Source organism: Xenopus tropicalis, chromosome 10, assembly GCF_000004195.4.
Source record: "Xenopus tropicalis strain Nigerian chromosome 10, UCB_Xtro_10.0, whole genome shotgun sequence".
NCBI classification, from domain to species: Eukaryota; Metazoa; Chordata; class Amphibia; order Anura; family Pipidae; genus Xenopus; species Xenopus tropicalis.
This window is the reverse complement of record NC_030686.2, coordinates 3,169,405-3,222,213: the sequence shown is the minus strand read 5'-3', so window position 1 is coordinate 3,222,213 and position 52,809 is coordinate 3,169,405. Positions and strand designations below refer to the sequence as shown.

General features: G+C 47.1%; 1 protein-coding gene across 1 annotated transcript; it reads right to left on the bottom strand.

Annotated features, from left to right (window-relative positions):
* Window positions 1-10,153: 10,153 nt before the first annotated feature.
* On the bottom strand, window positions 10,154-50,073 carry znf831 (zinc finger protein 831). Its single transcript, XM_031894368.1, has 6 exons — window positions 49,948-50,073; window positions 36,728-40,420; window positions 34,886-35,022; window positions 29,452-29,588; window positions 14,580-14,698; window positions 10,154-12,421 (listed from the first exon to the last, which is right to left on the bottom strand). Exons 2-6 carry the CDS (start codon window positions 40,367-40,369, stop codon window positions 11,690-11,692), a joined length of 4,767 nt encoding a protein of 1,588 aa, XP_031750228.1. The 5' UTR covers window positions 40,370-40,420; window positions 49,948-50,073; the 3' UTR covers window positions 10,154-11,689.
* Between the last annotated feature and the right edge of the window lie 2,736 nt (window positions 50,074-52,809).

Genomic DNA, 52,809 nt, shown 5'->3' with positions numbered 1-52,809 from the left:
AATTAGAGAGGCTTCAGATGGGGTTTTTTGCCTTCCTCTGGATCAACTTGTAGTTAGGCAGGTTAGGTATAGGCATTATGGTTGAACTTGATGGACGTATGTCTTTTTTCAACCCAACTTACTATGTTACTATGTTACTATGTTACTATGTTACTATGTGAGTATGTAGGAATTCTTGTATGTTTAATTTAGACAAACTTTAAAACTATAGCACTAATCTTGTGGAAAGGATTGGCCATCAGACTAGTCTAATAGGTGTATCTATGTGTACCTATACTATCACTAGCTCCTTCTGGCCATCAGACTAGTCTAACCCTCTAGGTGCACAAAGTTACACCCATCACTAGCTCCTTCTGGCCATCCAACTAGTCTAACCCTCTAGGTGACACAGTTACACCCATTACTAGCTCCTTCTGGCCATCAGACTAGTCTAACCTTCTAGGTGCACACAGTTACACCCATCACTAGCTCCTTCTGGCCATCAGACTAGTCTAATAGTATAGGTGCACACAGTTACACCCATCACTAGCTCCTTCTGGCCATCAGACTAGTCTAATAGTATAGGTACACACAGTTACACCCATCACTAGCTCCTTCTGGCCATCAGACTAGTCTAATAGTATAGGTACACACAGTTACACCCATCACTAGCTCCTTCTGGCCATCAGACTAGTCTAATAGTATAAGTACACACAGTTACACCCATCACTAGCTCCTTCTGGCCATCAGACTAGTCTAATAGTATAGGTACACACAGTTACACCCAACACTAGCTCTTTTTGGCCATCAGACTAGTCTAATAGTATAGGTACACACAGTTACACCCATCACTAGCTCCTTCTGGCCATCGGACTAGTCTAATAGTATAGGTACACACAGTTACACCCATCACTAGCTCCTTCTGGCCATCAGACTAGTCTAATAGTATAGGTACACACAGTTACACCCATCACTAGCTCCTTCTGGCCATCAGACTAGTCTAATAGTATAAGTACACACAGTTACACCCATCACTAGCTCCTTCTGGCCATCAGACTAGTCTAATAGTATAAGTACACACAGTTACACCCATCACTAGCTCCTTCTGGCCATCAGACTAGTCTAATAGTATAAGTACACACAGTTACACCCATCACTAGCTCCTTCTGGCTCTAGTTGCACACAGTTTCATGTAGCACAGCATGTTATTTGTAATGAATAAAAATATTGTAAAATCGCCTTGGCGAACACTGTTGAGGAACACTTATGCAAAGATCAGCAGACAGCAATAATGGAAATAATATTTATAAAATCATTTTTGAGGTAATATAAATCCATTGTGGAATTGTTATACAAGACTAGCCCGGTCACGCCTGAAGACGCCCAGCAGGATTCACAGCTCAGAGAAGTGTTTATGGGGTATCTTGATATCTCTCAGCCCCTCAGTACACTTCATGGAAGGTGGAGTACAAAAGGCTAAGATGATGGTTTACTGTGTGAAAACAAAACGAGTGACCTTGTGCCCAGAGCTTGATGTACAACCGCGGGACACCGGCCTCTTCCACTGATCGTACAAACATAGAAACGCTGGAAGCTGGGCTTTATGCTGTGCCATTTAATTCCTCTACTGAGAGGTGAAGGGAAGGTGACATTCTTCTCGGGGTACAGAAATCCAAGTGTTATGATTCTTCCCAAAGACCACTGAGAGGGGTCGGTTCCAGAAAGTGATTAGGAGTCTAGCGAAAACATATCGGATCCACAAGATTAAACTGTGAAAGAATGTTCCTCACAGGGAAAAGTAGACAACTTTCAAACTGTTCTTCATAATATAATTTCATTTCTGAAGAATGGGTGGGGGAGAGGAATGGCTACAGAGAGACATGATGGGAAGCCGCTCGTATACAAGTCCATTTGGACAAAGAGTAACGTGTCCTATGGAATAATAGATATGTAACTGTTTATTCATGGTTTTCTGTTTCGGAGCCATCAGTCACTCGAGGCTGTGCTTCTTCTGAAGTCTCCACTCCCAATAACTAAAAAGGGAAAGTTGTGCTCAACCACTCAATTTTAAACCATTAGGCGGGGGTGCAATGAGGTTGTGTCCGCTCCCAATAACAAAAAAGGGAAAGTAGTGCTCAACCACTCCATTTTAAACCATTAGGCGGGGGTGCAATGAGGTTGTGTCCGCTCCCAATAACAAGGCGCATGAAATATTGACTGTTATTTGCATTTATGAACCTAAACGTTGTGGCTGAGTAACGATACAAGACCACAGTTGAAACAGTAGCTTGAAATAATTTGTCCTCGGCTGCCAACTGATCCAAAGGAAGTTGAACTAAACATCTAATGCCGTCTCTAATTTGCTGCAGAAGAGGAAAACAAAATAGACTTCAAAGGACAATCAGACCTTGTACTACATGTGTTATCTGTTAAAAAGGCATCCAACTCTTTCATAAAAGGTGCAGGCAGCAGCTCGGAAAGCTATGGCAAGAAAGCAGGGGTTTTGCTTGGGCTGAAAAGCCCAAGAACTGGATTCCTCAAGAATTGACAAAGGCATTGTGGATGGATGAATCCAGAATTCTGGCTTATCTACGGGGGGAGAGAATTAATTCTTAGGGGGGAATTCACAAAAGTGGAGAGAGCCCTATTTGGAGTAAAAGTGGTGGAAAACACTTTCTCCAGATTCACAAACAGAAATCTGCCTAAATTCCGACTCAACCGCCACTTTTCCGTTTTTGGTGAAAGAAAGACAGTTTACAGACACTTTTGTGAATTTGTCGTTTAAACGACAATTATACGACGTTTTAACAACATTTTTTCCCGACATTTTCAAAATGGAGTAAAGCTCCGTGTTAGATCAATTCTAAGCTCTTCTGTTTTGTTTTGTTTGGTTTCACCCAGTCTCCATTTCACACCTAAACCTAGGGGCCCCATTGGGTGGATCGTTAACATATTAATGGGGATTAGCAGCCTATTGTGAGGGGAAAAGTCTCTGTCTCACCCTAGAACAATAGGTGGTAAAAGCCTCATTAACACTTTATAAACAAGTAAAATACTGATTAAAAAAAAGTTTCATTTATATCTTATATACAAAAAGTTTTTACCTCCCATTTGCATGATTATGCTAGTTTTAGCTTAATCAATGAGGCAATAAGTATGTCTATGAAGATTTTCATTGATCCAGGTCATGGTATATCTAGTATAAATAAATTTAAAGCAACTGGACTTGTTTCCTCTCAGTAGAAGGAAAAGTAAAGTCCCCCAGGCAATTTTTTAGTTTAAGCAGCAGTGCCCCCTCTTTAATCACTTCACTAACATTTGCCCCAACTTATTTGTGCCCCCCATAGCATGTCCAGAACTACAGAGCTGCCCGACAGCATTGGCCCCCACCTGTTCCCAGCAGCCATCTTGGTGATCAGCAAACAGCACATACACACTGGCACACTGGGGTACAGGGTTGGACTGGCCCAACAGGGCACTGGATAAAAACCCAGTGGGCCCTAGCTCTATTCACCGGGCATGTTGGTGTGGGGGCCGGATTGCTGCTGCTCAGTAATGAGTAGGGGTTAGAGAAGAAGGTATTTAGACCCTTAAATCTTGTTACAGAAGGGGAATTAGAAGGCTCGTGTAGCTGTGGGACTGGGTTTGATGGCACCAACAGATTTACTAAGAGCTAAAGGCAAATTCATAAAAAAAAATGTCGGGAAACTGACAAAATCTGAAAACTGTTTAAAAGACAAATTCACAAAAGTGGAGACAGAGGTTTGTGAATTAGGTGGAAAATCCGACAAATCTATCACCACTTTTATTTTGTCTCAATATCACCACTTTTGTGAATTCCCCCCTTAGTGTTTAAAAGCAACCAGTAAGCATGGAGGAGTTAGCAATATGGTTTGGGGTGTTTTGTTGGTTTAATGGAGTTACCACCAATATTTGTCAGAGCCGTGCCATTCCCTCTGGTATGAGACATATTGGGCAGCCCTTTGGGATGCAATAAGGCAAAGAGTCTAAGCAACTTCCAGGCTCTGTCAGAGCAAGTAGAAGAAGAAGGAAGATGAAGGACAAGTTGAAAGTGATGACCTTAACCCTACTAAGATGACTGGGGATTAACTGGATAGAAAGGTTAAGGCTAAACAGCCTTAGAGTAAACATTCCACCAAATACCTTAAGTCTTTACTTAACGAAATGACCAGGGTTTGTTCTGGGATCACTCATAATGGGTCCGACTGGCAATCATACTGTATCTAAGCAACCCCAACTTGGCCAGCTTCAGTAAAGCTCCCTCTCCATAAGGAACAATCTCAAATATGTCTCAGATGCCACCAACATAGAATCAGTCCTTTTAAAGGGGACCTGTCACCCTAAGAAATAATTCCAAATACCTTTCTATCATGTAAACTTTACTTACACTATATATAAATTTTACAGTCACAGCCAACAGGCCGGCACCATTTTGTGAGCACTGTTATTAAGGCCAAATGACAGTTAGGCATTGGTTTCCATAAACTCTCCAACATTTTTATTTTTATATTAAAAAAGAGACTTATAATGTTTTGGAAGGAGGCAGGGAACTGGATTTAGATGCTACAGAGGGACTAGGGTCTGATGGGGAATATCATTACCTTCAAACTGGGGGTAAATGCATTTAGCAAGGAGGCATTGGCAGAATAAGGGGCTATAACTGTAGAATAGTGTGTAGAGTAATGCAAGTTGGTGCCGGCCTTGTACAGCTAATTCTTCCCATTATTATACAGTTAATATACCCCCTTGCTGCCCCTTTCCCCCTACAGGTGTAGATCTGTTGGGCTCCTGTTTCTCGTCTATCACATCCATGTGTAGCTTGTAAAGTAATGAATAGGGGCAATAAAACATTTAACTATATATTTAAATCAAACCCAAGCAGTTGCTAATAAAAAGGTTTCTGATTGGCAGATACAACGCTCGGCATCTGCTTGTAGAAGCAGTAGCCGGTTCTATCCCACCCGGAATTTATCGATTGTAAAAATTCCTCCTACAGGAACACTCCCTCACCATCCCAGGGAGAAGCATATCCCCTCTCCCATCTTTTGGAATTTGGGAAGAAAAACATATATAAGTATGGGTCTAATAAAGACAAATGACATATGGGACTGAGAATGTTGTGGTAAGAATATAATTGTCTTTGTAATCAAAAGATCTGTACAATTTTCCACTGTGATGTAAAATTCCATAATACCAATGACAAATGTATTTGTTTAGCAGCCTTGTAGGTAGGAATAGTATGGGCCAGAAAGTACAGTAGGGCAAGATGGTGGCAGCAGGGCAGGATAGAAATGGGAGAGTAAGAAAGAGAAAAGGGCAACATGGAGACAGTATACCAAGATGGTAGCAGTAGGGCAAACTGAAGACAGTAGGGCAAACTGAAGACAGTAGGGCAAGATGGAGACAGTAGGGAAAGATGGAGACAGTAGGGAAAGAGATGTACAAAGTAGGGCAAGATGGTGAGAGTAGGGCAAGAGATGAAGTCAGTAGGACAAAATGGAGACTAGGGCAAGATGCAGGCAGTAGGGCAAACTGAAGACAGTAGGGCAAACTGCAGACAGTAGGGCAAGATGGGGATAGTAGGACAAGATGGAGACAGTAGGGCAAACTGAAGACAGTAGGGCAAGATGGAGACAGTAGGGAAAGAGATGTACAAAGTAGGGCAAGATGGTGAGAGTAGGGCAAGAGATGAAGTCAGTAGGACAAAATGGAGACTAGGGCAAGATGCAGGCAGTAGGGCAAACTGAAGACAGTAGGGCAAACTGCAGACAGTAGGGCAAGATGGGGATAGTAGGACAAGATGGAGACAGTAGGGCAAACTGAAGACAGTAGGGCAAGATGGAGACAGTAGGGAAAGATGGAGACAGTAGGGAAAGAGATGTACAAAGTAGGGCAAGATGGTGAGAGTAGGGCAAGAGATGAAGTCAGTAGGACAAAATGGAGACTAGGGCAAGATGCAGGCAGTTGAGCAAACTGCAGACAGTAGGGCAAACTGCAGACAGTAGGGCAAGATGGGGATAGTAGGACAAGATGGAGACAGTAGGGCAAACTGAAGACAGTAGGGCAAGATGGTGGCAGCAGGACAGGATAGAAATGGGAGAGTAAAAATAAGAGAGAAGGGCAACACTGAGACAGTATGCCAAGATGGTAGCAGTAGGACAAGGTGGAGACAGTAGGGCAAGAGGAAGACAGTAGGGCAAGAGGGAGACAGTAGGGCAAGAGGGAGACAGTAGGGCAAGATGGAGACAGCCGAACTGTGAAGCAGTAGCCGGTTCTATCCCACCCGGAATTTATCGATTGTAAAAATTCCTCCTACAGGAACACTCCCTCACCATCCCAGGGAGAAGCATATCCCATCTCCCATCTTTTGGAATTTGGGAAGAAAAACATACATTTCTATGGGTCTAATAAAGACAAATGACATATGGAACTGAGAATGTTGTGGAAATAATATAATTGTCTTTGTAATGAAAAGATCTGTACAATTTTCCACTAACTATGATGTAAAATTCCATAATACCAATGACAAAAGTATTTGTGTTTAGCAGCCTTGTAGGTAGGAATAGTATGGGCCAGAAAGTACAGTAGGGCAAGATGGTGGCAGCAGGGCAGGATAGAAATGGGAGAGTAAGAAGAAGAGAGAAGGGCAAGATGGGGACAGTGGGGCAAGATGGAGACAGTAGGGCAAGATGGGGACAGTAGGGCAAGATGGGGACAGTTGGGCAATATGATGAGAGTAGGGCAAGATATAGATGGTAGAGCAAGGAGGAGACAGAGGCAATATGGAGACAGAAGGGCCAAATTATGACATTAGGATAAGATAAAGACACTAGGGCAAGATGGAGACAGTAGGGCAAGATGGAGACAGTAGGACAAGATGGAGACAGTAGGGCAAGATGGAGACAGTAGGGCAAGATGGAGACAGTAGGGCAAGATGGAGACAGTAGGAAAAGATGGAGACAGTAGGAAAGAATGGAGACAGTAGGGCAAGATGGAGACAGTAGGACAAGATGGAGACAGTAGGGCAAGATGGAGACAGTAGGGCAGATGGAGACAGTAGGGCAAGATGGAGACAAGTAGGACAAGATGGAGACAGTAGGGCAAGATGGAGACAGTAGGGGCAAGATGGAGACAGTAGGGCAAGATGGAGACAGTAGGGCAAGATGGAGACAGTAGGGCAAGATGGAGACAGTAGGACAAGATGGAGACAGTAGGAAAGATGGAGACAGTAGGAAAAGATGGAGACAGTAGGGCAAGATGGAGACAGTAGGGCAAGATGGAGACAGTAGGACAAGATGGAGACAGTAGGGCAAGATGGAGACAGTAGGGCAAGATGGAGACAGTAGGGCAAGATGGAGACAGTAGGGCAAGATGGTAGCAGGGGTTGCTCCCTTTGTTCTGCCTTCTGTTTGATGGTTCAGTATCAGTATCCCTTCAATAAAAGCCCAATGTAGGTATTAATTCTTTCATCTGGGAGTTTCTCAAGCTCCACCAACAATCCAATATGTGGATAAACACGAGCCACAAGCACCCGGGGAGGATCTGTGAAAATGATTCTTTATCTTCTCAGTCCCCCCTCAGCCCTGCCCTGTACTTGTTTGAAGCTGGTAAGAAAACATGACCTGTTAGTGGGAGAGTCGGCGCTGATCAGTTCTGTAATTCAAAGCAGAAAAAGTGTCTCATTCATTTAAACCTTTCTACTTATGATGCAGGACAGGCAGTTGTTTTCTATTTTGGGTTTGCAGAGCTCAGTGCTAAGGGCAATCCCACATTAATCAATGAAGCCTTGCACCAATCATGAATAAAACCTCTCAGGCTCCACAGGAATTCTTCCTTAGGGAGACCACTCACCTACAACCTATAGCCTTCTAAGCTTTGACATTGTTTGTGACGCTGAATTCAACCAATGTCTAATGGTTAAGACTTTTTGGGGTCAAGCACTTTGTTCTTTACAGGGTTAGAGAGGCAGAAAAAAAGCACTCACCCCAAATCCCCCCTAACTGGCCTTCAGGCTGGGCCCCCTTAGCCCATAACAAGGTTACAGATATATAGAAACATTGGGGTAACAGTCACCCCACTATAGTTCCAGGGGTACCCAGGGCACAAATAAGCACTCACCCCAAATCCCCCCCTAACTGGCCTTCAGGCTGGGCCCCCTTAGCCCATAACAAGGTTACAGATATATAGAAACATTGGGGTAACAGTCACCCCGCTATAGTTCCAGGGGTACCCAGGGCACAAATAAGCCCTCACCCCAAATCCCCCCCTAACTAGCCTTCAGGCTGGGCCCCCTTAGCCCATAACAAAGTTACAGATATATAGAAACATTGGGGTAACAGTCACCCTGCTATAGTTCCAGGGGTACCCAGGGCACAAATAAGCCTCACCCCAAATCCCCCCCTAACTGGCCTTCAGGCTGGGCCCCCTTAGCCCATAACAAGGTTACAGATATATAGAAACATTGGGGTAACAGTCACCCCGCTATAGTTCCAGGGGTACCCAGGGCACAAATAAGCACTCACCCCAAATCCCCCCCTAACTGGCCTTCAGGCTGGGCCCCCTTAGCCCATAACAAGGTTACAGATATATAGAAACATTGGGGTAACAGTCACCCCGCTATAGTTCCAGGGGTACCCAGGGCACAAATAAGCACTCACCCCAAATCCCCCCCTAACTGGCCTTCAGGCTGGGCCCCCTTAGCCCATAACAAGGTTACAGATATATAGAAACATTGGGGTAACAGTCACCCCGCTATAGTTCCAGGGGTACCCAGGGCACAAATAAGCACTCACCCCAAATCCCCCCCTAACTGGCCTTCAGGCTGGGCCCCCTTAGCCCATAACAAGGTTACAGATATATAGAAACATTGGGGTAACAGTCACCCCTGCTATAGTTCCAGGGGTACCCAGGGCACAAATAAGCACTCACCCCAAATCCCCCCCTAACTGGCCTTCAGGCTGGGCCCCCTTAGCCCATAACAAGGTTACAGATATATAGAAACATTGGGGTAACAGTCACCCCACTATAGTTCCAGGGGTACCCAGGGCACAAATAAGCACTCACCCCAAATCCCCCCCTAACTGGCCTTCAGGCTGGGCCCCCTTAGCCCATAACAAGGTTACAGATATATAGAAACATTGGGGTAACAGTCACCCCGCTATAGTTCCAGGGGTACCCAGGGCACAAATAAGCACTCACCCCAAATCCCCCCCTAACTGGCCTTCAGGCTGGGCCCCCTTAGCCCATAACAAGGTTACAGATATATAGAAACATTGGGGTAACAGTCACCCCGCTATAGTTTCAGGGGTACCCAGGGCACAAATAAGCACTCACCCCAAATCCCCCCCTAACTGGCCTTCAGGCTGGGCCCCTTAGCCCATAACAAGGTTACAGATATATAGAAACATTGGGGTAACAGTCACCCCACTATAGTTCCAGGGGTACCCAGGGCACAAATAAGCACTCACCCCAAATCCCCCCCTAAACTGGCCTTCAGGCTGGGCCCCCTTAGCCCATAACAAGGTTACAGATATATAGAAACATTGGGGTAACAGTCACCCCGCTATAGTTCCAGGGGTACCCAGGGCACAAATAAGCACTCACCCCAAATCCCCCCCTAACTGGCCTTCAGGCTGGGCCCCCTTAGCCCATAACAAGGTTACAGATATATAGAAACATTGGGGTAACAGTCACCCCGCTATAGTTTCAGGGGTACCCAGGGCACAAATAAGCACTCACCCCAAATCCCCCCCTAACTGGCCTTCAGGCTGGGCCCCCTTAGCCCATAACAAGGTTACAGATATATAGAAACATTGGGGTAACAGTCACCCCACTATAGTTTCCAGGGGTACCCAGGGCACAAATAAGCACTCACCCCAAATCCCCCCCTAACTGGCCTTCAGGCTGGGCCCCCTTAGCCCATAACAAGGTTACAGATATATAGAAACATTGGGGTAACAGTCACCCCGCTATAGTTTCAGGGGTACCCAGGGCACAAATAATAGAAACATAGAGACATGCTCACTGAAAGTTCAGGTATACATAAGCCAATGAAAAGCATTGACCTTCCCTTTACTGCTCTGCACCCCTCTGGGGGCCAAGTCCGCAGGTTTAGACCAATTTACCAATTTAGCAAAGTAAATCTCACGTCGTCTGGAAAATAACATGTAGCTCCCTTTTATTGGGTTCATGTTTTACAGGGGTGTATATTGTCCGTTGGAATGAAAAATATCAGACCGTCTTCCGCTTTCCATTTTCTCAAGCTTTAAGACATTAAAGAAAATTATTTTAAAACCTGAATGAGATGTGACAGTTGATCATTTCGAGACATTTTTTCGACTCAATAACATTTCTCTTCTCCCTAATTCCCAGAGTCAGGGTCTGGCAGTTTGATGACACCCCCTGTATGTGGAATGTTATTATAGCCGTTCCATTACTATTCCCTGATGCAGGAGGAAATTCTGTTGGATTAAAGGGAATCATTAGGGCCCACGCTGGGCCCCTGGGAACCCTAATATACAGACCGGATCAGTCGTACAGTGACTACATGTATTCACAAGTGACAGCCCTAACAGATTCCTCCCGTCTCGTTTCTTTTAAAAATAGAGAGCCAATCAGAAAGGCTTTCCAGGCCTTAGAGCAGAAAACAGATTGACATTTCCCTGCACCAGGGATTGATTGCTCCTGTCTGGCTATAAACAGAATTTCTAGTCTCTGGGAAAGAGTGCAGATAACCAGGGAAATGATTAAAGCAATATAACTGATGCAAGAGGATCCAGCCTGTACCCGGTAACATCTTTATAAATATATATATAGAAATTGTCAGAAACAAAGGGCCTACGGTAATGGCCCAATATTTATAAGTATAAATATAGCAGATCGTCTATAGATCGTACCATTTGGGTCCGTCAGTATCGTGTCTGGACAGTAGTAAAATATATAGACTTCACACTTCTGGGATGGGAAACACATATCTATAGTGGGTCATAGTAGGGATGCACCGAATCAGGGATTCGGTTCGGGATTCGGCCAAGTTTTGGGCTTTTTCGGTAGGTTTCGGATTTGGTCGAATCCACGCTCCTGTCCGCACCGAATCCAACTCCTAAAAATCACGTGACTTTGTCACGTAAACACAGAAGTTGAAAAACCTAATTAGCATTTGCTAATTAGGATTCGGTTCGTTATTCGTCCATTAGGGGTTCGGCCAAATCCACTATTTTAGGATCCTGCCGAACCCCAAATCGTTTGTGAATCTGAATATGAAAATTAGGATAAGGAAAAGTCAAAGGCAACTGGGTGTGAAAGATTTTTGTGTTCATGTGACAAAAAGTCATGTGATTTTAAGGATTTGGTTCGGCCAGAGGTTGGATTCAGCCAAATCCTGTTGAAAAAGGCCAAATCTTGGCTGAATCCCAAACCGAATCCTAGTTCATAGACAGGGCATCAGTTGGCCACAGCCAGACGGACATCCATGGTCCCAGTGGTCAACTTCTGTGCCACAAAAAAGGTTTTGGCCCCTATAACTTATGGCTTCTTTGTTCAACTCCTTCATTGTCCATAGGTTTAACGCTGATCGTTGAAGGTGCTTGACCCTTTTGCCTTCTGACCAAGAGTTTTGCCCTTTGCTAAAATGTAGGTTTTACTACTGGAAAATCAAAAATAGCACAGAGATCCCTTCTGGGAATGCTGGTTACGATGCCTGTGCTTGTTTTCCAGTAGCCATGAGCTGAGGGACATCAATGACCAGCCTATCTTCATCGTCGCTGCTTGAGTCACTGTAGTCAACACGGGTTTGTTTCCTCATCACCTCAAGGCTGAGCTTTTTCTGGGACTGATAAAGCAGTGGTTGAGGGTTGGCCAGATCTGCCAGACTCTGGGACAGAGGTTCCTCTTTAAGCCAACTGGTTCTGGAATCTAAAGAACTTTGAATTGACCCTTTTGAAGTTGGAGAGATGGCAACTTTGAGCTCATGAGTGTTGCACAAGGATGTTCCACAGTCAACATAATGCGATAATCTTGGCGCATCATTAAGAGTAATGTTGTGGGACAATGTGCCCGGTACAGCTTGACCATCTAAGCTGCTTCCTATGGTCTTAGATCTATGTAGGACTTTCCTGATAGGGTTTGGTGGCAGAGCATCTCCGAGATGTTGCTGTGTATTTTCCAGTTTTATCCCTAGGAAAGCAAAGTGGGATGTCCCCTCCTCATTGCCTTTCTGGGTATAACTATCATTACTCTCTGTAGAAGACTTCTGATTTAAACCGGTCTTTTGAAAAAGTTCTGAATGGACTCTGTGTGTTGGTTCGGCCAAATGTGTGCCCAAGTTTAGACTGGAAACTGATCTTATGTCAGCAGGAACCGACCTTGAATTTGGTACATCAGCATCTGTTTTTAGCCTTTCTTGGTCGGCTGCTCCATGGTCCTGTTAGAAGAGAGGAAACAGCAGTGACCACATGTTCAGCAACCTCCAAAAATAGGGAGCGGTGGAACATCTGCTAGGAATGACAACAATCTGAGAAGTATATACAATAAAATCATTTATTAGGTGTTCGCTTTATAGGTTTAGACATAGGCACATTATATTAGGTTTATTGGGCCAGTGTGATACACAGGGGGCAATGCGGGGTGCAGTGAATGCAGCTTCAACCTTTTCTTGATGGACATGCTTATGCATTCCTAAAGTATGTTTCTCACAGATTGGCCAGCCATTGCCTAAGCAGTGCACCCTGGGAATAGTAGTTCATAAACAAGTGGAGGCCCAGAAGCCGAGAGGTCTCTGATCCACATGGATGAGGGTGTGAGATAAAAACTAATGGAATTACAAAGACAAATCTAGTTCTTGCTTGTGATGGTAATGAAAAGCCCCTGCCGTGCAGCCCAAATGAAGCACATGTGGAAGAACTTAAGATTCCCGGAGTGGCCATAACACTACACAGAAATGTTAGCCCATGCTTTGAAATGAAGAGCTGTTCAGCATTTGGGAATTTTTTCCTGTTTTTGACCTCTTTAGTGATCTTCATGTTCTGCGTTATTATGCTTGTAGAATTAAACAGGGGCCTCATAACATGATACCAATGGAGTGCGGCAGCCGAAAGTAGAAAGACTGGGGGAGAGAAGGCATGGAAAGGCAAGGGAAAGTAGGGTACGATGACAAATATAGCAAAATAGTGTTGGCAGGCAGGATGGAGAGCACAGGGAAGGATGGAGATAGCACAGCAAGGTGGATACATCAAGATGGAGACAGCTGGGCAATATGGAGACAGTAGGGAAGAATGGAGTATGTAAGGGAAGGATGGAGACAGTAAGGGAAGGATGGAGACAGTAAGGGAAGGATGGAGACAGTAGGGAAGAATGGAGTATGTAAGGGAAGGATGGAGACAGTAAGGGAAGGATGGAGACAGTAAGGGAAGGATGGAGACAGTAAGGGAAGGATGGAGACAGTAAGGGAAGGATGGAGACAGTAAGGGAAGGATGGAGACAGTAGGGAAGAATGGAGTATGTAAGGGAAGGATGGAGACAGTAAAGGAAGGATGGAGACAGTAAGGGAAGGATGGAGACAGTAAGGGAAGGATGGAGACAGTAAGAAAGATGGCATCAGCATAGCAAGAAGGAGCCAGTATTACAAGACACTATAGGACAATATGGAGACAGCTTGCCAAGATGGCAGCAGTAGGACAAAATGGAGACAGTTGGACAAGTAGAAGACAGTAGAGGGATATAGAGATAATAAGGCAAAATGTCAAAAGAAGGGCAAGGTAGCAGAAGGCCAATATAGCACAGTACAGTACAGGCCAGGCTTTAGGCTACACATCTCAAAAGAGACCGTAAAGCAAGATGGCGATAGAAGGCAAAAATTAAAACAGCACTGCAATCTATAGACAGCTGGGCAAGAGGGAGACAGCTGGGCATCATTTTACACAGTGCCCCAACTTTTTATGGAAGCAGGTATGTTAAAAACAATATAGGATCTCTTTTACTCCTTATAGCAATGCCTTTGTTATTATCTACTTTACTTTTATGCAGTCTCTGTTGGTCTCCTTGTACCTAATAAACATTTCATCTTATATTCTCTTAATTCCCAAACTAGGGGCTGGGTCCAATTAGCAAGGCTTGCAATGTTCTATCTCCCACTCACCATCCAAATAGTGATCACCTAACGTCCAGAGTCTGGCAACATTTCTTAGGTTTAATTTGAAAAAAATATGGGAAAAACAGTGTGGAGAGTGGAAGGGCAAAATAGTGAAAACAGGGCAAGAGTGTAACTGTAGGGCAGGAGACAGTCGGTTAAGATGGCAATAGTAAAAAATGATGGAGACTGTAGGTCATAAGGAGATAGCAACAAACTGGTGACAGTAGGAGAAGGTGGTAATAGAAGATGGAGGCATAGCAGTTCACGATGGAGGCCAGTAGAACAAGGTAGCAGCAGTAAGACCAGATGGTGATAGTAACACTTTATATCAATGTTGCAGCCCTTGAGTGGCCATTAAACTAATATATAATGTTGAACTAACAGCCCGTAGGCCATTCCTGCTAAAGGCACCCATGAGACGTAGAAGACTTTGCAGTTGAGGACTATCTACCTCTGCTTCCACATTCTGCCTGTACGGTGCAGGGCGGTGCTGAACATCTGCCCTCTGCTCTCCACATTTGCCTGCTGTTGCTTTCCTTCGGGAAGGTCTCATCTTATTAAAACCTTCGGCTGCAAAAAAAAAATTGGTGAAATTAGAACCAATGACCAAGTCCAAAAACATGTTGTTAGTAAGTTTCTTAGTCACCAGAAGATCCATCCTCTCCATCCCTCACCCCCTTCTGTTTTCTTTCACCTAAAGCCAACATTCCAGGCCACCAAAAGCTGTTTTTATTTACTGACTCCTTTTTATGGTTTTGCCCTGGTTAATATTTCTCATTTTTCTTTAATTTTCCTCTTTTTTCTTTGAAAATCTTTTCTGAGTGAGACATTTGTTTCTCAGCCCCCATAGTGGGACCCCCTGTTGCTCCCCACGTGTTGCCTCTGGCAGCCAATATTCACTCACGCTCTTTCATTGTAGATGCAGGAAAAGTTATTGTGCCGTGTTGGCCAAGCAAAATGTTACAGGACAACCCCTCTGGAATAAACGATGAAGGTGGTTATTGGCTAACTAACTATACCTTTATTGGCTAACTATAGCTTTATTGGCTAACTATAGCTTTATTGGCTAACTATACCTTTATTGGCTAACTATACCTTTATTGGCTAACTATAGCCTTATTGGCTAACTATACCTTTATTGGCTAACTATAGCCTTATTGGCTAACTAACTATACTTTTATTGCCTAACAATACCATTATTGGCTAACTATACCTTTACTGGCTAACTATAGCTTTATTGGCTAACTAACTATAGCTTTATTGCCTAACTGACTATACCTTTATTGGCTAACTATAGCTTTATTGGCTAACTAACTATAGCTTTATTGGCTAACTATAGCTTTATTGGATAACTAACTGTACTTTTATTGGCTAACGATACCTTGAGGTACCCCCTTCACCGTGAGGAACCCCCTACCCAACATCCCCCGGCAGGGCATTCCCCAACCCCCTCACTGCCCTCACCGTGAGGAACCCCATACCCAACATCCCCCGGCAGGGCATTCCCCAACCCCCTCACTGCCCTCACCGTGAGGAACCCCTTACCCAACATCCCCCGGCAGGGCATTCCCCAACCCCCTCACTGCCCTCACCGTGAGGAACCCCCTACCCAACATCCCCCAGCAGGGCATTCCCCAACCCCCTCACTGCCCTCACCGTGAGGAACCCCTTACCCAACATCCCCCGGCAGGGCATTCCCCAACCCCCTCACTGCCCTCACCGTGAGGAACCCCCTACCCAACATCCCCCGGCAGGGCATTCCCCAACCCCCTCACTGCCCTCACCGTGAGGAAACCCCTACCCAACATCCCCCGGCAGGGCATTCCCCAACCCCCTCACTGCCCTCACCGTGAGGAACCACCTACCCAACATCCCCCGGCAGGGCATTCCCCAACCCCCTCACTGCCCTCACCATGAGGAACCCCCTACACAACAACCCCCAGCAGGGCATTCCCCAACCCCCTCACTGCCCTCACCATGAGGAACCCCCTACCCAACAACCCCCTCACTGCCCTCACCATGAGGAACCCCTACCCAACAACCCCCGGCAGGACATTCCCCAACCCCCTCCCTGCCCTCACCATGAGGAACCCCCTACCCAACAACCCCCGGCAGGACATTCCCCAACCCCCTCCCTGCCCTCACCATGAGGAACCCCCTACCCAACATCCCCCGGCAGGGCATTCCCCAACCCCCTCACTGCCTTCACCATGAGGAACCCCCTACCCAACATCCCCCGGCAGGGCATTCCCCAACCCCCTCACTGCCTTCACCATGAGGAACCCCCTACCCAACAACCCCCGGCAGGGCATTCCCCAACCCCCTCCCTGCCCTCACCATGAGGAACCCCCTACCCAACATCCCCCGGCAGGGCATTCCCCAACCCCCTCACTGCCTTCACCATGAGGAACCCCCTACGCTGCTTCAAATGAAAGTTCTGCCCCTCTAATCAAAAGGGGGGGCCTTTGGTGTGCTAATCGTATTTATGGGAAAAAAAGAACACCCCCTATCTGCCTATAATCCCCTTAAATGTACTATTAATCATGTCCCCTCGCATGCGCCTTTTTTCCAGACAAAACAACCCCAACCCCGACAGTCTAACCTCATAGTTTAACCCTTCCATCCCCTTTACCAGTTTAGTTGCAGTCTCTGCACTCTCTCCAGCTCATTAATATCCTTCTTAAGGACTGGAGCCCAAAACTGCCCCCCATACTCACTGTTACTGCCCCCCATACTCACTGTTACTGCCCCCTATACCCAAGGTGAAAGGCATCACCACCTCAAAACCCTCAAAGCAAACTTCATCACCAGGGGCTCCAACCCAAGGATTGTGGGATTCATATAACCACCAGGACTCCCCGAAGCCAACTTCTACAATACAAACGAAAACCTGAAAAAATCGGGTTCCTCTTGTGGTCACACACAATCCCCAACTAAAGACCCTCAGAAAAATAGCCAGGGATCTACAGTGGGTGGCTGCTCTATGAGTTGGGCGAGTGGTTCTGTAGCAAATTCCGGGCCAGCAGCAAATAAAAGAGAACAAATAAAAAGCTCAGTCTTTATTCCAACTCCACTAAAAGTAACAGGGCAAGAATAAAGCCTGGCAGGGGTACCACTACCTCCTGTGCAGAACTTGAATGATTCAGTAGCCACTTTTTGGGGTACCCAACTCAGCCATAACCCAACGATGCATCTGGGCTACATTCCTTTTATTTTGGTTTTTCAAAGGGATGAGTAAATGAAGTCTGCAATTTGTCTCAGTATAAAGAGGTAAATACCAAGAACTGAGACATCAAAGTCCAGTTTAATAATAAAGGCGAGGGTCTCTTTGTGTAGGGAGAGATTTACTAGATAATTCTAAATGTTACAGTCTGGTCATATAAAGGCACCGTGCTGCGTAACAGACCTGTAACTGTCGTGCCATGATAACCTTTGTTTGATCAGAAGCCAAAAACGTTATAATATGGGGCAATGGAAAAAACCTTGCACCAATCAGTGCTGAGCAAAGGGGCACCAAGTCCACACAAAAGCGCAGAGATAAGAATCTGTATATCTGAGATTCACACGATCACTGCATTGGCAGGGTTAATTGTATGATCATGTGGCACCCATCCTACGGCACCCAGGCTTTTGTAGAGCCTCCTGTGGGTAAATCAGTGCTTGAATTCTCTCAACAAGGCCTGTCATTGCTTGGGGTTGGACTTATTTGTTTAAATAGGTCAGTGCTAGATGCAAGTTGAACTTTAACAACAACAGATGGGCTACAGCCTTGATATTAAGTGTTAGCATCATCATCCTGCTGAGATATCCTATCACTGTTTTGCCCCACTGTTGCCCTAATGTCTTTTTACTCTTATGTCTCCATCTTGTCCTACTGTTTCCATATTCCCATACTGTCTCCCTCCATCTTCCCATACTGTCTCCATCTTGTCCTACTGTTTCCATATTCCCATACTGTCTCCATCTTGTTCTACTGTCTCCATCTTGCTCTACTGTCTCCATCTTGCCCTACTGTCACCATCTTGTCCTACTGTCTTCATCTTGCCCTACTGTCTCCTTCTTCCAATATTGTCTCCTTGTTCCCATACTGTCTCCATCTTGCCCTACTGTCTCCTTCTTCCCATATTGTCTCCTTGTTCCCATACTGTCTCCATCTTGCTCTAGTGTGTCTTTATATTGCTCTACTGTTGCAATCTTCTCCTATGGTCACCATCTCTCCGATCTGTCTTCATCCTTCCCTTTAATCCCCATCTTGGCATATATTGTGCCAAACTGTACCCATCTTGGATATATGTATGGTGCAATACTAAGTTTTCCTGCACCTCTCCTACCTATAACTCATGATTTGAGGGGCCCCAAGACCAGATCTATCTTGGCCAAGTTTTGTGTTCTTACCACATACGTTGTGTATGTTCCTGGCAGTTACTTTAGCACATTAAACTTAATCTACACTTGATGAGGCCAAAATATTGCACAAAACACAGACAAGAATGTGCTTCCAAGACAAATGGTTTGTTTCTCTGAGACCTTCTGCCTTCTCTCTTCTGTATAAGTACTAATTGCTAATGCTGCCTGGAATCTTGCTGGCCCAGTTTTACATGGAGACGGTTTGCACTGATTGACCCAAAGTGCATCGTACGGAGCAGTCGGTGCATGTGAACATTCCAGTTCCAGGCATGTTCTTTACCATGTAATGCTCGTTTCCTGCCAATCTGAAGTGTGAGAATATTATTTTAGGCAGTCTACAAAGAATTAAAAGAATTATCATCCACATGACTTTATGCTGACCCAGTGGGACCAATAATATATAAAGATTGCCAGACGGCAGCCAAAAGTGTCTTTATAAGGTCTTCCCTAACGCTTGCTCCTTCAGAGGAATCTCAACCAACCCTATATTTTTCACCAAGTTTATATATACCATGGTGCCAATTATAATAAATAATAAAAATAATGTTTTTGGTTGATCAAAGTAGGTACAGATGGCACAGTAGCACATCGCAGCTCTGTGTTGGAGCTACTACGTAAGCAGCTGAGGCCCGTGCCTAGGGCAAAAACCTTAGGACATCAGCCCCTTGTGGCTAAATCTGGCAGTACAGGGTGAGTGCTTATTTTTGCCCTGGGTACCCCTGGAACTATAGCAGGGTGACTGTTACCCCAATGTTTCTATATATCTGTAACCTTGTTATGGGCTAAGGGGGCCCAGCCTGAAGGCCAGTTAGGGGGGATTTGGGGTGAGTGCTTATTTGTGCCCTGGGTACCCCTGGAACTATAGCAGGGTGACTGTTACCCCAATGTTTCTATATATCTGTAACCTTGTTATGGGCTAAGGGGGCCCAGCCTGAAGGGCAGTTAGGGGGGGATTTGGGGTGAGTGCTTATTTGTGCCCTGGGTACCCCTGGAACTATAGCGGGGTGACTGTTACCCCAATGTTTCTATATATCTGTAACCTTGTTATGGGCTAAGGGGGCCCAGCCTGAAGGCCAGTTAGGGGGGATTTGGGGTGAGTGCTTATTTGTGCCCTGGGTACCCCTGGAACTATAGCGGGGTGACTGTTACCCCAATGTTTCTATATATCTGTAACCTTGTTATGGGCTAAGGGGGCCCAGCCTGAAGGCCAGTTAGGGGGGGATTTGGGATGAGTGCTTATTTGTGCCCTGGGTACCCCTGGAACTATAGCTGGGTGACTGTTACCCCAATGTTTCTATATATCTGTAACCTTGTTATGGGCTAAGGGGCCCAGCCTGAAGGCCAGTTAGGGGGGATTTGGGGTGAGTGCTTATTTGTGCCCTGGGTACCCCTGGAACTATAGCGGGGTGACTGTTACTCCAATGTTTCTATATATCTGTAACCTTGTTATGGGCTAAGGGGGCCCAGCCTGAAGGCCAGTTAGGGGGGGATTTGGGGTGAGTGCTTATTTGTGCCCTGGGTACCCCTGGAACTATAGCGGGGTGACTGTTACCCCAATGTTTCTATATATCTGTAACCTTGTTATGGGCTAAGGGGGCCCAGCCTGAAGGCCAGTTAGGGGGGGATTTGGGGTGAGTGCTTATTTGTGCCCTGGGTACCCCTGGAACTATAGCGGGGTGACTGTTACCCCAATGTTTCTATATATCTGTAACCTTGTTATGGGCTAAGGGGGGCCAGCCTGAAGGCCAGTTAGGGGGGGAATTGGGGTGAGTGCTTATTTGTGGCCTGGGTACCCCTGGAACTATAGCGGGGTGACTGTTACCCCAATGTTTCTATATATCTGTAACCTTGTTATGGGCTTAAGGGGCCCAGCCTGAAGGCCAGTTAGGGGGGGATTTGGGGTGAGTGCTTATTTGTGCCCTGGGTACCCCTGGAACTATAGCAGGGTGACTGTTACCCCAAGCCTATCTGGATATAGATCCAGATATTTTAGATAATCTTTAATTAACCTCTGACATTCAGGCGCTGATATCTAACTGCCTCTTATCAGTGCCGCTTCACCTAGAACTTACCTAGAACAGAACAGAACTCCACCTGTCTCTCCTTAGAGGGAACCTACTCATCCCCTGGTAAAATCTCTCTCATCGCTGCCGGTTAAGCAAAGAGTAGGATACACAATCCTTCCGACATAATTTCATCTTAAACCTTTTTGTCTCAAAAAATAAGGGTCAGTAGGTGGAAAAGACTAAACTACCATGGAAAGTGTTTATATAACCTTCTGCCTTGTTTATAATCAGTGTCACTATGGGTTTCAGTGAATGATTTCTCAGCAGCTTGTACTAACTGGCATGGGGTCTGAAAATGAACATTTCTACTGAAAGCACGGGAAATGGGCTGTGAAACTGTAAAAAAAAATATTAGTAGAACAGCACAAATTGGATACCATCCAGGATATATTGTATGTGTTTGAAACCACAAGAGAAAATCCATTCATTTTACTAGTAACAGCCTCTGGGAAGGGACTGGGGCTATGGGATAGCAGGTATAGTAGGGAGAGATGGTGCCTATAGTAGCAGTGGGGGGATAATAGCCTCTGGGAAGGGACTGGGGCTGTGGGATAGCAGGTATAGTAGGGAGAGATGGTGCCTATAGTAGCAGTGGGGGGATAATAGCCTCTGGGAAGGGACTGGGGCTGTGGGATAGCAGCTATAATAGGGAGAGATGGTGCCTATAGTAGCAGTGGGGGGATAATAGCCTCTGGGAAGGGACTGGGGCTGTGGGATAGCAGGTATAGTAGGGAGAGATGGTGCCTATAGTAGCAGTGGGGGGATAATAGCCTCTGGGAAGGGACTGGGGCTGTGGGATAGCAGGTATAGTAGGGAGAGATGGTGCCTATAGTAGCAGTGGGGGGATAATAGCCTCTGGGAAGGGACTGGGGCTGTGGGATAGCAGGTATAGTAGGGAGAGATGGTGCCTATAGTAGCAGTGGGGGGATAATAGCCTCTGGGAAGGGACTGGGGCTGTTGGATAGCAGGTATAGTAGGGAGAGATGGTGCCTATAGTAGCAGTGGGATAATAGCCTCTGGGAAGGGACTGGGGCTGTGGGATAGCAGGTATAGTAGGGAGAGATGGTGCCTATAGTAGCAGTGGGGGGGATAATAGCCTCGGGGAAGGGACTGGGGCTGTGGGATAGCAGGTATAGTAGGGAGAGATGGTGCCTATAGTAGCAGTGGGATAATAGCCTCTGGGAAGGGACTGGGGCTGTGGGATAGCAGGTATAGTAGGGAGAGATGGTGCCTATAGTAGCAGTGGGGGGATAATAGCCTCTGGGAAGGGACTGGGGCTGTGGGATAGCAGGTATAGTAGGGAGAGATGGTGCCTATAGTAGCTGCTACCATAGCATTTTCCCAGACTGAGTTTGTCATAAGGTTCTGATAGTTGCAGTTAAACAACTTTTTGCTACAATACAAATCACTACAATACATTTCGGTGCGGATATGATGGGAAGCATATGGGAACCCTTATTACAGATGTGTTATTTCTCAGGAACCTAAAACCCTTCACTCCTTGTAGTAAAACCCCTACTGGCTGTGAATTCCCATCCGATAGGGAAAGCAGTAAATAACCGTGGGTTATGGGTCAGGTGTTGGGGAAATGATACCCCAGTACAGCGGGGCGCCGCAGTGCAGCGAGGGGTACCCAGGAGCGACTCGGCAGGTAACATTTCTGCCCTAACTGAAAGCAGGAGCTGTTATGACATTTCCGCGCCGTTTGGCCGTGAAGTCGAGAGAAAGATTCGGTAATTTACTATCATTTCATCAGGAAAGAATTTTCCTTCTAACCAGAACCATCTCTGAAGCGGAATTTCCCAGGCCATAATAGCCTTGTCCCATAGTAATTACAATTTCCTGGGAATGCTCAGGGAATTCCTTTGTGCAACGTGAGATGGGGGGAACGTTCCGGCGGATACATTTGCAAGAAGTGATGCCCCCGCCGCGCCGCCATTATCAGCCGGAATCCGATATGGCAGCTCCCAGCAGCCTCAGTAACAAGGAGCCCCTGTATTCCGGGATTTGGAAATTCTCTCCGAAACAGGCTCAATGGGCAATTACTAACGATCCTAATGACCCCCGGCACTGGATTTGGGGTTCGGCCGGATCCTAAAATAGTATATGTTATGCATGTTTATGGTATACAGGTGCCTCTATGGCACAATGGGTCGGGCCTAGGGTTGCCATATCTCAGGTCTCCACTTACCGGCCTGGGCAGGGGGCAGGTCAATTGGGGGTGGGTCCATGATGTCAGGGGTGGAGTTATGATGTAAACAGGGATGGGGTAAGATGTCAGTGGGCCATATTTGAGGAGAAATAGTGTATATGGTGGGCTATAAAGGGAGCTGGGAGAGGAGATAGTAGGTGGGTTGGGGGGCACGTTATTACAAATATACTGGGCAACTCCATTGCCGGTAAATGTGTAATACCAGCCCTGGCCCTGGCTGGTATTTTACCGACTAGGCCAGTGAAAAACTGGCTGGGTGGCCTCTGGGTACTGGGAATGCCAGGGGGGCTGTAAGGTGCCACAGACACTCACTATTTATTGGGCTGGGGGGGGGCTGTTTGTGCCTCTGGGTACTGGGAATGCCAGGGGGGCTGTAAGGTGCCACAGACAGTCACTATTTATTGGGCTGGGGGGGCTGTTTGTGCCTCTGGGTACTGGGAATGCCAGGGGGGGCTGTAAGGTGCCACAGACAGTCACTATTTATTGGGCTGGGGGGGGGCTGTTTGTGCCTCTGGGTACTGGGAATGCCGGGGGGGGGGGCTGTAAGGTGCCACAGACAGTCACTATTTATTGGGCTGGGGGGGGGCTGTTTGTGCCTCTGGGTACTGGGAATGCCAGGGGGGGCTGTAAGGTGCCACAGACAGTCACTATTTATTGGGCTGGGGGGGCTGTTTGTGCCTCTGGGTACTGGGAATGCCAGGGGGGCTGTAAGGTGCCACAGACAGTCACTATTTATTGGGCTGGGGGGGGGCTGTTTGTGCCTCTGGGTACTGGGAATGCCAGGGGGGCTGTAAGGTGCCACAGACAGTCACTATTTATTGGGCTGGGGGGGGGCTGTTTGTGCCTCTGGGTACTGGGAATGCCAGGGGGGCTGTAAGGTGCCACAGACAGTCACTATTTATTGGGCTGGGGGGGCTGTTTGTGCCTCTGGGTACTGGGAATGCCAGGGGGGCTGTAAGGTGCCACAGACAGTCACTATTTATTGGGCTGGGGGGGGGCTGTTTGTGCCTCTGGGTACTAGGAATGCCGGGGGGGCTGTAAGGTGCCACAGACAGTCACTATTTATTGGGCTGGGGGGGCTGTTTGTGCCTCTGGGTACTGGGAATGCCAGGGGGCTGTAAGGTGCCACAGACAGTCACTATTTATTGGGCTGGGGGGGGGGCTGTTTGTGCCTCTGGGTACTGGGGTCTCTATCAGGGTCTATTTTGACTCCCAGTCCAGACCCGGCTATACCCACATATTATAAGACTTCCCCAGTAGCCATTTCTTTCCTTCCCAGAACCTCAAGGGGGCAAGTGCTTATGTGCTTGGGACGCCCCTTCCCAGCGCTCCGGTTCCCCAATGGGCCTCTGGTGCCGACACACAAGGTGCTGATTTACCTCCCAGAACCAGAAATCATATTCCCATACACTTTGCCCAGACAGACTCCAAATATTAGTCCATAAGGATCCAGTGTTATCAGAGTGTCAGGTTTCTATCCCCGCGCAACAGGGTCCGAGGGAGAAATGTCGGGCCGCGCTCAGATTAAGGGTGGGTTTCTTCCGGCCACTTAATAAAATCCGGCTCAAGCTGTTCCTGCAAGATTATAGTAAATATTATATTCTTTTTAGCTTGGGAGCAGGTCAAAGAATCCGGATCATAGATGACGGCTCCATCAAATCAAGGGGTTGTAGGGTGGCCACCTTCTGAAATATGGGGGGGCAGTGACAAAAGGGGGCAGATGAGGTAGAGGCAGCTGAGCAATAGTTTTTGGCTGCCGGGGTCAGTGACACCCATTTGCCATCCAGCTTAATACTGTCCCCGGTCCTGGCAGGTGTAACGGCTCGGCCAGTGTAATAGTAGCCACGTGGCATCCCTATGGGACGGGCAAACAATATGGCTGCTGTAGGCAATATAAATGCACATATAACTGTCTGGCTTTAGTCTTAACACAGTGTCGGACTGGGGTGTCAGGGGCCCACCAGACTGCTGCCAGGGGGCCCCTACCCCAGTTCTGACCTCTTGCTCCCCCCACCACCCCGAGGCAGCACACCGGACCCCACTCCATAATCCACAGTTCTGGATGCGGGGATCGCTGGGATTGGCAGTAACTGGTGAGGGCAATGGGCAGGGCCATCAGGAACCCCCAGGTCCACTAGGAACACGGCCAACCGGGTTATTTCCCAGTGTCCCACCGGCCCAGTCCGACCCCGCCTTATTCTGTTAGGAAATGGGCCGAGTTGGACCAGTAGCCACAGAAACATGGATGCCTGGGGGGATATAGGGCGCAGAGAATTATACTGTGTTTCTATCTATGGGAACCGCGCTCCATCTTCCTTTAACCAGATTCCCGCGTGCGTCACGCCGGCTCCACCTGCATCTGATCAGCGGAATTCCTGCACATGAAACAATAAAGATGATTGCGCCGAGCAGAACAGGGGAACTTGTCCATAATAAAAGGCACTGGGAAACCTGTCAGCATTAAAGATTGCCGGGAGGAAGGAAATCTGTGGGGCACCCCCATCCCCCTGCAGCGGGGGCCCCAATAATTCAAACCAGTCCTCTTGTCTTCGGAGCTGTCGACGCAGACAATGTTTTCAGTGGTAACTGCCATTCCTTCTGCTTCCAATTTCCCCCCCTTCCTGAAAAGCTGGGAAATTATTGCTATCAGGTACTTGGAACAGGACAAGCCTCTCTGAATTATAGGATAAAAACATCATTTCACTAATCCTGGGGTGGACACCGGTGGCCCTCCAGCTGCCACTAAACGTCAACTTCTAACTGGCGGCTAAACGAACATGAAAACAGTTGCACCTTGTTGCACCCAAAAGCACCTGTGCAGTGATTTACTGGGTGCTACTGCGCTACCACTGATGGTGGCATTGATCAACTCCTCTGCCCAATGGGGGTCATTTCTGGGTATAGAAAATAATCACCATTGGATGTCGCTGAGAAATGGCTCCAGCAACTCTCCCACTTCTCCATGGAGCTACAACGTTGGGTCTTGGGGAACCAACAGGCCTCTAAGGGGTACAGCCATGGCTACTTTTCAATATGGCGGCATATTTGCACATAATGGATCCATGAACTCTTTGTACCCAGATTACTCCATAAGTTTCCAGTAACATAGCCCTATTATGGTCATAGACACCCAACGCGTATCCGGCAAAACCCAAAATGGAGGCTGGAAACACATTTCAGATTCTAGAAGATGATTTTCTTGACTCTAGACCAGGGATCCCCAACCTTTTTTACTCATGACCAACATTTCAATGAAAAAAAGCTGGGGAGCAACATAGGCACAAAAACTTTCCTAGTAGGTGACCAATAAGGACACAGATTGGTTAATTAATAGCCCAATGTGGACTGGCAGACTACTAGAGGTTCTGTTTAGCAGTACACATGGTCTTTATGCCTCCAAAACTTGCCTCCATCTTTGAGGCCACTGGGAGCAACATCAAAGGGGTTGGTGAGCAACATGTTGCCCCCTGAGCCACTGGTTGGGGATCCCTGCTCTAGACGATGCATCGACGTGGACTGATACCAGACTTAGAAGAAGTCCTCAGGCCCAACCAGACTGTTGGAGATACATAAATTGCCAAGCGCTACCCTGCCATTTTGCTTCTATCTTCAAACCTAGATGGCTAACAACCTCAGCTGCCGAAGGTAGAACATCTGCTAAAGATCCACGAATGCCTCCAAAACTTGCCTCCATCTTTGAGGCCACTGAGAGCAACATCAAAGGGGTTGGTGAGCAACATGTTGCCCCCTGAGCCACTGGTTGGGGATCCCTGCTCTAGACGATTCATCGACGTGGACTGATACCAGACTTAGAAGAAGTCCTCAGACCCAACCAGACTGTTGGAGATACGTAAATTGCCAAGCGCTACCCTGCCATTTTGCTTCTATCTTCAAACCTAGATGGCTAAATTGGCCTACGGCCTTTGCCAATACTATAACTTTCATTGGTTACCTGCCACGAGGCATACAAACCCAATAAGTGCCTTGTGTTTCAAGCAACCAATGTCCCCCAGTTTGCCCAGAAGCAATAACCCATTGGTTACTGGTTACTTATTACACATAGGGGTAAGACTCTCCTAGCAAAATCCAAGATGGGGTGCACAACTCTGAAGGCCTGGATCATTACTGTTATAGGACTGCTGAACCTTAAGAGTGGGGATCCCCAAAGTTTTTAATACCCCTGAGCCACATTTAAGTTGGGGAGCAACATAAGCATGAATAATGTCCCTGGGGTTACCAAATAAGAGCTGTGATTGGCTATTTGGTAGTCCCTATGTTGACCGGCAGCCTACAGGAGGCTCTGTTCGGCCGTACACCTGGGTTTTATGCCCCCGAGCCAAGATTTCATAAATAAACACCTGCTTTGAGGCCACTCATAGACGTAACAACCTCAGCTGCCGAAGGTAGAACATCTGCTAAAGATCCACGAATGAACTACAACAGGAAGTAACAAGATCCGAACAATTATATAATGATTATCCGGACCGGCAGTCCTAATTTGGGTTCACAGATTGACCTGCTTTGGATGGACTTAACCAAAAGCAGCTTTTCTTCTTCATCGGTTGTATGGAATCTGTATCTTCAGTGTATGCGCCCGTCTATCGTACAGCGCTGCGGAATATGTCGGCGCTTAATAAATACATGTTAGTAATAATAATACAGGTATAGGACTCATTATCCAGAATGCTCAGGACCAAGGATATTCCGGATAAGGGGTCTTTCCGTTATTTGGATCTCCATACCTTAAGTCTACTAAAAAAATCAATAAAACATAAACATTGTTTATCATCCAATAAGGGGTAATTATATCTTAGTTGGGATCAAGTACAGGTACTGTTTTATTATTACAGAGAAAAGGGAATCATTTAACCATGAAATAAACCCAATAGGGCTGTTCTGCCCCAATAAGGGGTAATTATATCTTAGTTGGGATCAAGTACAGGTACTGTTTTATTATTACAGAGAAAAGGGAATCATTTAACCATGAAATAAACCCAATAGGGCTGTTCTGCCCCAATAAGGGGTAATTATATCCTAGTTGGGATCAAGTACAGGTACTGTTTTATTATTACAGAGAAAAGGGAATCATTTAACCATGAAATAAACCCAATAGGGCTGTTCTGCCCCAATAAGGGGTAATTATATCTTAGTTGGGATCAAGTACAGGTACTGTTTTATTATTACAGAGAAAAGGGAATCATTTAACCATTAAATAAACCCAATAGGGCTGTTCTGCCCCAATAAGGGGTAATTATATCTTAGTTGGGATCAAGTACAGGTACTGTTTTATTATTACAGAGAAAAGGGAATCATTTAACCATTAAATAAACCCAATAGGGCTGTTCTGCCCCAATAAGGGGTAATTATATCTTAGTTGGGATCAAGTACAGGTACTGTTTTATTATTACAGAGAAAAAGGAAATCAGTTTTAAAATTCTGTATTATTTGATTAAAATGGAGTCTATGGGAGACGGGCTTTCCGTAATTCAGACCTTTCTGGATAATGGGTTTCCGGATGAGGGATCCCATACCTGTACTAGTAAAATGTTTGCCTTTGGTGATAAAGATTGGAAGCCTCTAGCCTTCCTAGCTAAAAGATTGGAGCACTCCCAAGGGGGCCTCATCACTTGGGACCCAAACCAACCTCCCCTCATAACATTGGACTAGAATTTGTGAAATATTCCTCTGGTTTCTATATATCACTACTCCATTATATTAATACGACTTCACGTCCGTGCCTCTCAAATGCACAAACAACATAAATAGACTCCCCTATCTCCTACTATGAGTTAACGGAAGGCTTTAGGTCAAATGATTGCCCCATCAAAATATTCTTATCCACATAAGAATGGAGGGCCAGTAGGGGGGGCACTGGCAAAGCCCTAAGCGCCATCGGTTGGCCATATCTCCGGGAAGTGAGCACTAGAATGGGGTTTGGTTCATGTTACTTTACATGGATGTGTTTAATGTACAGTTACAAGGCTGCCATCAGGGGGTTACAGGGGGTACTGCAGCCAGGGACCCCATGTAAAATGTAATTTATGGGTAATTAAGGGGGTAGGGTTTGTGGGACAGAAGGTGGATAGTGAGTGGGGGTTGGTATAATGGGCATGACTGGGGTGGATCAGGGGCAGGGCTATACATCTATGGGTCAGTACTTTTTCATTTAGGTCCATTCTACCTGTTGCTAGGGGCAGGACAAGCAGCCCTCTGTCTTTCCTATTGGGACTGAACCAATGGCAATTCTAATTAGACAATGACAATTAGACATGTAAGGTTTAATATATATATATATATATAAAGGTGTGTAGGAGAGAAGGACACTCTATGCTTAACTGGTCCTGGAGACTCCTTGACCTTAATACTCAGGTTAGGGACCTCTCTAAGTTATAAATTAAATTAATTGATGTCATATGTCTATGGGGCCTCTATGGGGCCATAATCTTTGGAGGCCACATCCGGCTCCAGTTGGACAGCCCTGCCCTAACCAAACCCCTTAGCCTTGCCCAACTCCAAACTATATGGCTTAGCCTCCCCACTCCCTTCATGCATCCAAATAAAAACAACCCCATATGTTACATGCCCCGGGCTTGTGTGGCCCCTATCCCACCACAATGTGGGACATCTGGGAAGCTTACCTGTGTCCCAGTGAGAAGGAGAGCTGAACTTCTTCTGGTTGTGGCTTTGCTTCGTCACGTGATGTGAAACATTTCTGCATCGCCGCAGCCTATTGGCTCCAAAAACTCTCCGTTTTCCCTGAGCAATGGCACTGCCCCTACACAGAATCAGGCCCAATGTTCAAAATAGATTTATGCAAGGGAAACACTATGGCACCTCCTACCCATATGTATAAATACAAATATACAGAGAAGGAATGTTCTGGGCACACAATAAGCTGTACCCCCATACTGTACTGTCTAAGGGAAACACTATGGCACCCCCTACCCATATGTATAAATACAAATATAAAGAGAGGGAATGTTCTGGGCACACAATAAGCTGTACCCCCATACTGTACTGTCTAAGGGAAACACTATGGCACCCCCTACCCATATGTATAAATACAAATATACAGAGAAGGAATGTTCTGGGCACACAATAAGCTGTACCCCCATACTGTACTGTCTAAGGGAAACACTATGGCACCCCCTACCCATATGTATAAATACAAATATACAGAGAAGGAATGTTCTGGGCGCACAGTAAGCTGTACCCCCATACTGTACTGTCTAAGGGAAACACTATGGCACCCCCTACCCATATGTATAAATACAAATATAAAGAGAGGGAATGTTCTGGGCACACAATAAGCTCCACCCCCATACTGAGAGCAAGCAGGTGGTGTGTGCTGCTGCAACTCCCAGGCCCTTTTTTGGGTCTGGGGGGGTATTTGGGAAAGGTTTTTGCTCAGTACTTTTCCCTTTCCCTGGAATTTAATAATGAGGGGAAAGATGAGTGACCCATCGGGTAGGAGAGTGGAGACCCGCTTGGGTTCTAGCAGGAGGGCTGCAGGAGCGGCGGCCATAACAGACAGCGCTGCTGCACAGAAAGCTATGCTGATTGGAAGAAAGAAGCGACCGGCACGTAAGACCTCACCTAGGAAAGTTCAAACTAGCTCACCTGGCTGTGTGGGGGAGTCTGCCCGGGGAATCCAGGCCGGCGTGCCTGCGGGAAGCTGCGGGACGGAGGCCTGGGAGGAACAGGAAGCAGGCGCCATGACCTCTGGGACCGGTGAGCAGGAGAGAGGCAGCATGGAGGTGCCGGGAGCAGCGGGGGAGAGCCCTGTCGCTATGGAAGTTGCTGAAAGTGCACTGAGTGAGGAGCCCAACATGGCCGCCGGCCCACAGGTACCTGCCACTAACTCACTGGGCTGTCAGGGCCGAGCATTGCAGCCGGGACTGTGTGCGGCTCAGCCTGAGGGGGAAGGGGGAGAGAGGCCGCAGCCTGAGGGAATCACTGACTTTATGCACAAAATGTCTGTGTTGGAGAGAAAGGAGGGAGATTTAAAGCTACGGATTGAGCTTTTGGCTGCTGATCTGGGACTGTGTAACGGGGGAAGGAGATCTGAGATAATAAGGGAATTGGCTTTTATTAATAAAGAACTAGAGGAGACCGAGCAGGAGATGGGCAGCACCATGGGGGCAATCGGGCCCGGGCAAGAACTGTGTGAGAATAGAGAGAGCTTCCAGCAAATGGAGCAGCCACATAAGCCCAAACCAGCAATGACTTTTCCTTTTTCCCAGGATGCTCAGCAGGCTGTAGTTTCACAGACTGTAACAGAGACTGCCCCATGTGACCTGCACCAACATACAGAGACTCTCTCTCTGAGTGGGAATGGGGTGAATGGCAATGAGTTTGGGGTGAGTGGCAGTGGGAATGGGGTGAATGGCAGTGAGTTTGGGGTGAGTGGCAGTGGGAATGGGGTGAATGGCAGTGGGAATGGGGTGAATGGCAGTGAGTTTGGGGTGAATGGTAGTGGGAATGGGGTGATTGGCAGTGAGTTTGGGGTGAATGGCAGTGGGTTTGGGGTGAATGGCAGTGGGTTTGGGGTGAATGGCAGTGGGTTTGGGGTGAATGGCAGTGGGAATGGGGTGAGTGGCAGTGGGAATGGGGTGGATGGCAGTGGGAATGGGGTGAGTGGCAGTGGGAATGGGGTGAGTGGCAGTGGGAATGGGGTAAATGAGACTGTTGGTTCAAGAGGGGGAAGTAAAGGAGATGGATTTCCCGGGAGGGGGGAGAGGGGGGTACATGGGGGGGCTGGTGGAACAGGGGGCAATGTATCTTACAGTGATGCTGTTACTAATAGTGATACCAGGGGGGCAGAGAGGGCTTTGTTGCCCCAGACTGAGGTGGCAGAGCCGGGCAAGAGGAGGAACCTAGTGAAGATTAAGTGGGTGCAGGGGAGAGAGGGGTTCCCGGGCAGGAGATACGTAGCCAGGAGGCTGATCAAGGAGTCCCTGGGTTTCACCCCAGATGATGTTTATGCCCTAGTCACTGTCACTGATACGGAGTTTGACTTGAGCTTTAAGTTGCCCCAGGGGCTGGATGAATTTTGGAAGGGGTATGAGAGAGAGAGGGGCTCGGCCGTGTGGAACGGATTTGAGGTTATTCCGGTTTCAAAGCCGGAGGTTAAAAATGTGACAATTATTTTTAAAAGCGAGTCCATAAATGAGGAGGATGTGATGTTTTGGCTAAAGCGGCAGTGCCAGGTACTCTCCCCTTTAAAGAGAATCTATGATGAAGAGGGTTTTTGGATAGGGGGGTGGAAGGTCCAGGTGAGACTGCACTCTCATCTCCATGTGCAGAAACATCTCCCCAACTCTCTGTTTCTAGGGAAGGACAGGGGGGTGTGTTTCTATGTGGGCCAGCCCCGGGTCTGCTTTAAATGCGGCTCCAATAGGCATCTGGCCGGCAAATGTACCGTACAGAAATGTGCCTTTTGTGGGGAGGTGGGACACCCAAGCAAGGACTGTGTCACCATTAGGTGCAATCTCTGCCTGAAACTGGGCCACGCACACCGGGATTGCCCCGACGCCTGGCATAACGTCCAGAAACAGTGCCCAAACCTGCTGGCGGAACTGAGGGAGGGTATGGGGGGCGAGGAGGGATCGGAGACTCAGGGAGCAGTGCAAAGGGGGACTGAGGGAGGAACAGATTTGGGGAACGGAGGAAGTACTTCTGGGGAAGGGGTGGAGCTCACTGAGAGGGAGGAGCAAGGGGCGGAGAAACAGGATTGGCGGGTGGTTGGTGGAAACTCAAAGAAAGTAAATAAGAGAAAGGCTGTGCCCAAAGAGATGGCGGTAGAAACAGAAAACAGATTTGATTTGTTAGGGAAATCCTGGGCTGCAGTTATGGAGGAGGAAGAGGAGGTTTCGGTGAGACTGGGAAAGGAAAGGGAGGAGGAAGAGGAGGTTTCGGTGAGACTGGGAAAGGAAAGGGAGGAGGAAGAGGAGGTTTCGGTGAGACTGGGAAGGAAAGGGAGGAGGAAGAGGAGGTTTTGGTGAGACTGGGAAAGGAAAGGGAGGAGGAAGAGGAGGTTTCGGTGAGACTGGGAAAGGAAAGGAGGAGGAAGAGGAGGTTTCGGTGAGACTGGAAAGGAAAGGGAGGAGGAAGAGGAGGTTTCGGTGAGACTGGGAAAGGAAAGGGAGGAGGAAGAGGAGGTTTTGGTGAGACTGGGAAAGGAAAGGGAGGAGGAAGAGGAGGTTTCGGTGAGACTGGGAAAGGAAAGGGAGGAGGAAGAGGAGGTTTCGGTGAGACTGGGAAAGGAAAGGGAGGAGGAAGAGGAGGTTTCGGTGAGACTGGGAAAGGAAAGGGAGGAGGAAGAGGAGGTTTCGGTGAGACTGGGAAAGGAAAGGGAGGAGGAAGAGGAGGTTTTCGGTGAGACTGGGAAAGGAAAGGGAGGAGGAAGAGGAGGTTTCGGTGAGACTGGGAAAGGAAAGGGAGGAGGAAGAGGAGGTTTCGGTGAGACTGGGAAAGGAAAGGGAGGAGGAAGAGGAGGTTTCGGTGAGACTGGGAAAGGAAAGGGAGGAGGAAGAGGAGGTTTCGGTGAGACTGGGAAAGGAAAGGGAGGAGGAAGAGGAGGTTTCGGTGAGACTGGGAAAGGAAAGGGAGGAGGAAGAGGAGGTTTCGGTGAGACTGGGAAAGGAAAGGGAGGAGGAAGAGGAGGTTTCGGTGAGACTGGGAAAGGAAAGGGAGGAGGAAGAGGAGGTTTCGGTGAGACTGGGAAAGGAAAGGGAGGAGGAAGAGGAGGTTCGGGAGACGGGAAAGGAAGGGAGGAAAGGAAGGAAAAGGAAAAGTGTTTTCAGTGAAGAGGTTTCAAGAGGGAGGAAAAATAAAAATAAAGGCCAAAACCAAGAGGATGAGTGGGGGTCTCTGGGGGAGGATGACATTGTGGAGGGACCAGAGGAAGTAGCAGGAGCCCCAAGTTTCCAGGTCAAAAGAACCGGTGAGGAGCAAGTAAATGGCAAATGTAAAAATCAAAAGACTTGAGATGGATTTTAAGAGAACAAGTGAAATGAGTAACTAAATGTAAATGGAATGTAACCGTTTCTTTCTGATTTTAAAGCTTTTTGTGTTTGTTTAATGTTATTGTAATGTGAAGTTATTTTGCCTTTTGTAATGTTTTTATTCAATAAAATCCCTACCCATATGTATAAATACAAATATACAGAGAAGGAATGTTCTGGGCACACAATAAGCTGTACCCCCATACTGTACTGTCTAAGGGAAACACTATGGCACCCCCTACCCATATGTATAAATACAAATATACAGAGAAGGAATGTTCTGGGCACACAATAAGCTGTACCCCCATACTGTACTGTCTAAGGGAAACACTATGGCACCTCCTACCCATATGTATAAATACAAATATACAGAGAAGGAATGTTCTGGGCACACAATAAGCTGTACCCCCATACTGTACTGTCTAAGGGAAACACTATGGCACCTCCTACCCATATGTATAAATACAAATATACAGAGAAGGAATGTTCTGGGCACACAATAAGCTGTACCCCCATACTGTACTGTCTAAGGGAAACACTATGGCACCCCCTACCCATATGTATAAATACAATATACAGAGAAGGAATGTTCTGGGCACACAATAAGCTGTACCCCCATACTGTACTGTCTAAGGGAAACACTATGGCACCCCCTACCCATATGTATAAATACAAATATACAGAGAAGGAATGTTCTGGGCACACAATAAGCTGTACCCCCATACTGTACTGTCTAAGGGAAACACTATGGCACCTCCTACCCATATGTATAAATACAAATATACAGAGAAGGAATGTTCTGGGCACACAATAAGCTGTACCCCCATACTGTACTGTCTAAGGGAAACACTATGGCACCCCCTACCCATATGTATAAATACAAATATAGAGAGAAGGAATGTTCTGGGCACACAATAAGCTGTACCCCCATACTGTACTGTCTAAGAGAAACACTATGGCACCTCCTACCCATATGAACTGCTTGCCTTGTGATTGGCTGTCTATTTGAACCTTACTTCCAATCCTAGTTTTTTTTTTTTGCTCTCCCCATGATTTTGTTACATACCTCTTCTTGTGCCGAATGTTTGCCAGTGTCTTGTTGCCCTTTCTGGCTAAGGCCCGGGATGCATGATCCTCCTCTTTTATCCTGCTCTCCTGCAATTGGCTGTGGGGGAAAGGACAGCCCAAAGGTTCCAAAGTTTCCTAGACAATGGAAAAAGAATGGGCCATAAAGAAGATACACAACTAAATACACATGTTGCTAACTTGCCCTTTAATTCTACTTGGCTAAATATTTTACCCCCATACTGGTGTTAGGTCACACAGAGTATACACAGAGGTTGAAACTATAAAAAACTATAAAACTATAGTCTCCTGTGTGTCTATAAAGATTCTCATTCGTCCAGGTCATCAAACACAGTATCTAGTAGAGTTTACCCTAAAGCAACTTTGAGTTTTGCTCTTGAAACTCATCACCACTCATCTGAGAGGCTTCTTCAATGGTAGCCTATTAGCTCCCTTGGCCAGGAACACAGTACCCCACATTCAGAACTTCACAGACATGGTCAACTGAGTGCATAAGGTGAAATTGGAGACCAATGAGACAATGGTGTCCTACGATCTCCATTCACATGCATTCCCACCACGAGGCAACCAAAAATGGGTGAAACTGGAGACCAATGAGACAATTGTGTCCTATGATCTCCATTCACATGCATTCCCACCACGAGGCAACCAAAGAGGGGTGAAACTTGAGACCAATGAGACAATGGTGTCCTATGACCTCCATTCACATGCATTCCCACCACAAGGCAACCAAAAAGGGGTGAAACTGGAGACCAATGAGACAATGGTGTCCTATGATCTCCATTCACATGCATTCCCACCACGAGGCAACCAAAAAGGGGTGAAACTGGAGACCAATGAGACAATGGTGTCCTATGATCTCCATTCACATGCATTCCCACCACGAGGCAACCAAAAAGCGTGAAACTGGAGACCGATGAGACAATGGTGTCCTATGATCGCCATTCACATGAATTCCCACCACAAGGCAACCAAAAAGGGGTGAAACAAGACATCAACCTCTGCAGTAGAACAAAGCTGATCCCCGAACTGGACCTAGGGCTTAATATCTCTGTTGGTGAAATTACTCTTAAGGGTTTGAAGGCCGGGGAATGACCTACCATGATCTGAAGAAGCCTCTTGGAAAGAAAGTCTTCATTCTGCTAGATACTGTATAATGTTTCCTTTATTTTCCAGTGGTGGCTTAAGGTGGCCATAGACGTGCCGATTGTAGCTGCCGATATCGGTTTCTTGGACTGTTCAGCAGCTTATCGGTCTTTGTAGGGGCAGGAACGAGGGGCATGCCCGAAAATTGGCCAGATATCGATCGGGCAGGTTAAAAGGTTTAGTCGGATCGGGGACCGCATCGGCTCGTTGATGCAGTCCCCGAACCGACTGCCCCATTGCCACCAATATAATTTGATCGTTTGGCCCCAGGGCCAAATGATCGAATTAGCCTACATTTTCCCCGATATCGCCCACCCGTAGGTGGGGATATTGGGAGAAGATCTGTTCGCTTGGCAACCTCGCCAAGCGAGCGGATCTTCACATGTATGGGGACCTTTATACAGCAAACCATCTCTAAATATTGTGGAACAATTGTTAGAAAACTATCTACTAAACTAGAGGTCCTCCATCAGAGAAGGTTTTAGAATATACTCTGCAAAAATTGAATTATTATAATTGATATTATATCTGGGCAAAAGAAGGGACTGATCAAGGCTTCTATCTTTTTTCTACCCAAAGTTGATATTCATTGGCTGCCACTGCTTGGACCTTCAGAGAAAGAACTCAATACAATTGGGAGTTAATTCAGTATATGGGGAATTATTACTTTTCATACCTTTTGATCACATGAGGGCAAAGTCAAGGATGAATCTTGAAGTTCTGGATTCCCAGTCAGGTTTATAATAGAGTCTAAGATCTTGTTGTTGTTGGCTTTTTGACTTACATCTAGGGACGAAGCTAGAGGGTCAGAACCCGATATCTTGCCCTTACACATCTCAAATGGTATGGTGGAGTAGACTGAGGAACATTTCTTTTGCACAGCTGGAAGGGGGACACTTCTATTCAGGCAACACCATGTAGGTTTGGGCTCGGTACTTAAAGTTGAGAAGGTGACCTTCATAGATTGAATGTTGTATTTGTCTAAGGCCAAAGAAACAGTTGCTGATTTCTCAACGGGGAGTTGTTGCTCCTGAGTAGTTGCACCGGCCTGAGGGTTCCAGAGAGGCTTAAACGTCTTTGGGTCTCTTAAATGTAGCAGGCTGCTTTGATCCTTGGAACTGGTAATGAAACTGAATGACGTCTTGCCAACATCTTCTGACACCATTTCTTTTTCCAAAAAGCCCTTTTCCTCTGCTCTCGACATTTGTTCATAATTTTCAGTTCTAAGTAGCTGCAGGATCTGATCTGGGCAAGGAACCTCAGAAGAAATAAAGAATCCACCCTTGTAAAAAGGTACTGTATAGTCAGAGGTCATTCCCATCCCTTGCCTATCTTGTAGATAGTGGGTACACACCGTAGAGGAACAAGAATGTACTTCATTCCAACCTCCTTGTGTAGAAGAGACGATTAATGAGGTTGTCATGTTGGCCACCTTGATGGCTTCTCCTCCATGGTGATCCTTCTCTGATTCTTCATCTGCAAGATATGAGGTGTCTCTTTGCTCCATCATGGAACTCAAACCACCGGCTGCCGTTTCTTCAAAAGAACTAACATATCCATTACCAGGTTTCTCTTCGAGGGTAGCAATGACTTGTGGCCCAGTAGCTTGTAATTTGATTTGATAACTTGGAGAAAAGGCAGTTTCTTTCCCTGTGGATGATGGCTCAGTAGACTGATGGACAGATTTCCATGGAATGTTCGTTCCTACTTTCCCAGAGTAATCAACACTTGTGTGAGTTTTCTTGGTTTGTGACGATGTAGAAGAAGGTGAGATATTCTCATCGAATGACTGCCCGTCTATGGTTTCATGTCCTCTATTCATATCAATGTCCTCAACATTTCCTTTAGTATATGTTGTTTCTGTTGATGGTAGCGATGTGCATTTATCATTATTTTGGTATTCAGGATGAGAAAGATTCTCTTTTTTCATACTTTCGTTAATTGTTGAGGCCGAGTTATCTTTATCAGTCTCCACTTTGGGTTTTTTGCTTTTTGACGGAGACTGAACACTATTAGGAATGAAGACTTTACTGTCCTCTGTCTTTGAAACACTGGTGACCTTCCCCTGTTCATCATTAACTTTACTTAAAACTGAGTCCAAACAAGCAGAAGATGTATCAGTTTGTAGGTTTCTCAGTGGATTTTCATTTTCCAAGCCACATAAAGCATTTTGGGTAGATGCAACATTTTTGATTCCTGAGTTTAATAAGGTTGGACCATCTTTGGAGGGATCTGGAGCACTTTGGATATCTTCAATGGGAAGCTGATTTTCCGTTGTGCTTTCCCCTGGAATCCTATCCCCTGATAGGATTCCAGGTGAACCAGGGAGCTGGGAGCTTACATTTGAATCGCTGGAGGCCAAACCTGCAGATGGAGGCCTTGGTTGAGAAGCATGACACTCATCAGACTTCACCGCAGAAGCCAAATTCTTCCAGTTCTCTTCATTGTGGAACAGCTCTTCTGGTTCTGACACATCTGCCTTTGGTTTCCTCATACCCTCATTTTTCTTTATTTTTTGGTAAAGTTTTTTGAATGTTTCATCCCCATACATTTGCCACTTTTCATGAGAGAACATGTTCGCTTTCTTCTGAGATCCCTTTTTGTTGATGGATTTACTGTTGGAACTTGACCGATCGCCAGTGGTCGTCTTTTTATACTTTATTTCTTCGGAATCGTGGCTTTCGCAAGGCTGTGGCTGAGGTAACTCATCTACGGCTATTTGCCTAACGAGTCCTCGGGGATGGCTGCTTGAAAGATCTACAGTGCAGGACGCCGCTGTATTGGAGAGGAAGAGATTGGCAAAGCTCGTGTCCAGCGGCTGCTTTTTGTGGCAGTTATGCCTGGGGATATCGGCTTTATCTGGGGGTACCCTCTGGCTGTCTACAAGTTGCAGAGAGTTACTTCGGCCCAATGTCACGCAGTCTATAGTTGTAGAGAACTGAGTAGGAACAGAATGAAAAAAGAGAGGCTTATTTTTGTCGGGTGGAGTGAAGATAGACTTGGCTGAGCATAACGACACTTTCTTTCTGTTCATATCAAAAGACTTGATGTCAAAGTGAAAGGAGTCTTTGAACGTGTAAGGCATGGGGAGGTCAATGCTGCCTTGCTTCGACAGAGCGGTCTTCCTTGGACGTACATTGTCCAAGTGGGTATCATCTACCACCGCTTCATTTTGTGAAATTAGCAAGGATATCCTTTCCTCCAGTGTCTTTTTCCCCATTTTATCTCCACAGTCCGCGGCTGAGATGCCGGCGCTGAGCGGGTTTTCAGACTCAACGCTGCTCTCCGACAGACTATGGAGAGGACTCCCTGTAAACATCTGGAGGTCAGCACTGTCTGAATGGGACAAATATCCAGAGTCGGTGCTTTCACACTTCTTCAGTTTACGCTCAGAGGGGCTGCTGTCCCTTTGCTTATCCACAAGGTATTCCTGCTGCTTCTGCAGGTACATTTGTTTTGTGGACGTAGGAGAACTTTGACCCTTCAACATTCCTTTCTGGTTTGATAAAGTTGACAAGACAATGGCCGATGATTCTGGCTCTGGTATTTTTCCACAGGTCATTGGAGATGCCCGGACTGGCACGGCTTCATTTCCTGAGATTAGCGAATGAATGCGTTCCTTCATGGTGACCCTGATGTCTGATGCATTGTTTTCTGCTTCTCTGCATACATTATGGGATCCTGATGGATATTCCACATCCGACTGAGGAGCTTTCTCATCCTGACAATGACCGCAGTCTGAATCATGGCTCATTTTGGAATTATTTACATGGGTCTGCGTCTTGCGGTGTTTGTACAGGTTGCTCTGGGTCTTAAATGAAATTCCACAAGTGGTGCAGGGAAATGGCCTTTCCCCCGTATGGGAGCGAATGTGCTTTTCCAGGACACTCGGTTTCAGGCAGTCTCTTCCACAATGAGGACATATGTGTTTCCCTGCGTTCTTCGACTTGCTTAGAGGGGACCCTGCGACAATCGGTGAGCTGTTGGGTTGTAGAACTGGTAAAGTGTTTAAAATTTTCAGGGTGAGAGTAGGGGCTGGGGAATTTTGGGTGACCGTTGGCGTATGTGGGTTTATTATCAAGGAGACATTGGAACTGTCCACTGATAAGCCTTGGCCACCAGTTGCCAGCTGGAACGACGGCTGAATGTTCCCTTGCTGGGCCAACTGATAAAGCGGGACAGTGAGAGCCTTTAGGAATACAGCTTGTGGGGAGACCCCCTCATTCTCTGCGGGATGTTTGGAAGAGATATCACTGGCAGCGGCGGATGTGGCCCATGGGAACTCCGTTGACAAGATTGAGCTGCTCGACATTTCCATTTCGACTCCTTCTCACCAACAACTCCAGGGGCCTCTCATCAACCAGCTCTTCTGTTATAGGAAAAGAAAAGAATTGTATCAGGGGCGGCTGATCTTAAAGCAAAACTCAACAACCTACTGTAGCATTAGAGTAATTGCCTTACTCCTTACACTCCTGTTTGTTTACCCAGTGTTACATTGCTGGAACATTGCTGAAGACTTCATTGTCAACAGATGGGAGGAACCATCTCATAGCCCCCAACCACTAACGGATAAGCTCTATGGAGATTGAGTGTTTCCATTCCATTCCAGTAATAATATTAGTATTGATTCTCGCAGGGGTCACCCTAGTGTGTCTCTACTATTGCTACCTTGCCCAGGGCAAGGATAACTGCCCCCTGAGGCAGCTTGTTTTCCACCAAAAGATGAAGCCTATCTGTAACATTGGCCTCAAGTGAATGCATTGACTATGAATGGCATTCGGGACAACTGAGCTGCCAACTGCCCTCCACTGTTATTATCATTCTTACCCTCCCGTGAAGCCACGTCAATATCCAGGTCTAATTGGCAAGCACAGGGGATGCCACGAATACCACTGTAAATATCAAAGGCAGCCGGGTTCATTGTGTAGCAGTGTATACATACAATTTACTTTGTTTTTACACAAATCATGAAAAGAGAAGAACATTCAATTTCATGTAATTATCAATACTGAGAAGGGAATAGGAGATTCTTTCCATGAAAATGAGTAGGGAGGTTCGGCCAATGGGCTGGCAGTTTAATGACCCACGTGACATGATTTATTGTGTAGAACAGAAGAGAAGGAGAATGAAAGCTATCGTGCCATAATATACTGTATATGGGCAACCGGCGGGGGTATATTCATTAATTATGGGGGACCGGCTGGGATATGTTGATTAATTATGGGGGACCGGCTGGGATATATTGATTGTTTATGGGGGACTGGCTGGGATATATTGATTGTTTATGGGGGACCGGCTGGGATATATTGATTGTTTATGGGGGACCGGCTGGGATATGTTGATTAATTATGGGGGACCGGCTGGGATATATTGATTGTTTATGGGGGACCGGCTGGGATATGTTGATTAATTATGGGGGACCGGCTGGGATATATTGATTGTTTATGGGGGACTGGCTGGGATATATTGATTGTTTATGGGGGACTGGCTGGGATATATTGATTGTTTATGGGGGACCGGCTGGGATATATTGATTGTTTATGGGGGACTGGCTGGGATATATTGATTGTTTATGGGGGACCGGCTGGGATATATTGATTGTTTATGGGGGACCGGCTGGGATATGTTGATTAATTATGGGGGACCGGCTGGGATATATTGATTGTTTATGGGGGACTGGCTGGGATATATTGATTGTTTATGGGGGACCGGCTGGGATACATTGGATATTTATGGGGGACCGGCTGGGATACATTGGATATTTATGGGGGACCGGCTGGGATACATTGGATATTTATGGGGGACCGGCTGGGATACATTGGATATTTATGGGGGACCGGCTGGGTTACATTGGATATTTATGGGGGACCGGCTGGGATACATTGGATATTTATGGGGGACCGGCTGGGATATATTGGATATTTATGGGGGACCGGCTGGGTTACATTGGATATTTATGGGGGACCGACTGGAATACATTGGATATTTATGGGGGACCGGCTGGGATACATTGGATATTTATGTGGGACCGGCTGGGATACATTGGATATTTATGGGGGACCGGCTGGGATACTTTGGATATTTATGGGGGATCGGCTGGGTTACATTGGATATTTATGGGGGACTGGCTGGGATATATTGGATATTTATGGGGGACCAGCTGGGATATATTGATTGTTTATGGGGGACCGGCTGGGATACATTGGATATTTATAGGAGATCGGCTGGGATACATTGGATATTTATGGGGGACCGGCTGGGATACATTGGATATTTATGGGGGACCGGCTGGGTTACATTGGATATTTATGGGGGACCGGCTGGGATACATTGGATATTTATGGGGGACCGGCTGGGATACATTGGATATTTATGGGAGATCGGCTGGGTTACATTGGATATTTATGGGGGACCGGCTGGGATACATTGGATATTTATGGGGGACCGGCTGGGATACATTGGATATTTATGGGAGACCGGCTGGGATACATTGGATATTTATGGGGGATCGGCTGGGTTACATTGGATATTTATGGGAGACCGGCTGGGTTACATGGGATATTTATGGGGGATCGGCTGGGTTACATTGGATATTTATGGGGGACCGGCTGGGATACATTGGATATTTATGGGGGACCGGCTGGGTTACATTGGATATTTATGGGAGATCGGCTGGGTTACATTGGATATTTATGGGGGATCGGCTGGGTTACATTGGATATTTATGGGGGACCGGCTGGGATATATTGGATATTTATGGGGGACCAGCTGGGATATATTGATTGTTTATGGGGGACCGGCTGGGATATATTGGATATTTATGGGGGACCGGCTGGGTTACATTGGATATTTATGGGAGATCGGCTGGGATATATTGATTGTTTATGGGGGACCGGCTGGGATATATTGGATATTTATGGGGGACCGGCTGGGTTACATTGGATATTTATGGGGGACCGGCTGGGATACATTGGATATTTATGGGGGACCGGCTGGGTTACATTGGATATTTATGGGGGACCGGCTGGGATATATTGGATATTTATGGGGGACCGGCTGGGTTACATTGGATATTTATGGGGGACCGGCTGGGATATATTGGATATTTATGGGGGACCGGCTGGGTTACATTGGATATTTATGGGGGACCGGCTGGGATACATTGGATATTTATGGGGGACCGGCTGGGTTACATTGGATATTTATGGGGGACCGGCTGGGATATATTGGATATTTATGGGGGACCGGCTGGGTTACATTGGATATTTATGGGGGACCGGCTGGGATACATTGGATATTTATGGGGGACCGGCTGGGTTACATTGGATATTTATGGGGGACCGGCTGGGATATATTGGATATTTATGGGGGACCGGCTGGGTTACATTGGATATTTATGGGGGACCGGCTGGGATATATTGGATATTTATGGGGGACCGGCTGGGTTACATTGGATATTTATGGGGGACCGGCTGGGATATATTGGATATTTATGGGGGACCGGCTGGGTTACATTGGATATTTATGGGGGACCGGCGGGGATACATTGGATATTTATGGGGGACCGGCTGGGTTACATTGGATATTTATGGGGGACCGGCTGGGATATATTGGATATTTATGGGGGACCGGCTGGGTTACATTGGATATTTATGGGGGACCGGCTGGGATATATTGGATATTTATGGGGGACCGGCGGGGATATATTGATTGTTTATGGGGGACCGGCTGGGATACATTGGATATTTATGGGGGATCGGCTGGGTTACATTGGATATTTATGGGGGACCAGCTGGGATATATTGATTGTTTATGGGGGACCGGCTGGGATACATTGGATATTTATGGGGGACCGGCTGGGTTACATTGGATATTTATGGGGGACCGGCTGGGATATATTGGATATTTATGGGGGACCGGCTGGGATACATTGGATATTTATGGGGGACCGGCTGGGATACATTGGATATTTATGGGGGACCGGCGGGGATATATTGATTGTTTATGGGGGACCGGCTGGGATACATTGGATATTTATGGGGGATCGTCTGGGATACATTGGATATTTATGGGAGATCGGCTGGGTTACATTGGATATTTATGGGGGACCGGCGGGGATATATTGATTGTTTATGGGGGACCGGCTGGGATATATTGGATATTTATGGGGGACCGGCTGGGTTACATTGGATATTTATGGGGGACCGGCTGGGATACATTGGATATTTATGGGGGACCGGCTGGGTTACATTGGATATTTATGGGGGACCGGCTGGGATATATTGGATATTTATGGGGGACCGGCTGGGTTACATTGGATATTTATGGGGGACCGGCTGGGATACATTGGATATTTATGGGGGACCGGCTGGGTTACATTGGATATTTATGGGGGACCGGCTGGGATATATTGGATATTTATGGGGGACCGGCTGGGTTACATTGGATATTTATGGGGACCGGCTGGGATATATTGGATATTTATGGGGGACCGGCTGGGTTACATTGGATATTTATGGGGGACCGGCTGGGATATATTGGATATTTATGGGGGACCGGCTGGGTTACATTGGATATTTATGGGGGACCGGCGGGGATACATTGGATATTTATGGGGGACCGGCTGGGATACATTGGATATTTATGGGGGACCGGCTGGGATACATTGGATATTTATGGGGGACCGGCGGGGATATATTGATTGTTTATGGGGGACCGGCTGGGATACATTGGATATTTATGGGGGATCGTCTGGGATACATTGGATATTTATGGGAGATCGGCTGGGTTACATTGGATATTTATGGGGGACCGGCGGGGATATATTGATTGTTTATGGGGGACCGGCTGGGATATATTGATTGTTTATGGGGGACCGGCTGGGATATATTGATTGTTTATGGGGGATCGGCTGGGATACATTGGATATTTATGGGGGATCGGCTGGGATACATTGGATATTTATGGGGGACCGGCTGGGATACATTGGATATTTATGGGGGACCGGCTGGGATACATTGGATATTTATGGGGGACTGGCTGGGATACATTGGATATTTATGGGGGACCGGCTGGGATATATTGATTGTTTATGGGGGACCGGCTGGGATACATTGGATATTTATGGGGGATCGTCTGGGATACATTGGATATTTATGGGAGATCGGCTGGGTTACATTGGATATTTATGGGGGACCGGCGGGGATATATTGATTGTTTATGGGGGACCGGCTGGGATATATTGATTGTTTATGGGGGACCGGCTGGGATATATTGATTGTTTATGGGGGACCGGCTGGGATATATTGATTGTTTATGGGGGATCGGCTGGGATACATTGGATATTTATGGGGGATCGGCTGGGATACATTGGATATTTATGGGGGACCGGCTGGGATACATTGGATATTTATGGGGGACCGGCTGGGATACATTGGATATTTATGGGGGACTGGCTGGGATACATTGGATATTTATGGGGGACCGGCTGGGATATATTGATTGTTTATGGGGGACCGGCTGGGTTACATTGGATATTTATGGGGGACCGGCTGGGATACATTGGATATTTATGGGGGACCGGCTGGGATACATTGGATATTTATGGGGGATCGGCTGGGTTACATTGGATATTTATGGGGGACCGGCTGGGTTACATTGGATATTTATGGGGGACCGGCTGGGATACATTGGATATTTATGGGGGACCGGCTGGGATACATTGGATATTTATGGGGGATCGGCTGGGTTACATTGGATATTTATGGGGGACCGGCTGGGATACATTGGATATTTATGGGGGACCGGCTGGGATACATTGGATATTTATGGGGGATCGGCTGGGTTACATTGGATATTTATGGGGGACCGGCGGGGATACATTGATTTGAGCTCAGTGGAAATGTGCAGCCAATGTGTGAAGCCGTAACTGTTATAGTTCAAGGAAATGCAGTTTACAGAATGCGCTGACGGATTCAGCCCACTGACTTATACAACACGTTATTTATTTGGGCTTCTCGGCACAGCGAGCTCTAAAGCTCCGATCAAAGGCGCAGCCCACTCAGCCTGTTGGGCAATTCCCATTCTCCCAGATGGAAGCGTCTCGCAGGGAGCGATCTCTTGGCTGTCTCGCTGCCTATCAGGGAGCTCCATGGGTCGGATACTGAGCTCTCACAATATTATTCCTGTCTCCGTACTTCAGTTAGAGAAATGTACCCCGGGCATCTCCTGGCACCGCAGGCTATTGCTGCCCACGTTCCCAGGGCCTCGCTCTGCGCTGTGTTGTGACATAAGACTTGGGAATTCACCTTGGTGGGTAAAAAGTTCCACTTGGCTCTGTGAATTCCCCTGTACTAAGCACAATTCAGCAGGAACAGCCCCCTAAGTTTGCCCATAGCCTGTACAGAGAGATACCATAAAACTATGGCACATAGGGATTCCCCTGTACTAAGCACAATTCAGCAGGAACAGCCCCCTAAGTTTGCTCATAGCCTGTACAGAGAGATACCATAAAACTATGGCACATAGGGATTCCCCTGTACTAAGCACAATTCAGCAGGAACAGCCCCCTAAGTTTGCCCATAGCCTGTACAGAGAGATACCATAAAACTATGGCACATAGGGATTCCCCTGTACTAAGCACAATTCAGCAGGAACAGCCCCCTAAGTTTGCCCATAGCCTGTACAGAGAGATACCATAAAACTATGGCACATAGGGATTTCCCTGTACTAAGCACAATTCAGCAGGAACAGCCCCCTAAGTTTGCCCATAGCCTGTACAGAGAGATACCATAAAACTATGGCACATAGGGATTCCCCTGTACTAAGCACAATTCAGCAGGAACAGCCCCCTAAGTTTGCTCATAGCCTGTACAGAGAAATACCATAAAACTATGGCACATAGGGATTCCCCTGTACTAAGCACAATTCAGCAGGAACAGCCCCTAAGTTCGCTCATAGCCTGTACAGAGAAATACCATAAAACTATGCCAATTATATAGTTTGATCTTTAAAGTGTATTATTCGCGGAGATCATATCCTTTAACCTGCCCTTCCCCTACAGAAAAATAACAACTTTAATTATTAGTGAGTTGATGGAAAGTGACATTTCTAATCATCAACAAATTTTAAATCCCGAGTTCTGCGTTTCATCTGCCAAACACTACAGGTATCAGCGAAACCCTGACAGAAAGAGGTAAACAAACTCGGGGGCCTCTCCGTAGCCGACAGCCCCCCCCCCGGGTCTCTCACAGGTGCATTCTGCCCCTCCTGCCCCTCCTGCCCCTACAGGCCGTTCCATAATGCACATATTTGCAGCACCTCATTCATTACTCTGCGCTGCTGCCTCTCCCCTAATCCTTGTTTGCTTTCCAATTATCCTTATCTGCTGCCTGTAAGGGTGGGGGGTTAAGGGCTCTGGTACACGGGGAGATTAGTCGCCCGCGGCAAAACTCCCTGCTTGCGGGCGACTAATCTCCCCGAGTTGCCTTCCCCCTGCCATCCCACCGGCGAACATGTAAGTCGCCGGCGGGATGGCAGACGCGGCGGGGCGATTTCGGGAAATCGCCGAAAAAGCCTCGCGAGTCTTTTTCGGCGATTTGCGCAAAATCGCGCCGCCGCGTCTGCCATCCCGCCGGCGACTTACATGTTCGCCGGTGGGATGGCAGGGGGAAGGCAACTCGGGGAGATTAGTCGCCCGCGAGCAGGGAGTTTTGCCGCGGGCGACTAATCTCCCCGTGTACCAGAGCCCTAAAGGGTCGGAGGTTGCACCTCGCTGACTTAAAAACCAATTAAATCATTATAACAATATCATGTAATCACTTCTTTATCCTAGAATGTTCCTCCCAATGGCTGGGGCCCCGATATCTGTATTTACCTGTGAGCTCTTCTGCTAAAGGAAAGTGACAGTTCCATCCGTTAAGGTCCCCATACCAACTTCCATTATTCTTTACATGTTTAATTGGTCCTTAATTGCCCACTAAAGGCAACCATACATGGGCACATACATGGGCCACTAAAAGCAACCCTACATGGGCACATACATGGCCACTAAAAGCAACCATACATGGGCACATACATGGGCACTGAAGGCAACCATACATGGGCACATACATGGGCCACTAAAAGCAACCCTACATGGGCACATACATGGCCACTAAAAGCAACCCTACATGGGCACATACATGGGCACTGAAGGCAACCATACATGGGCACATACATGGCCACTAAAAGCAACCCTACATGGGCACATACATGGCCACTAAAAGCAACCATACATGGGCACATACATGGGCCACTAAAAGCAACCCTACATGGGCACATACATGGGCACTGAAGGCAACCATACATGGGCACATACATGGCCACTAAAAGCAACCCTACATGGGCACATACATGGGCACTGAAGGCAACCATACATGGGCACATACATGGCCACTAAAAGCAACCCTACATGGGCACATACATGGCCACTAAAAGCAACCATACATGGGCACATACATGGGCACTGAAGGCAACCATACATGGGCACATACTTGGGCACTGAGGGCAACCATACATGGGCACATACTTGGGCACTGAGGGCAACCATACATGGGCACATACATGGGCACTGAAGACAACCATTCATGGGCACATACATGGGCACTGAAGGCAACCATACATGGGCACTGAAGACAACCATACATGGGCACTGAAGGCAACCATACATGGGCACATACATGGGCACTGAAGGCAACCATACATGGGCACTAAAGGCAACCATACATGGGCACATACATGGGCACTGAAGGCAACCATACATGGGCACTGAAGGCAACCATACATGGGCACATACATGGGCACTGAATGCAACCATACGTGGGTACATACATGAGCACTGAAGGCAACCATACATGGGCACATACATGGGCACTGAATGCAACCATACGTGGGTACATACATGAGCACTGAAGGCAACCATACGTGGGCACATACATGGCCACTAAAGGCAACCATACATGGGCACATACATGGGCACTGAAGGCAACCATACATGGGCACATACATGGCCACTAGAGGCAACCATACATGGGCACATACATGGGCACTGAAGGCAACCATACATGGGCACATACATGGGCACTGAAGGCAACCATACATGGGCACATACATGGGCACTGAAGGCAACCATACATGGGCACATACATGGCCACTAAAGGCAACCATACATGGGCACATACATGGGCACTGAAGGCAACCATACATGGGCACATACATGGGCACTGAAGGCAACCATACATGGGCACATACATGGGCACTGAAGGCAACATACATGGGCACATACATGGGCACTGAAGGCAACCATACATGGGCACATACATGGGCACTGAAGGCAACCATACATGGGCACATACATGGGCACTGAAGGCAACCATACATGGGCACATACATGGGCACTGAAGGCAACCATACATGGGCACATACATGGGCACTGAAGGCAACCATACATGGGCACATACATGGGCACTGAAGGCAACCATACATGGGCACCTACATGGGTTCTTTAGCCTATCCGCCATGTATGGGACCCCCGACAGGCCTCCCTGATCAATATCTGGCCTAAAATCGGGCAGATCTCAATCGGGCAGGTTTGATTTTCCCGTCGGATCCCTGTGAAATTCCGTATTTCCTACTTATTACGCCCCCGTAGGCGCGCATTGCTGGAACCAATTTTCCGTATTAAACGCAATAACAAAGTGGAAGCAGTGACTGTTCCGCACTGAGCAGATCTGCCCCGGCGTCGCCTCTGTATCAGCATTAGAGGATCAGTTATTGGGGGGCTGTTGAGGGGCTGCTCCCCACATGGCACTAGCCCACAGGGGAAGGCGGGTAGCCGGGGGGGCTCGTTGTACTCACCGAGGGCTCTGCTGGAGGAAGATGGCACCTTAGCACCTTGTACCCGAGCGGAGATGGATTGGCAGATGCCGGAAACCCAGAAGTTTCTTCATTTCCTGCTCAGAACAAAATACACAATATTGTACCCACAAGTTTATGCACAATAACACTGCCCCCCAATTCTCTCTCTGTGCACCCCCCCCAGGAGACAAGCAATATCAGTGGGAGTGAGCAGTGGCCCCCGGGGAGCCCCCCTGTGTGAGTGCAGCCGGCCGGGCCCCCATACACATCAATGCAGCCGCTTCTGAAAGGGGAAGTTGTGACACATGAAACAGACTGTCGGCTTCTGCAACTCTGCAGCATGCAAAGGCGCTCGCTGGGTTAACCCCTCGCTGCCCAGACAGGAGTGTCAGGGTGCTGTGGGAGTGCAGGCCAGGTCACCCCTGCGCAGGTTCTGTCCCCTCGGTACCAGTGAGATTGGGCTGTACCCCGGGGTTTCCCTGCTGTCTCTATGGCAGGACTAAGCCTCGTATCGGAGTTAGGGAAACAGATATTCATTTGTGGATATTTCTTATTCCTCTAAACAAACCCCTAATGGCCATGTCACACCAGTTTTCTTTGCTGGGGTATTTATGCTGATATTTTACCCTATAAGTCCTTCACTTGCCCCACATAACCCCTCCCTATTGCTCCATATAACCCTCCCTATAACTCCTCCTATTGCTCCATATACCCCTCCCTATAACTCCTCCTATTGCTCCATATACCCCTCCCTATAACTCCTCCTATTGCTCCATATACCCCTCCCTATAACTCCTCCTATTGCTCCATATACCCCTCCCTATAACTCCTCCCATTGCTCCATATACCCCTCCCTATAACTCCTCCCATTGCTCCATATACCCCTCCCTATAACTCCTCCTATTGCTCCATATACCCCTCCCTATAACTCCTCCTATTGCTCCATATACCCCTCCCTATAACTCCTCCCATTGCTCCATATACCCCTCCCTATTACTCCTCCCATTGCTCCATATACCCCTCCCTATACCTCCTCCTATTGCTCCATATACCCCTCCCTATAACTCCTCCTATTGCTCCATATACCCCTCCCTATAACTCCTCCCATTGCTCCATATACCCCTCCCTATAACTCCTCCCTTTGACCCTTTACCTACCCCTGGAGCTGCTGCTGCTGCTGCACTTACTGGTTTGTATGTTGAGGGGGGGAGAGAGTGCAACAAGAGAGCGCCGCTGCCCTTATCCCTGTGAGACCGCTGATGAGAGTGCAGATGAGAGTGCTGGTGTTTGGGCAGATGAGAGCAGTGAGTCACGGGGGGGGGGGGGGCGCTTTACAAGTAACTGTGACTCACAACACTCAGTACAAAACGCATCTGTGGAAAACAGAAAGGGATGAGTCAGAGCTCTGCCTCCTGCACTCTCAGTACCATCAGCCCCCCCCCCCCTCCCACTCATCCTTTCTCTATGTAAGTATGGGCATCCCATAATAACCACACTCTGTACCCTATCCTGGCGCTACAGGCCCGGCACGCTCTCACTCTGCCCTTACACCTGCCCCCCCACAGCTTGCACCATACTAACTAACTAACTAGTACTAGTCTTCTGTTTAACCCCTTCCCTGCCAACTAACTTCATTCTATACCCTCAACAGCGACAGTCTGACAACAACAGAGAATCAAGGGGATATAAACCCAACCATAACGCTGCCCCACGGCGCCCCCTAGTTTTTGCTATAGAAGTTGCCAAAAAACATAATTAAAGATGCAGCAATATTCACCAATGAGAATTCAGTTGATCAAAAACCTCATTATAAATGCAAAATAATTGACCAATGAGAATGCTGATTTCCACCACTGTGGGGTGGGAATCAGGCTGTTCTCAGGCTGTTCCTGCTGAATTGTGCTTAATACAGGGGAATCCCTATGTGCCATAGTTTTATGGTATCTCTCTGTACAGGCTATGAGCAAACTTAGGGGGCTGTTCCTGCTGAATTGTGCTTAGTACAGGGGAATCCCTATGTGCCATAGTTTTATGGTATCTCTCTGTACAGGCTATGAGCAAACTTAGGGGGCTGTTCCTGCTGAATTGTGCTTAGTACAGGGGAATCCCTATGTGCCATAGTTTTATGGTATCTCTCTGTACAGGCTATGAGCAAACTTAGGGGGCTGTTCCTGCTGAATTGTGCTTAGTACAGGGGAATCCCTATGTGCCATAGTTTTATGGTATCTCTCTGTACAGGCTATGGACAAACTTAGGAGGCTGTTCCTGCTGAATTGTGCTTAGTACAGGGGAATCCCTATGTGCCATAGTTTTATGGTATCTTTCTGTACAGGCTATGGGCAAACTTAGGGGGCTGTTCCTGCTGAATTGTGCTTAGTACAGGGGAATCCCTATGTGCCATAGTTTTATGGTATCTCTCTGTACAGGCTATGAGCAAACTTAGGGGGCTGTTCCTGCTGAATTGTGCTTAGTACAGGGGAATCCCTATGTGCCATAGTTTTATGGTATCTCTCTGTACAGGCTATGGGCAAACTTAGGGGGCTGTTCCTGCTGAATTGTGCTTAGTACATGGGAATCCCTATGTGCCATAGTTTTATGGTATCTCTCTGTACAGGCTATGGGCAAACTTAGGGGGCTGTTCCTGCTGAATTGTGCTTAGTACAGGGGAAATTTTTGTTTATTGAGTTCTTGCTTCCTAATACAATAAAGCTTAAAATAACATAACAAATAAGCAAAAGCATTAAATAGATTTACATGCAGTAAACATAATTAGCTTATCCTATAAACGTATCCGCTTGCTCTGTGGGCAACTGTACAAATGTTACAAAGCTGATGTATAGTCGCACCTGAGCTGTACAACGC

Excerpts from the sequence above, each read along its gene's own strand:
- znf831 (XM_031894368.1), bottom strand. The coding sequence starts at position 40,369 with ATGGAAATGTCGAGCAGCTCAATCTTGTCAACGGAGTTCCCATGGGCC. Across the intron at positions 14,699-29,451 it reads TCCTTCTCACTGGGACACAG|CCGAAGGTTTTAATAAGATG; the intron begins GTAAGCTTCCCA and ends TTTTTTTTGCAG. Across the intron at positions 12,422-14,579 it reads GGCAGAATGTGGAAGCAGAG|GACCATGGAGCAGCCGACCA; the intron begins GTAGATAGTCCT and ends CTCTTCTAACAG.